The sequence below is a fragment of the Mytilus galloprovincialis genome, chromosome 10 (assembly GCF_965363235.1).
Source record: "Mytilus galloprovincialis chromosome 10, xbMytGall1.hap1.1, whole genome shotgun sequence".
Classification (NCBI taxonomy): Eukaryota; Metazoa; Mollusca; class Bivalvia; order Mytilida; family Mytilidae; genus Mytilus; species Mytilus galloprovincialis.
In genome coordinates, this window is record NC_134847.1 from 57,554,828 (window position 1) to 57,626,916 (window position 72,089).

At 32.1% G+C, this 72,089-nt stretch overlaps 2 protein-coding genes across 4 annotated transcripts; one reads left to right on the forward strand and one right to left on the reverse strand.

Moving 5' to 3' along the window:
• Positions 1-28,326: 28,326 nt before the first annotated feature.
• Positions 28,327-46,112, reverse strand: LOC143047937 (toll-interacting protein B-like). Of its 2 annotated transcripts, none has more exons than XM_076221297.1 (7): positions 45,958-46,112; positions 44,026-44,196; positions 43,704-43,837; positions 42,194-42,242; positions 34,219-34,371; positions 33,687-33,762; positions 28,327-32,413 (listed from the first exon to the last, which is right to left on the reverse strand). In XM_076221297.1, the coding sequence occupies exons 1-7, from the start codon at positions 46,000-46,002 to the stop codon at positions 32,211-32,213; spliced, it is 831 nt and encodes a 276-aa protein (XP_076077412.1). In that variant the 5' UTR covers positions 46,003-46,112; the 3' UTR covers positions 28,327-32,210. The 2 variants fall into 2 exon arrangements, with proteins under 2 accessions (XP_076077412.1, XP_076077411.1); XM_076221296.1 differs by having other exon boundaries at positions 33,663-33,762.
• A 128-nt stretch (positions 46,113-46,240) lies between these two features.
• On the forward strand, positions 46,241-59,272 carry LOC143047938 (rab-like protein 3). 2 transcript variants are annotated; one of them, XM_076221298.1, is made up of 9 exons: positions 46,241-46,397; positions 49,675-49,766; positions 50,389-50,506; positions 51,200-51,305; positions 52,026-52,176; positions 53,732-53,803; positions 54,867-54,911; positions 56,325-56,343; positions 58,338-59,272. In XM_076221298.1, the coding sequence occupies exons 1-9, from the start codon at positions 46,343-46,345 to the stop codon at positions 58,388-58,390; spliced, it is 711 nt and encodes a 236-aa protein (XP_076077413.1). In that variant the 5' UTR covers positions 46,241-46,342; the 3' UTR covers positions 58,391-59,272. The 2 variants fall into 2 exon arrangements, with proteins under 2 accessions (XP_076077413.1, XP_076077414.1); XM_076221299.1 differs by lacking the exon at positions 56,325-56,343 and having other exon boundaries at positions 46,242-46,397.
• The last annotated feature ends 12,817 nt before the right edge of the window (positions 59,273-72,089 follow it).

Consider the following 72,089-nt stretch of genomic DNA (forward strand, 5'->3'; position numbering starts at 1 on the left):
TAAATTCTGATGTGCATTAACGACCCTTCTTCCGTTCTGGAAGAGTATGTACCTCTTCTAGTACGCGTCCAATTTATGAGGTGCTTCTATATATTGCTTCATAAGCAGGAAGTTTGCGTTTCTTAAATTGGAATATCATCGTTAGTTTAAAAAAGTCAAGCTCCAAAATATAGATCAGTTCTAATTTGCAGGTAAAGTTAGGGGAAGCTACCTATTAATCTTTGTTCCTTTGATATATCTTTCTCTGACAAATGGTAAGATTTGGTTCCATGTTTACAACATAAAATCGTTGACTCGTTTTCTGATTATTTGCTGTTTTTTTTTTTATTTCTATTTTAAAGTACCATTAAAATACTCCTGAATTTAGCAAATAAACCAATTTGAAAAATGCAGAAAAAAAACATGAAACTAAAAATATTTTAGTATACAATAGACGGGCTTTTCGTGGCATCAGACTTACCAGTGGTGCTAGAATCGAAACAGTTTTTGTAAATCACTAACGATGTGGAAGAGCATTGTAAACTAAAAAAAAAATCAAAAGTTTTCCCAAATCTGGCTAAGGCTATCTATGCCTGGGAGTAGAAAACTCCTAAGTGTTTTAGAAAATTTGAATATTTTATATTTAGAGAAAATGAAATAGCAATGGTACCACCCGGGACAAAAATAATCCACATATTATCAATTATTTATAAATGCTGAAGCAGCACATGTACATGTGAAATATTATTTCAGTATTACTTTTGTTTAGCGTTTCTTAAACTTTCTTTTAGGTCTTCTAGTTTCAGATCAAGTAACCACGGATATGTTGTCATAGATAAGCCATTACTGTTTTATATTTCAGGTTTGGTCTTCTTAGTATTTAATTGCATGAAATATTAATACCCTACCGTAGACATATGAGAATGTAATCTATTCTGGAGGAAATACTAAAATATAACATTACTTTTGATAAAATTCAAACTCAGATATTATTTCATTTTCGGAAATAAATATACAAATTGATAACTGGAAAATGGCCAAAGAATGTTAAAAAAAGTCTTTTATGGGAATTTACAATGTGTAAATCATGTAAAAGATAATTCCAGTTGGGATCTGAACAAACTTGTAACTGCATAAAGTCTTGATTACTGACTTCTTTTTCATGGCGCCATGACTAAAAAAAGAACATAATGCTAGCGCTGACTTGTATATATCTCAAAAACCATAATAGGAGGACTATATCTGACAATGGCAAAACTTCTCAAAACGTCATGATATACATGCTTTCTATTTTTACCAAAACCATCAAATAACAATAACCAACTGTTTTTAAAGAGCAAAAATAATCGGCAATAAAAGATCTGCAAAATGCTTATATATATATGACTCTTCCCGATTTTGAATAATTCTAGTGTTTCGTCTTTTTTCGCGAAACTGAAATAGGAAGGTAGAAACTGTACACTGTAAAGTTTATCAGAAATACAAGCTCTACAAACATGATAAAACAAACAATTGGATGGATCTTTCATGAGATATAGCATTAAAGGACGATTTCTTTTGCCAATTTTCGTGCTGCTCTGTACATTACAAGGATCTTCTCAAACTAGAATAATTTTATGGAAACTGTTAATGACAACTATTATTTGTCATACAAGATCCACAATAATTCCGATATGACCCAAAAAAATGAAATGCCCAATTAAGGCTGTTAAATGACAATTTTAAATCATGCCACAGTTTGTCGTTATCTTCATAAGTTTAATCAATAAGTAGAAAAAGTGAATTGCTAAAAGTAATCAGTCATTTAAGATCTACAAAATTCTAATTCGACCAAGTCATTAGGAGATTCCTTAAGGAGTTATTGTCCTTCAATGCTAATATTTTGACTGTGCGTGTCTGCGTATGTATGCATCCCGCAGCCAAACAGAGGTCCCATTTAAGTAAAGGTTGTAATGACAGGGCGGAAGAAGACCAGGGATGAACACTTTACATTTTGTTTAAAACAATACTAAGCTCAAACCTTGTTAAATATTTAAAAACAAATTATGTCCTAATGTCAAGTCAAATAGTAAAAGAGGGACGAAATATATTAGAGGGACATTCAAACTCATAGAAAAAGAGGGACGAAAGATAATAGAGGGACATTCAAACTCATAGAAAAAGAGGGACGAAATATATTATAGGGACATTCAAACTCATAGAAAAAGAGGGACGAAATATACTATAGAGGGACATTCAAACTCATAGAAAAAGAGGGACGAAATATATTAGAGGGACATTCAAACTCATAGAAAAAGAGGGACGAAATATACTATAGAGGGACATTCAAACTCATAGAAAACAATGAACTGACAACACAATGGCTACAAAAAAAACCCCAAAAAACAGACAAACAATATAGTACACAAAACACAACATAGAAAAATGAAGACTAAGCAACAAGAACCCCACCAAAAATTGGAGTTGATCTTAGATGCTCCGGATGGGTAAGCATGCTCAATATGTGGCGTCCGTCGGGTTGTTCATGTTATTACAAACCCGGTAAATAGTATAATTCAGTAGTTCACATTCGTGCAAAGGGAACGGGATTGTAGTTGCGATATTAGGAACATATCCTATATCATCTGTGAAACGGATTTTCATTACGGCCAACAACCAACAAGTGATGGCCTCCGAAAAAAATTACGAAAGGATGATTTCAACTTTGCCATTTTTAGAACTCTTGGTTTGATAGCTTCTTTGTTAGCAGAAACCCTTTATCTAGGAAATCATGATAGGAAATACTAGCCCGGAAATATCAATTGGGAGCTATATACTCTGTACGCAGGCACTGCAGGAATTTTGCTACATAGAAATGGAAAGTTCACAATTGGGAAGCTGAAATCATCTCTTTTGTCGTAAAAATGTTTAAGTATCAGCCGAATACCGTATATTCAAAAATTATTTGCGATTTTACAATTAATATGAAAAAAACGCGGCAGTATTTGGTTCGCGATAATAACATCTCATATATTATAGTTTAGTGCTGATTTTTCCCTTGATTTATATTTTTGAAATCGCAATAAATTTCGCATTTTAGTAAATGCATACATTAATTCCTGAATTACCAGTCAGTATATTACCTTTTTCCCCGATGGTTACACTGCTTGGATGAAAATCAGACAAGGAGTAGGGATTGAATTGTTTGAGCTATTAAAAGCTATTCATACACTGTATCACAAACTGTAATTGATTTTTAAAGAAACTTCATGAGAGCATGCAGCTGTCAGTCACTACAAGTACTCTCAGATCAGTTCTTAGTGTCTTTTTGTTGTTGTGATGTACAAGTACCCGGCCACGCCCACCCTGTGTTTTTGTCAGATGTTTTTTCTATTTGTATCCATCTTCATGAGTTTAGTCTAATTTTTATAGTTCGTTCTTAGGTAGCAATACACAGTTAGGAGTTTAATAGTTTCGCATTTTGGCCCAGGTGGATTTTTCAAAAAGGAAAGTTAATAAAATTCATTTTAGACAGCTGAGTGCTAATTTAGCCTTCAAAGATGGTTTATAAGAGCGTCAAGATTATTTTTTACATGTTTTATGGGCTGTTTTCTGTTTGACAATCCGTATTTTCATAGCTAGACCGGCCATCGGTCCAGAAATTAATTTAATGTTTGCAAACACTTTTTGCTTTGTTTTGAGACGCAATCATTTACCAAAAAATGAGACGAAAGACATATGATTTTCATTGGATTCGCTGAATGATATATGTACACACTTTCAGAAAAGGTTTTACTTCAAGCGATTGAAATTCTACTTTTAGCCAATTTTGGGGGAATATGTGACATATATTCTCCCTTTTTAGCAATATTTTATAACGAATAAATGCAAATTGTTGCCATGGATACACCCAAAAGAAATTATATTTTACCATTTTATATACTGGAAATAAAATCTATGGAAGATTCTGATTACATACATATGCCCATATATGACACAAACAGTAATTAAGCTTGATATTGCAAGAAAACAATGAAAAGGGATGGTAAAATTTATAAGGGCAAATTTTAATATTTTTTCCTAACTGTTTATTGCTACCTTATGTTGTACTGTTACACTAAGGGAGGGGTTGTGATCCCGCCACATTCTGGATGTTTGTGTCTGTCCCAATTCAGGCGCCTGCAATTTAGTGGTTGTCGTTAGTTGCTGAATAATATATTCGTTTACGTTCGGATTTTTTACCCCAATCATGGACATAATGTTTTTTTTAACTTATTACATCCCGCATTTGAATAAAATACGATATCACTAGACCATCCATATAAGGTTTAAGGAGAATAACATTACATACATAGTTGATTATAATGAGTTACGAATGTTTAGTAACTTTAAATATCGATTACTATTATACGTAATTTATTTTCTTTTCAATGTTTTGTACTAAATCAAAAGAAACGACCTTTCAACACACGGAAAAATATGATAACTTGTATAACTATGTCATTATTTGAAGGAAAAAAATGATTATTCATGTTGTTTTCAAACAAAAGGACAAAACCCAAATAGAAATGTATATTTTTTACTTATGTAATATGATACTTGTAACTTAATCCGCCTTTAAGATGACCTGTTACGAGTCTTTTCTTTTGAACAATTAACTCTTGTTGTATAGCCAAGACATTTAGAAAACTCCTCAATACACAAAATATGAAATAGTTTAATATTTCCAAAAGATAATACAACACGAGACTTCGTCATTCATCAATTATTTACACTTGATTACCTTGCTATTAATTTGCACCTGTTTTTTTTTAAGTATCCAATATTTTGGATTTTCTACTAGTTCCTTTTTAGGTCGGAACAAACACTAATTGTAATTGACTAATCCGTGTGGACAAGCGGCTTTTCTCAGGAAGAAATTCAACACAAGACATTCAGTCTAGCCATTTTAGTATATTGTATCTATAAATGATTAAATGTAAACTAACTTTTGAAGTATTAAATAATATGTAGGAATAAAGCGAAAAATAGTATTTGAACAATATAAAATAATGGTATTTTGATATTTTAATACTGATATCAAGCGGACAATATAGTGCAAACTGATGAAATCACATCAAAATTTGATATGTCATTATTTGTTTTAAGCGGCAATGATTATTATGAATTAACTTATAATGTACTTTGAAACATGAAAAAATCATGTTCATTTTGCTTTCCATTCCACTAAAAATAAACTCACTAGGGTTATAAATATATACATCAGAAGCGCGTTTTTTTAGCATAAAACTCATCATTGGAGCTCGAATCAGAATCATTAAAAGGATAAAAACATTACGAATGTGAGAACCACCCAACCCCGATTTTACTATTGTTCCTTAAAATCTTGCTGAGGTCATCTCTGTCATAGTTTTTGATGGAATTTAACTGTAAATTTACCATTGATATTTCATGTCAGCACATGAGCACTTGGCTGGTGTTCCCCACGGGATAAACAAACGTCCTCCACAATGGTATTTGCACAGGGTCCAAGTATATCAAAGTGATATATATGATTTATTCACCAGAATCGTGTTCCAAAACAGGATCTTTCTTTTGATATGTTCATGTGTTTCGGGATAACTTTTATAGAGCTCGGTTTTGATGGCAGATGTTTTGTCTAATAAATTCACTACTTTTTTACGTGAGGAAATTTAGAGCTTAACACAATGTGTTTCGTTCATCGGTTAATAGAATAACTTGCAAACCGAATTAACATGTTTTACGATATTGCTAATGTTAATGTTCTGTTCAGGAATCTGTACGCCTTTTTCAGTAAGATTTCATTTTGGACACTGACATAATTACCACCAGACAAATGTAGCATATGTATGATATGTATATAAAATGTATGTTTTGGTTTACGTTTTTTTTGGTGTGATTTAAATGTAGTTTTATATGTTGTTCTTTTCTTGTAATAAAATAACTACATTGTATTTAAACTCATTAATTAGAAGAAAAAATAACCTCAATTTTATCCCTCGTATTTTGCAAAATGATCGTCATTCGTTTAGCCCTTTTAAAAACAATAAGAAAAACAAAATAGATATAAATAAGTTGATTAATTTTCTTAAACGGATATGGCCAACCCATACAATCAATAAAGTTAAAATATAATAGATCAATTTTCTTCAGGAATTTTATATCAGCTGCCAATAAAATATCTAATTCTTAGGTTATAATGAAAACGAAAAAGGATATTCAGATCTTCAGATAAGGAGTCATTTTGGTCATATGATTTCATTATCATTGTCAATATACTAATTTTCTGGAGAAATTCTATACTCTTTGACTATCTGAAATAAAAATAACATCGGTGACAAGCAGGATATAGAGTTTCAAGTTTTATATATTAATACAGTAATTTCTGGTCCGCAGCGATGCACTCCATTTGATGTATGTCAGATAAGAACCGGACAAAACATCAAACTAATTAAAACGTTAAACTGTTACATTTTCCATTGTTCTACAAAATTTAATATGTCAACGACAATTTCAATGTCAATTTGTATAATTTGACATATAAATCACTTTTAATTTCAATCACCGTAATTTGACAAATGATAGGTGGGATCACGTTGGACATTGACTGAGTCTGTGTCCATACCCAGAAGATTTTGTGATCCACAAAACATTGTACTTGCAAATATTCACGTGTTTTACCCAAACGTTTTATAATTTCGTACTTATAGGCAATAAGAATGTTTGACTCCAGATTGATAACGAAAAGTTTAATAGTCGCAAGTGTGAAATCATTTGTATTGTTTGACTTATGTAATGTCTAGGCATGTGACAATGAAACTACTATAGTGTCTACACATATGATAGTGTAATCTATGACAATGAAACCCACTGTAGTGTCCATGCATATGATAGTGAAACCTACTATAGTATCCAGACAGATGACAGAGAAAACCTACTCTATTGTCAGACAGATGACAGTGAACCCTTGATTTGTTTTCACACAGATGACAGTTTAACCTTATGTCAAGTTTTTCTGTATATTGCTTCGATTCGAGTTTCAATGTACTCGTTAAAATGTGCATTTATTCATATTTTGTGTTTCATTGATTTGTCAAACAACACTTTTTAAAAATTACATGTCCTGCGGATTGCTTACAATAATAATGTGGATGTCTACAACAAATTGTGTATCGTAAGCCTACACATGAAGCATTATTAGTGTGTATAGAGATAGGAGATTATGTTCCCAAAGTATATACTTATTGCATTAAATATGCTTCGAATAATAACTGTTATGTGTATAGCCCCCTTCTTTTTTCCATTCCATATTGTATTCAAACATTATCGCTGCAAATCATGTATTTTATGACAACAGTGAAACATGAGATATCCCAATATAAAAGCGACAACATAAACACGGAAATGCCAAAATACATTAAAACTAATAGCAGTATTTTTATTTCATATATATATACTGAACAGAAGGACGTATGCATTGCATATAATATAGTTAAGTCGACCAAAACAAAGGAATATTACGATTTGATACGCGATATTCCAGGCAATGTTTCCTAATGTGACTCACATGATGAAAGGTTGCTATAAACAAGTTAGGTTTAAACTAAAAGAACTTCCATGTTTTTTTCTTTTTATGTTGTATGTATAAAAAAGTTTTTTTTAAAACGCCGATTTGAATGCAGATTTTTTTTTTAGTACATCGATTGAAATGCCAATTGTTTTTTAGTACACCGATTGAAATGTCAATTGTTTTTCAACAAACAATCAGCATTCCCATGGGAACACACTATGTCTTCTTCTTGCTGATATATTTATACTATATTCATATGAGGCTGACTTCCATACAAAAACTTTTTAAGAAGGGGAAATTAAGTTAGCAGTATCCTTTATCTCTTACTTTCCGCTATATAGATGATGTTCTCTCACTAAATAATTAAAAATTGGGGACTATGTTGAACGAATCTATCAAAGTGTGCCTCATATCTTGACTTACATCTAGAATTTAACAATGAGGCTAAGTTGAAAACAAAATTTTGCGACAAAGGTTATGATTTCAGCTTCCCAATAGTGAACTTTTCATTTATATGTAGCAACATTCCAGCAACACCTGCATACGGATAATATACCTCCAAGGATGATACGGTGAATGCGGAGCTTGCATTTCCTTAATAGAGGGTTGCTGCTCACAAGGAAGCTCCGAAACAAAGAGTTCCAAATGTTGAATTTGAAAGTAGTAAAATCGCAAAAATACTGAACTCCGAGAAAAATTCAGAAAAGAAAATCCCTAATCAACCTGGTTTTAAAGATAGCTGAACCTCTCACTTGTATATGGCAGTCGTATCAAATTCCATTATATTGACAACGATGAGTGAACAAAACAAAGACATAATAGGTAAAAATGTCAAAAATAGGGGTACAGCAGTCAACATTGTGTTATAATCTTAATCACTATAAAAACAAATATGTAACAAAGAAGCACAAAATGGTAAATAGACCAAGTTTATTAGCAAAAAAAATTAAAGACAAGAATATTCAAATTTACCATAATACTATAACACAATGACGGGATGTACGAGTACAGAGCCACGTCATATATGTATAATAGATGTATAAAAACACATAAAAAGTAATCCTCGTAAGTTTTACGGACGTCATCAAGAGTTCGTTGATCTTTTTGGAATATTCGTTTCACAGATTATAACGGATATATTTCTGATGTCGTAACTACAATCACGTACCCTTTTCTCGCATGTGACCTACCGAATAAGACTTATTGTCCGGTTTTGTACCAACACGAGGAACACGACGGGTTCTACATTTGAAGCATGATCTGCTTACCCTTCCGGAGCACCTGAGATCACCCTCAGTTTTGGTGTGGTTCGTGTTGTTTAGTCTTTAGTTTCCCGCTTTGTTGTTTTTTGTTTAATAGTGTTTGTCTATAGGTCTTTTTCTTTTTTAGCCATGGCGTTGTCTGTTTATTTTCGACATATGTCCTTCTGGTATCGTTCGCCTCTCTGTTATCTAATCTTATCGTACATTCAACCAAAAGATGGACACAACAAATGAAGCAGCAATCTATCGAGTTCATCCTTTTTTATCATGCAGATGTTCCTTTGTTTAGCTTGTTCTGTGTTTTTTGTTTTAATTTAAAATGTCGATGTCTGTGTTGTAACATGCATGAATACATTGTCTAGAAAAACATGTGTATTCCACTAAAAGTATTATGTCTTGTTATATGGAAAGAGATTACTCTTATTGATGGTTAAGGAATTGTCTAATGTCTTATGGTTAATGAATTGTCTAATGTCTTATGGTTAAAGAACTGTCTAATGTCTTATGGTTAAGGAATTGTTATGGTTAAGGAATTGTCTAATGTCTTATGGTTAAGGAATTGTGTAATGTCTTATGGTTAAGGAATTGTGTAATGTCTTATGGTTAAGGAATTGTCTAATGTCTTATGGTTAAGGAATTGTCTAATGTCTTATGGTTAATGAATTGTCTAATGTCTTATGGTTAAGGAATTGTCTAATGTCTTATGGTTAAGGAATTGTGTAATGTCTTATGGTTAAGGAATTGTCTAATATCTTATGGTTAACGATTGTCTAATGTCTTATGGTTAATGAATTGTCTAATATCTTATGGTTAACGAATTGTCTAATATCTTATGGTTAACGATTGTCTAATGTCTTATGGTTAACGAATTGTCTAATATCTTATGGTTAACGATTGTCTAATGTCTTATGGTTAATGAATTGTCTAATGTCTTATGGTTAAGGAATTGTCTAATGTCTTATGGTTAACGAATTGTCTAATATCTTATGGTTAACGATTGTCTAATGTCTTATGGTTAATGAATTGTCTAATGTCTTATGGTTAAGGAATTGTCTAATGTCTTATGGTTAACGAATTGTCTAATATCTTATGGTTAACGATTGTCTAATGTCTTATGTTAACGAATTGTCTAATATCTTATGGTTAACGATTGTCTAATGTCTTATGGTTAAGGAATTGTCTAATGTCTTATGGTTAACGAATTGTCTAATATCTTATGGCTAACGATTGTCTAATGTCTTATGGTTAATGAATTGTCTAATGTCTTATGGTTAAGGAATTGTCTAATGTCTTATGGTTAAGGAATTGTCTAATGTCTTATGGTTAAAGAATTGTCTAATGTCTTATGGGTAAGGAATTGTTTAATGTCTTATGGTTAAAGAATTGTCTAATGTCTTATGGTTAAAGAATTGTCTAATGTCTTATGGTTAAGGAATTGTCTAATGTCTTATGGTTAGAAAATTGAAATTCGCCGTTAGTCTCCTGAGTGATACCTTATCTCTGGACATGTTACATCAATACATGTTAAATGGAATAAAACGGTGATTAATACAGGACATGTTGGCCCTTCTGAAGCACACACTTTATATTTTCTGTATCTATGGGGTTCGTTTATGTAAAACATTGGTGTTCTTTGTGGTCTTCGTTTTGCTGCTGTTTTTACTCGTCTTTTCCTACATGGCGGGTTGCTTATCATAATGGTTTTGATCGGCTCCTTTTTCACTTCTTCCTTTTCAAATCTAAATCCTTTGAAAAAAATAACAAGATACACAACATAAATGAAATCACGGTTAGAAATATAAAATACGAATAATATTCTTAAAGACTTAGGCCAATTAAAATTAATTGCTAGATTTTCATCCCCGCCCGCCCCTCTGAAATCGTCCCGCCCCGATTTTTTTTATTTAACAAAAATACGATTTCCGGATTTTGTTCATGTCCGTTACCGGGAACTATCGATAATTTCGTTTTATTCAAAACTTCCTGTTTCAAATTTCGTTTTTGTATTTCTTCGAGTAATCTAACGAAAATGATTAAGTCAACATATTCTGCTGCTCTATGAACATCATCTACCGAGAATAGAGATTGATAACGAGAAGGGACTGAAATATTCGAGTTCCGAGTAAAACGCCTTGTCCTTTAACGCAAATTGCGGTAGTCACAAGTGAATCGAAAACCGTGTTTTTTTCTTTATTTATGCAATGACTTTGTGTCAGGAAATTTGAACTGTGAATGATATCCAAAGCGCAAGAATTGTAGAACAAATTGGTACAAAAAACTGGAATAAAGAAATTGACACAAGCACGAACTTGTTTTACACTTAATCGCTATTTATTCCATTCCGGATAAGTTCTAAAATTACACAACTTTTTCATCCAGTTGAAGCTATCTGGGACCCTGTTTAAACAATTTACCATGCATGATACTTTTTAATGAGACCTTTTTAAACTACCGTAAATACTTAAAACAAAATATTTTTTTACTTCAATTTTGATTTCGAAAAAAGTGGATCATACTCTATCAAAGTTTCTTAATGGTCGCTTTCTAAATATTTTCCTCCCTCAGCTCACTACTGATGACCTCTATTATCGGCGGCCTGACCCAAACAGAAAGTTTTATAAATGATTGTTTTTTCCCGGATTGGACTAAATAGCGTTAGGTGTATTATAACAAGCCCTGATATTTACCCATGGCTGTTGTTTTGTTGACAAACAGCAAACACCCTCTGTAACTGTCCCAAAACCCTCAATTTAGTCATTAAACAACAACTACTTTTTGATTAAGTTCATGTTTTACATCATAATCACTTTCAACACTGAGCTTAAATTTTATTCTGTACTCATAATACTTGTGTTGCATATAATTGTACCAATACATTTTATTGATTTTATGGGGACTACAAACCATTGCTTAGAAAGCAAAATAAATTTGGTGTAGGTATAGTCCAACTGAAAAGAGCATTTCTCTTCTTTTTGATGTATACTTTAAATAGGTTTCTAAAGCGGCAATTACCATGATTACATGTTTAACAGTGGTTGACAATCAGGGATTTTTATTTAAGAGTTTGAAAAAAAAGTGTAGGATTCCTTATACAGCATGTATATACATTATACAAGCTTGTTTTCCACTAGCATATACCCCGCGGTATGAAGAACTCGTGACGAGGGTTTCATTTGAAATAAAATTTAAAAAATAAAATCCTCCCACCCGCCCCATTTTTTTCAAAAATTTGGATGAAAATCTACTTATTAATTTTAGTTGGCCTTAAGAATGTCTTTTTGTTCACTTTGCATTTGACACACATTTGTTTAAAAAGATAAATACCTTGATAAAAAGTGTGATCCAGTAGATATAGGAAATACAAGCCCAAATTGTTTAATGTATGCAGATGACATAATTTTAATGTCTCAAACCAAAGAAGGGCTACAAAATTGTTTATCCTCATTGGAACTTTATTGTCAAAAATGGCAATTATCATTGAATATAGAAAAAACTCAAATAATAGTACTTAACAAATCAGGTAAATTATTGAAAGACTGTAATTTTTATTTTGAGCAAAATCTGATCAAAAGTGTTCAAGAGTATAAATACCTAGGTATTGTAATGAGAGCATCTGGTTCTTTCAGTACTGCAGTTGAAGATCTTAGTAAGAAAGCACTTAAAGTAATTTTCATGATTAAACGTAAATTTCACTGTACACATAATAATACACCTTTGCTTTTAAAACTTTTTGACTCCTGTGTAAAACCAGTCCTTCTCTATGGAAGTGAATTGTGGGGTCCGTACATTCTTAACCTGGACAAAAGATTAACACAAGGTTCAAATGATGATTTAGAAAAAACTTTTTTAAATTTTGCTCCTGAAAAGGTTCACATTCGATATTGTAAATATGTACTCGGTGCCACTAAATATGCTCCTAATATTGCCAGTATGGCAGAACTTGGTCGTTATCCAATCTCTATATTTGTTATTTTGCAATCTCTTAAATACTGGCTATATTTGTATAAAGACCCTCTTTTGAATTTTTCAAAATTAGCATATAAGTCAATCGAAGAAGTTGATTGTACCTTTCCATGTACCTTCAATAAACACATTTTTAAGTTTCTAAAATTAATTAATTTTGACCATGTTTGGAATAATAAAGGAACTATGTCAGAAGGAAAACTCATATCTGCAGTGAAAAAGATATCACAAGAAAGATATGGAAATTATTTTTTCTCATGTTTGTCAGGTGAAAAGCAAAACAAACTACGCACATATTACAAGTTAAAAGAGGAATATAAACCTGAGACTTGTACAAAGTTAAATATCCCAAAACAATATGTAAGACAATTATGTAAATTAAGAATTTCTAACCACAATTTACACATTGAAAAAGGCAGATATAATAAAACGCCTTTGGATCAAAGAATATGACTTTTTTTTGTACACATTGTATTGATAACAAAATTGAAGATGAGTTTCATTTCATATGTGAATGCAACCTCTATCACGAGGAGAGGGAAAAGTTTTATGATGACATTGTTAATATTATACCATGTTTTTGCAATTTAGATAATTTTGATAAATTTAAATATTTAATGAACTGTTCGGAGACTGATGTTCTCACCAGATTTCTTATATATATAGACAAATGTATTTTGATTAGACATTCATCAGTGGGAATAATTGCATAATATTGAAATGTGAGTTTTGTCTCTTGCTTTTTATAAGTGTCAAAATTGTTGTCTGTTATGTTTTATTTTTGTTTTGTATATGTTTTTTATATGTGTTTATGTGTTTCAGCGATGATCCTTTTGTACTGGATTTTATACTGAATAAAATTAGTTAGTTAGTTAGTTAGTTACTAAGATTAAAAAACCGCAACAGATTTTTAGTTTGCTATCGTTATGACGACTCCGCAGCTTTAACATTATGGAACCGTATACTAGTACATTTGTCCTATATTCTGGAGTTACTTTCCCATGTTTCCCATTCAGTTTTTGAATTTTCATTGTTGAAAGAAGACTTCGAATTAGAGGATATAACAAACAGAGTTTAATCTTTTCATATTTTCAACTATGCTTTCAAAAGTTTTTTCAAAACGACAAATGCACCGAAAATCAAATGTTCATAGACAAAGTTGACGGTGCATTTAAATGCACGCCATGATATTATCACAGCAGCGTGTCTACACATTTATCACCATTAATGATGATCAGAAAAGGGCTTAAATAGAACGCAGGCTACAAGTGTACTTCAAACAAAATTCAATATAGAACATAATGCTATGATCTTAACCCGCATATAAAAACAGATATATGATTGCCAGCAATCTGCAGATTGAATAAAATTTTGATAAGTGAAACCAGCCAAAAAGAACTGCAGCGTGTAGGTGCATATAGCATTCTATAAACTTTGCAACAAATAAGAATATTGAATTACCACTTACACGAGAAATGGTTCTGACTTCAGATGAAAAACAGACATCGGCAGTGTCGATTTCAAAATTATATCTAAAAGAACCGATGCCAAAGCGAAACTGATATGATTCATAAACATACTACAAGTTTATAGCTTTGCAATCACGGAAGATGTTTTCGGTTTCATTGCTATAATTACGATACAGTATTGAGAGGTGGCTTTCGGGACATATCCGTATTTAAGGAACTTTCCAAAGATTTACGAGTATAAACTGACATTTGATTATATCAGACAAAGTTTTAATTATGTAATTGATCCTCCTATCTCGGGATTTTATCCTGAATTGCTGAGATTTGAGAAAGTAAAAGCTATTGATTCCTTCTTGAATTTCGCTTATCTGTCAGAATTCTAGCTGTTGCACGCATATCCTCGTCGGTGTCACGTTACTCAGCATTCCTAAGAGACCGTTCATACCGCCATCTTTTCTTTGATTTTATCATTACTTTGGCATATCACGATTGTTTAGGGATAGGTTTCCTTTTTTCTATTTTTCTCTCTGGTCACTTTTATTTTCTTTGGAAAAAGCAATGTATAAATGCAGGACACAATTTACAGAAGAAAATGAAAAGACTGGCAATTAGGATTAACTAGCTTTTCTTCAATTGTACTTTCTTAGAATATTAACAAAAATTTTTAAGAATAAACAGGTAAAAATGCAAGTCTCTCAAATATGCAAAATTGCGGATAAGATGTTATTCGCAATTAGAAAATGATTGGAATGATTACATTGTGTAAAACGCTTGTTTCTAAAATATGCTTCAACAGGTACAACAACAAAACGTTTGGGTCGAGGTTAAGAATATAAAGAGTCGTAAATGCCAAAAATTTAAAACACTGAAAGACAAAAAACAATATACGAGTCGTAAATGCCAAAAATTGAAAACACTGAAAGACAAAAAACAATATACAAACTTGAAAGCGCTGTAAAATTTCAAAACCAACACAAAAAAGAAGAACAGCTAAATTCTTTAAAGGAATTTTGTGTGAATGAGCCTATATTATTTTTTAACAGAAATTTAGCAGTAGAAATACAATGATTTTTTTTTAAATCAGGCTAGTGTCGAAGCCTAGCGCACTGATGGAACTGGTGATATAGGTTAAATGACTGAGCGAATACAAACAGATATAAACAGTGATTTGAGTCTACTTTTAATCATATCTATCATTATATATGTTCCTGGTTTGACAAAGGTAAGTAGGTAGATATCATCTGTTGAACAAAACTACTAAGATTTGATCACCCTTTAGGGTGGCCCTGAATTAGAAAACACAGGTTAATATATATAGGCAATTAGATCTAGGTTTCATAAGCTGTAAGCATTATTTGATGCATTATAATATAAATTATTGTCTACTTAGTTGTGTTTTCGAGGTTGTGTTCTGACGTTTGTAATATTTAGGGAGTACAATGGTTTTCTTGTTTCATTTTATTTTACTAATTGAAATTAAAAAGAGCAAGGTTTGATTACTAAAAAGGCAATAATTTTAACCTCGCCATGTGTACTTCATTGTCTGGTCCATTCAGGACCCGGATCCACTTACGACCGGATCTACATGAAGCGACACAAATTTGGACGAATCACCGTGGTGACGGATCGAATGGGACTGGAACGACCTGATACCTTCAGAAGCAACCTTTGCGATACAATTCGCTGATTATATCTTATTTTTATACGACCGCAAACATTTTTTTGGGATCGTATAATGGTATGATGACGTCGTCTGAGTCGTCGTCCTTCGGTCGTCCGAAGATAATTTGGTTTCCGAACAATAACTTTAGTTTACGTGAATGGATCTCCTTGAAATTTAATAAGAAGAAAGTTCAATACCATAAAAGGAAGGTTGGGATTGATTTTGGGGATGATGGTTCCAACAATTTAGGAATTAGGGGCCAAAAATGTGCCAAAAACAAGTTTTTTTTGTAGTTTCTGGACAATAACTTCTGTTAGTGTATGGATCTCTCTGACATTGTACAACATAGTTCCATAGCACAAAAGGAAAGCTGTGATTGAGTTTGAGGGTTATTGCCCCATTCATGCAGGAATTAGGAGCCAAAAAAAAGGGTCAAAAACCAGCATAATTCTAGTTTCTGGAAAATAATTTGTGTTTGAGTGTATGGATATCTCTGGAATTGCACTACTACAATGTTCCATACTACAAAGGAAAGGCTGGGACTGACTCAGTTTGCTTGCTCCAAGGAGGGTTCAAATTTTTTTTTAAAAATTTACTGTCACGAAAAGTTTCAAGAAGAAATTTTTAATTGCACAGTATTGAGCAATATATTTCTAAGATCTTGACATTTGTTTTGTGTTAGAAACCTATATAATGTCAAAAATTTGATCACAATCCAAATTCAGACAGTATAAATCTTAAATATGGTGTCCAAATTTGCCCCAACTGTTCAACTTCAACGGTCGTATCAGGATGCGCTCAGCGAAGCATTTATTTAAAATCCTAGAATATTGACCTCTTAAATCTTTTGTTTGTTATATATATTTTGTATTGCATGGTTGATGTCTCATTTACATAAACAATACATCATTTTTCTTCATGAAGATGATCCTCTAGAATTAAGAGGTTCGCTAAATTGAAAAATCAGCAAGTCAATAGGAGCTCTAGTCATATACATAGTACACGATATAATAAAACAAGAGACCAGAACAACAATTAAAAAGTCACATACAATTGAACTAATAGGAGACCAAGGCACCTTGAAAGAACAGATGGAAGATGGATGGTACATATGTCCTGCCCAAATAGTACTAGCATTGTCATAGTACTATGTGCAATAAAAGACACGAGAATAATTTTACAAGAAGAACAAGATAGCCCATGAAATAAAATATCTGGTATAATAGATCAAAAATTGGATATCTGATATCATTCATTAGATATCTGATATGATAAATAAGATATCTGATATAATACATACGATATCTTATAATTATGCAAATCTTTGGAAAAAAAAGTATAGTTTATGGAATGAAAACAACACTATATTTGATGCGTCTACATCAGGGGCGGATGCAGGAATTTTCGAAAGGGGGGGTGCTAACCCAGGGCGCAGGGGGGGGGGGGTGCAAAACATATGTCCTGATACAAATGCATTGATCGGCAAAAATAAAGGGGGGGTGCGCACCCCCGGAACCCCCCCCCCTGGATCCGCCACTGTACATACATCGGGTTGTTGGATTCACCTTCATCAAGGTCGTTAAAAAAATCGATAATAAATGATTTTGTTTGCCTATTGTTTTTTAACGTATTCTTGAAAAAGAATGTTCAGGAATTCCACTTGTATCGTCAAGATGGTTAGTTTAGTTTTAAAGCAAATTTCAGTGGAATTTTGTTACAAACAGTACAGCCCATCTTTCATGTTAAGTATGAACATGAAAGAAATGACATACTGGATGTTCGTAGATGATACAAAGGACACCTTCTTTTGGGTGTGGAACACTAGCGGTGGAGACGTCAAATATATACACTGTTGCTGTCTTATTGATTTTTTTCTCTTAACATTTTCTTTTATCCGCTCACCTGGACATAAATGGTCAATGTGGGATATTGCCATCACTTTGCGTTCGTAATCTGTCAGCTAATACAGTCCTTTATCTTTGACAATTCTTCTTTTCTGAAACTACAAGGTCTATTGCAACCAAACGCAACAACCATCATTTGGATATCCAGTTTAACCAAATCTGTTTAAAATTCCAGCCAATCTAAACTACTAGCCTTTTTTTGCTACTGTAAGCTTAAGCTTAAATGACCGTGCAGTTACGATCATTTACGAGTCCGCGTACCAACCAAAATGGCCGACATGGCTTAAAGAAGATTTTGTCTATTATCTTGGAAATCTTTATATATAGATAGAGAAAATCTGACGAGTGTAAATATTCATTATTTCAAAGCATAACTTCTGTCCAATTTGAGATAACTTGTATGACGACTTAAAAAAGAATAAGAATCATAAAATGACAAATATCGTCCTTTTTTCTTCTCTTTCTATGTTTTTTTTTTTTATTTTGACCACTATTAAGATTGAGAAAGCTAGAAGCTAAACCAGTCAACAAGACGAGATATACAAATAAGGCAACAAAGCAGCGTGTGTAATTAGCAGTTAATGCTGATTTTCAAGCTTTGTTTCACATTTTTGCTCAAACCACAGTAGGCAAAGATATTTGTAAAAAACGGAGCGAGATAAAACCTCCCTATATTCTGAAATATCAGTTGACTTTTATTTTTGATACAAGTGAGTGTTTAAAAAACAGGAATATAAAAGATACCAAATCATATGTCAAAGAATAATGGAAACCACTATAAAAAGTTATATTAATTAATATCATTATAACATTGCATTGTTAGGCCGTGAGGTTTCTCGTTTGAATTGTTTTTGGTCTTGTCCGGGCAAATTTTCTTATTCCATACTACTAACAAGAGTTACAGTTACACCAATGTATGCTTAACAAAAATTTCAGAAAATCTCTGGCTATAGAATTATCATTGTACTTATTCTGTCAATTCCTATACTTTTTGTTCACTGAGGTTATGGACTTCTTGATTTAACTTAAATATAATACTCTTCTTATATTAAAAGACTTGTTTTTCAATTATTTCAGAAATATGAAACTTGCATCGATTTTCTTTTATTACTGATTGAAATAGATATATTATTAATTAAGCATTGTCTGTCATTCTACAATTTCAAGATGATATGTTCGGTTTTCTTAAGTAATTTCCAGAGAATATTTAGATATACCGTATATAGAACATGTTTCGGTGTTGATTTCTCAATTATATACAATGTAGCACCTGACTCCTGGGATTGTATTGCAAACTCTTTCGGAATTTCATGATGGATTGTTATTTCAGTTATATTTGAAGAGGCAGCAGATTTTATAATTTTATGAAATGTTTATGTACTAAATATTACACAGAATGTTCCTATGTGTTTTCTCTTCCAATAAATGCAATGTAAAATAAAATTGAGAATGGAAATGGGGAATATGTCAAAGAGACAACAACCCGACCAAAGAGCCGACAACAGCCGAAGGCCACCAATGGGTCTTCAACGCAGTACAATGTATTCGTACGCTCGGGCTGTTTCAGTTGTATGATACCAAAACTTCTGCCACAACTAAGAAGTTGAGTCCTTTTGAACAGTGTTACATCTGACCACAGGCAAATTGTATTTGTAAAAGCTATAGCTATATATACCTTTATTGTAAAGTAAATTTATAGGTATATGTATGATGCAAAGTAAGATATATCTTTATAGAGACTGCCACACTGTCCAGTATACGCTACTTTTGCTTTAAGGTACCGCCACACTTTTTGTTGTCATTCGGTCGGACTCGATCTTAAAATGTTTTATTTTGATAGATAAATTGTAAATACAATGTTTTTAAAACTCCGGTTTATTAAAATTTATTCACAAGTTCCGTTGTTGGTGGTCTATAAAAAAATCAGGAGATGAGACCAAAGTTCAAATGAAGTTTGAAGAATTGTCTGTGTTATATTGACTCTCAGTTTGGATTTTTGGCATATAAATTTCACAAGTTATTAAATATGAACTTGTAAAGATACTATAGGGGATAGACTATTCCACGCTTTGTATCTAATACACGGTTTAAATTCAATCCATGATATATTACACGAACCAGAAATTGAATAACATTTAACATTAAAAAATGGTTTAAAATAGTTGCATTGTTAGTTGCATTTAGATTCAAATTACCTCGCAATTGTATGTTTTACATTTAAAAATATATAAAATTAACAAGAAGTAATATTGATGTCTGTCAAGTGGAAGAAATTACAATTCGGACTTTGTTTATTTTTGTTATTGTGTCAATGCAACTTGACATGGCTGTACTCCTCTTGTTTCAGACGTTGGCGACTGAGGTCTCAAATGAAGCAATCAGAGATTCTTGGGAATACAAAATATAACAATTTAAACGAATTATTCATATTTTGTTTCAAAAAATTACAGTGAATTTCTGCATGGTGTTTTAAACTTTTAAAGAGTCAAATTTCATCTATATCAATATACACAAGTTCTCTTGTCATATCCTGTAATTTGAATTTTGAAATACATTGATTACACGTTTGTATGTCTTGTTCGTAATGATTTTCAAACAATCCTTATGCATTACATTTTGACTTAATATAGAATTTCAATGTCACAATAAATCATTATTTGAACATGCAATTCAAATTGGCATAAAATCAAAGATGGGAGAGAGAAAATGAAGAGAAGCATTGTAAAATCAAGAGTTATTTTAAAAAAACCCATGTAGAACAAAGAATGCTTAAAACTGAACAGAATAGGTTCAAATAAAACAATAGATACCAAATTACTGGCTGTTTAGGACGATTGACAAGAAACACAGTATAAGTCGGGTTTGAAAAAAAAATTACGCCGAGTTAATTAATGCACATCAGCATACCATTCCCGCACAAACTGACTTTCATCATTAAATTTCATATAGTCGTACTTTACAGTTTCTGAGAAAAAAAAATGGACATATGGACGGACATATGCAAAGCAGCAGGGTATAGTTGAAACACATGCCGAGCATATAGACACAGAAAGCACAAATCAATCGACAAAAACAGAAGGACAAAAACGTCAGATTAAAGACTGAAGAAATAGATAGTACAGATACAAAGACAAGACAGACTAAATATCAAAACAAGAGTATCTCACCTGCGAAACTTATAATAATTGTAATATATGTTGCAAATATTAAAGGTGAAATGGAACTAAGTGTTTTTTAAAAAATTATTATTTTCAACTTGTTTCATATGTTAATCAGTTACCCAAAAAATTAATGTGACAAAATGTATTACTAGTACTTGTCATTTGTGTGTTCTTGTATTACCTATTAGCACAGATATAACATCAATGATCGCCTGCAAATGGTGCCGAGGTCAATTGAAACAAAACAGACGGCTGGCAGGCTTATAAACATACTAGACATCTGATTTAGTTAAGCTTTTTTCGAACAGTACCTAAAAATCAGGGATAATCTATAATTTTGTTAACTAACTAATGAACCATGAAAATAAGGTCAAAGTCAGAAGATGAAACCTGTCAAACAGATCTTTAAACCTTGGTTACATTAATTGTATACACAAAAATAAAGATGAGCTCTTGCGAATAGGGTCTAGAAAACAAACCGAATCGCGATAAGCTACTGATAACCAAAGTACAGTTAACTCTCGTTGTCTCGAACTCGGTTGACTCGAAATTTCGGATGAGTCGAAGTTTTCACGTGGTCCCGAAATTTGTTCCATATAAATGTATGTAATTCGACTCCTGATGAGTCGAAATTGGATGAGTCGAAATTTCGGTTGAGTCGAACTAAATTTACGGTCCCAAGGTTAAAAAAAGCATTCAAAAATTCATTTTTTATCTCGAACTAATACACATTTGTCAAAACATGACCTCCGGGATTTAAATGGATTGAAGAGTTGATCTGATAACCAAAGTACATGTATAATGAAAATAGGGTCAAGGGCATGTTCTTCCCTGACTGTTTATGACGTCTTTACACTAAGTCTATTGAATGTTGGATGTGAACTGATTGATAGTTAAGTTTTAGATGCACGATTTTTTTTTCATTAGTTGTTATTTGCTTTAAACTAGCTGTCAGTAGCTGCGAGTACTCTTAGATCTGTACTTGTGTCTTTTTACTGTTGGGATGTTTAAGTACCCGGCCACGTCCACTCAGTGTTTTTGATAGATGTGTTTTATTGGTTTTCATCTGAGGAGTTAAATCATTTTCAACTGATTTTTATAATTCGTTCTTAGGTTGTACTTTATCACCACTGTCCCAGGTTAGGGGAGGGTTTGGATCCCGCTAACATGTTTGACTTCGCCTCATTCTGTATTTATGTGCCTGTCCCAAGTCAGGAGCCTTAAAATCAGTGGTTGTCGTTTGCTGCTGTGTTACATAATTTCTTTTCGTTCATCTTTTTTGTACATAAATCAGGCCATTAGTTTTCTCGTTTAAATTGTTTTACTTTTGTAATTTCGTGGCTCTTTAAAGCTGACTATGCGGTATGGGCTTTGCTGATTGTCATTGTTGAAGACCTTACGGTGACCAATAGCTTTTAATGTGTGTGTCATTAAATCTCTTGTGGAGAGTTGTCTCATTTGACATGTTGTTATAATTATCCAAGAAACGGACCTTTACAACTAGTGCTTACATTTTGTTCTTATGTTGTACTGTTAAACCACTGTTCCAAGTTGGGGGAAGGTTTTAGCGGTAACAAACATGTTTAACCCGCCACATAAGTTATGTGCTTGTTCAAAAACAATATGTCTATTTCCTCCTGTTCCATTAAAGGTGACAAACACTTGTGCACTGTAATATGACTAAGATGATATTCACAATAATCTCTGTAAGTTGAAATGCAAAAAGAAATATCCAAAATGTCAATGTCAAGATTGTTAATCTATGTTATAATCTGAATGCCAAGCAAGTGGTCTACTAAAACGAATTGATTTACGTTGTGTAGTAAGTCCTGTTGGAGCAATAATCAACTGAGGAGTGTTGGTGGAGCACTCGCGTTAGAAGGTGCTATCCGATTACAATGGTTGCATCCAGCTCTTTGTGTTGAAATAGCGGGGTGATACCTGGCCAAATACCGACGACTCTGCTCTAGAAATCATTGATGTTACTCCTTTGTGGGCTGCGTGCAAAGCCGAAAAAACTTCCTCTCAGAGACTGGGGGATGATGATTCTATCCTTGTATATTATAATACCATCAAGAGTGTCAAGGTGTTCACGGAATTGGAAATTATCTGGCAAGTGAAGAGGAAATTCATGTCGAAATGTACGAACTCTGTCCCAATTAAAATATCTGACTGCAAGCGAATGAGGGAGGATACGGCTGATATAAAGAATAAAGACATTGTTATCTATTTTAGAAGCATCTGATTCTAAATCTGAATGATGTATATCTGATAAAAAGATTTGTGCTATTCTTGATGGCTGCTATGTCATCTGAGAGAATAAATCTTTCAGGGTTCGCAGTTGGATGACGTGTCACACCGTTAGCGGAATGATGTTTGACGCCATGTACATACATCATCCGGAAATGATATCTTGGTGTTTTCTCTTTCAAATTTCGAAGGCATAAATTCGAGATATCTTCTAAAGAAATGTCACTGAATACTTTCAGGGGCGGTTTATGGTCATCATCTATAATAAGATCGTCGCATCTCAGTTCAAAATACAACGCTTTATCCAAAGCGTCGACAACGGCTAGAGCTTCGCCTTTTAATGACGCATACCGGGATTCAATTGGATGTGTAAATCTACTCCCGACAAGCGTTATTCGCTATCCTGTGTTACAACAAATTGGTTCACTACCTTTGCAGGAACATATTTCTGAAATAGCCAAAAGCCAATATCTGTTTTAGACGAATCTGTAGCAAGACATGTCAGTTTACTTTTATCAAAGATGCGAACGCCCTCTTCTATTTCGCTTATGATAGCAGCTTTTAATTCCTCGAACAGTCTGTTAATGTGTTCTTCCCAGATTTCAATGACTGTCTGAAGGGAAGCATCTGATCAGCCATGCTGAAGTCGTAGGACACTTGATTAACGAGACCGTACCATGAACGTATATTCATGATATTTCTAAGAGTTGGAAAATCTAAGATTGCTCTTAGGTATTATATGCAAGGTTTGACAGTGTTGGACGTGATTTCAAATCCAGTAAACTCTACTACATCTTGACCTAATATGAACATATAAGGATCAAGGAAAAGGTCATGACGATCTCATATATCGAGCCATTGTGCAACTTGTAAAATTTTTCCCTCAATTGAATCAGCTCATAGGATGACGTCATCTACACATCGGGTTTGTTCGGAATGTCAGCAACAATTTCATCATATCGTCTTGTATAGGCGTCGTCTGAAGCTATGAAGCCTTGTGGAGCCGTCTTGATCAAACCAGCTTTGACTGCCTCTTTCCAGTTGATTGGTACTGGTACTGGAGTGTGATGAGCAACATGTTCAGCTTCGGGATCCACCATCAATCGCATTTGTAGTCCCTCCGAATTGCTGGTAATCACATGTATTGAAGGTACTAGATTTGTAATAGTCTATGCGAGGTTGTCTTCAGTTGCTGGATAAGGTAAGTTCATCGGCATTGGAGGCGGCAGCTTCTGTTGAGGAAAGTTACAGTTGGTATCTAGACCGTTAACACTTCCGATGTTGTTTGTAATGTTTTGAGGATTATCAGTACCGGGAGTATGTTGCGTATCGTCCATTTCACCAATTGTTGGAAAGCTGTCGGAGATCATTCGAAGAGCAATACAAGCTTCTCGTCTGATAAATAGCTTATCAGAGTTGTCAATTACATACGACATTTATCTCGTTTCGACATGCATACATTGACCAACTTGCCGGAGATGCGGAGTATGGTTGCATCAAGGATTGTGATACCTTTGTTGGTGGCAGCAGGTAGCAGCATGCATTTTCATATTGACAGGGATTAATTCAGTCTGATTTATTCTTAGTCGTTGGATGACCTCGATACAGGCAAGGCAGCTCTGTCATCCTGTTTTTGCCATAGCAGAGATTGCAACAATATGTGTTCTGTTTGTCATGTTGAAACCAAATGCTTTATAATCTTCCGGTTATATTCAAGACAAAGTTCCTGGTTCACGTCTGCCATATTTTGTTTTTTTGTTAAAAACAATTCTTATAAATTAGGATGTTAGTTTTCTAAATTGAATTACGACCTATTCGAATAAGTTTCCAGTTGACCCAATAATATTGAAAATGAGGTCTAGGTGAGATGAATATCGACCAAAAAGACCATGAGAATGAGGTCAAAATCAGGCCAAGTAAATCCTGTCAGATAAGAATGTACACTACAATCATTGTCCATATATAGTATAGTTGACATATTTCTCAAAACATCGGATTGAGCTTATTACCAAAAAATCTTAAAATTGAACATTCATCCTTGAAATAAGGTCAAGGCCAAGTGAGCCCTGAAAGACATTTATACCTTGCAACGATTTTATATATCAAACACAGTTGTCTTATTACGACCAAGGATAACAAGATAACAGAAATATACCGGACAGAAACACCAGGCTGTGGGGCATCTGTATACAATATATGAAATATCTAGCAGTTAAATCTTCTGAATTTAAGAGATTTATAACTCAGTGGCAGGGTAGTTGAAGTAGTTGAAGTCTTAAAGATAAAGTTTTACTACAGGTATCGCAATAACATTATCAATGCTCTATGGAATTGAGACCAAAGTCAGAAAATACAAGCCAAACGGACATGTTTACTTTACATACATCAAATATAGTTGACCGATTGATATTGGTAAACAAGAAACAGATCAAACCTTGAAATCTTAATATTACAAATGAACCATTGAAATGAGGTCAATATTTACTTAGATGAACCTTGCCAGCCAGACATATGTATCTTACAACCATTCCATACATAATATATATTTGACCTTGTTGCTTAAAGTATCATAGAAACATTATATTAAGAGTAAATATTGAACAGTGAACCATGAAAATGAGGTCAAGGTCAGATGAACCCTGCCAGACTGACATGAACCCCTTACAACACTATACATAAAATAAAGTTGACTTATAGAATCTTAGGAAAAAATCTTATTGCTAAAATTCAAAATTGAATTTAACTAATGAATCATGAAAATGAGGTCAAGGACAGATAATACCCGCCAGACAGATGTGTACACCTTACAATTATCCATACACCAAACATACAAGTAATCCACCAATTGCTTGTAGTATTAGAAAAACACCAAAAACACAGACACTTAATATTAACCAACGAACCGTGAAAATGAGGCCAAGGTCAGATGAAACCAGCCAAACTGACATGCCGAAGTAGTAATACTTTTTTCAAAAGTAAATTTTTCTAGAAAACTTAAAATTTGTACAGGCTATTGATCTCTATAGATGATTTACAGAAGACAAACTACTAAGGCCACTCAGCCACAGATGCATCCCAACCCAACCACAGCCCCGACAGGCTAGTATTCTCTGTGGATGATTAACAGAAGATAAACTTTTAAGGCCACTCAGTCACAGACGCCTCACAATCACAGTCCTGACAGGCTAGTGATCTCTATACATGTTTCACAGAATACAAGCTACCAAGGCCACTCAGCCACAGAGGCCTCACAACTCAACACAGTCCTGACAGGCTAGTGATCTCTATACATGATTCACAGAAGACAAGCTACTAAGGCCACTCAGCCACAGAGGCCTCACAACTCAACACAGTCCTGACAGGCTATGATTTACAGAAGACAAACTACTAAAGCCACTCAGCCACAGAGGCCTCCCAATTAAACACAGTCATGACAGGCTAGTGATCTCTGTAGATGATTAACAGAAGACAAACTACTAAGGCCACTCAGCCACAGAGGCCTCCCAATTAAACACAGTCATGACAGGCTAGTGATCTCTGTAGATGATCAACAGAAGACAAACTACTAAGGCCACTTAGCCACAGAGGCCTTCCAATTAAACAGTCATGACAGGCTAGTGATCTCTGTAGATGATTTACAGAAGACAAACTACTAAGGCCACTCAGCCACAGAGGCCTCACAACTCAACACAGTCCTGACAGGCTAGTGATCTCTGTACATAATTTACAGAAGACTAACTACTAAGGCCACTCAGCCACAGAGGCCTCCCAATTAAACACAGTCATGACAGGCCAGTGATCTCTGTAGATGATTAACAGAAGACAACTTCTAAGGCCACTCAGCCACATAGGCCTTCCAATTAAACAGTCATGATAGGCTAGTGACCTCTGTAGATGATTAACAGAAGACAAACTACTAAGGCCACTCAGCCACAGAGGCCTCCCAATTAAACACAGTCATGACAGGCTAGTGATCTCTGTAGATGATTAACAGAAGACAAAATACTAAGGCCACTCAGCCACAGAGGCCTCCCAATTAAACACAGTCATGACAGGCTAGTGATCTCTGTAGATGATTAACAGAAGACAAACTACTAAGGCCACTCAGCCACAGAGGCCTCCCAATTAAACACAGTCATGATAGGCTAGTGATCTCTGTAGATGATTAACAGAAGACAAAATACTAAGGCCACTCAGCCACAGAGGCCTCCCAATTAAACACAGTCATGACAGGCTAGTGATCTCTGTAGAAGATTAACAGAAGACAAACTACTAAGGCCACTCAGCCACAGAGGCCTCCCAATTAAACACAGTCATGACAGGCTAGTGACCTCTGTAGATGATTAACAGAAGACAAACTACTAAGGCCACTAGCCACAGAGGCGTCCCAATTAAACACAGTCATGACACGCTAGTGATCTCTGCAGATGATTAACAGAAGACAAACTACTAAGGCCACTCAGCCACAGAGGCCTCCCAATTAAACACAGTCATGACAGGCTAGTGATCTCTGTAGATGATTAACAGAAGACAAACTACTAAGGCCACTTAGCCACAGAGGCCTTCCAATTAAACAGTCATGACAGGCTAGTGATCTCTGTAGATGATTTACAGAAGACAAACCACTAAGGCCACTCAGCCACAGAGGCCTCACAACTCAACACAGTCCTGACAGGCTAGTGATCTCTGTACATAATTTACAGAAGACAAACTACTAAGGCCACTCAGCCACAGAGGCCTCCCAATTAAACACAGTCATGACAGGCTAGTGATCTCTGTAGATGATTAACAGAAGACAAACTACTAAGGCCACTCAGCCACAGAGGCCTCCCAATTAAACACAGTCATGACAGGCTAGTGATCTCTGTAGATGATTAACAGAAGACAAACTACTAAGGCCACTCAGCCACAGAGGCATCCCAATTAAACACAGTCATGATAGGCTAGTGATCTCTGTAGATGATTAACAGAAGACAAACTACTAAGGCCACTCAGCCACAGAGGCCTCCCAATTAAACACAGTCATGACAGGCCAGTGATCTCTGTAGATAATTTACAGAAGACAAACTTCAAAACTGTTCATCGTTATATTCAACAAAACAAAATTTAATATTTTAGTTGTATCATTTTAAATATTTGTTTTATTTTCCACATATTTATAATAAATCATTTACACAATGCTGATTATGTTAACATACATGTAAGCACATTTTATTAATCAATATAAATTAATGTTTCTCTACAAAGAACTTCCAACACCCATGTACATGATCTGCCTTAAAACAAGCTAAATGAGTTATAGTCTTGACAAAAATAAAAGAAAACACAATAAATTTGTGTGATATTTAAGTCCTGAATAAGATCTCAACATCTCCTTTCTTTTGTGTAAAGTATACATACCCGTATACAATACATTGGTGTAATCTTAACATAAATTACACAAATAGGGGAGGTAATCTACTAAGTTTTTTTTTAATTCATGTAACAACTCATTACAATATTCAACAGTCTTTTCTTGAGAAAAAAAAAATTCTAGAAGGGAACGGTTCTAGAATTTATGTTTTTAGACTCAGCAATTCAACTTTGTTTGTCACTGGGTTTTAGTTAAACCTAACCAAACGAAAAGGTAGTTTGCGAATTAAGAATAATTTTATAGAATTATTTAATATTGACTGATTTTTTTTCAAAATTGCATTTCGTTTGGAAAAATACATATTTGATTCATATAGATTAATATATAATAAACACTTCAAACCTAACAAACTCTATTCACTTTGAATATAGTCATTCAAATATATACAGTTTGTTTATATTATGCATTTTTCTATAAAAAACAAAAAAAATCACCAAAATGGGAGAACTTTTGAGGAATTCAAGTTCAACATTTTATAAACTTATAGGCTGCTAATGTACACAAACAGAGTAACTTGTATGATATATTATTTGATCGAAACTGACCATTATGTCATATCCCATTTAAAGCTGCGCAAAGCATGCAGTAACAATAAGTTAAGAGTTAATATGTTTACCCCAACTAGACTGTTTTCCTTTGACCATTTTCATTTATTCCCTTTTGTTTATTTATCTATCAACATAATTTCTAGAGAGCACAATAAATCCAGATGGTTTTCCAAACTTTCTATTATATTTCAAGCTAAGCAAAAGAACATAAAATAAAGTCACTTTAAAATGTATTTAAATGGATTTTTATAGATCCCTATGTTTAAAAATGACAACTGCATATAAATTTTGTTTTCTTTCCAAAACTGTTCTTGGCTATTATGCAAACATTTTCCCTATAAAGTCTAATGTTGGTGTGAGATATAAGTATCATTTACAGATTTAAATAAATATACACCACATCTTCTGTACATTCCTACAATTGTCATATCATTATACAAAGTAATCTTAAAAAACTCTATTTTCATACAAAAGGAATAATGTACTTTATATATAACAGATGAAAATAAAACATGGAATATTCAATAAAGGGCAAGGTATAAAAGGCAAGGCAAAGCATAGAATGCCAAAACCATAGTAAGTCTACATGACATTTTACTTGTCAAATTGTTTATCAAAAGATCTACATTTTTTCTCAGTTCCCTTATAGCTTCAAGTAGATATAATAAGACAAAATTTGATTGAAAAACTACCCATTGTAAAGTAATTTCTGGCTACATAACACATAGTTCACATAGACTTGTATTTTCATTAGTATTATAAAAAACATAAACTTTAAACTCACATTTAAACAAGACTTTCAGATAGGAATTGTTAAAATGTTAATTAATGTATTCATTATTTGTCATTAAAGTATAACTCTTTTAATAAAAACAATGAAGACCTGAATACAATTATTGCATTTTGAATTGTCATGGACAACAGTGATTTATATGGCACATCTTTAGAACAAGCATAATTGTAAAAATTTTCAACTTAACATTGAGCTGGTGTTAAATCTGGGTACACATTTTGTCGATCCAATTTGTGTCATGAGATAAGGTGTTTCTGCTTTTTAACACTGTTTCATAAAATCATGTACAGCATCATTCTCATTCTCAGTACAACATTTTCCTAGACTATCAATAAAATGCTTTGCAGAGCGCAGCCTGATACGACTGCAGAGGTAAAACCCTGAACAGTTGGTGCAAGTTTGGACTCAATATTCAACCTTGATATTGTTTGAACTTGGATTGTGATCAAATTTTTAAAATAATATAGGTTTCTAACACAATATTTATCTGACACAACACATACAAATAATTCTGGAATAGCCCTTAAACAATATCCTTAAATAAAAAAATGTAGATAAAACCCCAAAAAAACAGAAAAATATTTTAAGGATTCATAATTTTGCGGATGAGAATATACAATGAATTTAAAATAGAAACAAAGATTGCAACCACACTGATCACAGTGATGAATCTCTGTCCACAATATATCAGTTTGATTACTCAAAGCAAACAGAATAATATACATCTCCACATTGTCTATATATGAATTACTTAAAACACCATGATCAAAATGTCCTTCGTCAACTACCAGTAATTTAAAAAAAAAATAACTACAGCAAGAAATATCATTTCATTACAGTTAAACTAGTAGAGTGTGTAAGTTAAACATATTGAAATTATAAGTCTGTTTTAAGAACCAAATATTTTTTATCATAAGATATTTGTGTAACTAGATTTCCGCAGTTAAAAAATTAAAGAATAGCTCATCGAAGAATAATAATGAATAACACAACTCTTTTCTAAGGTAGTAAACAAAGTAGTTAACAAAGTAGTAAACAAAGTAGTAAACAAAGTAGTAAACAAAGTTCATATTAGTTTTAGATTCCACATAGAAAAAGGTTAACTTAATTTCCATTGCACTTTTTACACACTCTAGTAGATTAGCTGTAAAAGGAAGACAACATAATACATACAGAGTTATATATTTAGATAAAGTACTACACACAATACCTATTAATATTGATATATTAGAAATATTGGTACACAGCTTATAAATGATTTAGCACAAATGGTAAGACTGGTGCTTTATTTTCTCACATTTTATGTTGAAAGATATCATATCTGAGGCATGTCATTTGGAACTGCAACAAGTTTCATTTAAGTATACATATAAAGTCAAAGATTACTATTCAATTACCAAAGGTACCCCTCTTACAAATTATAATTTGATGAAGCATTTTTCATTTTTAAAATTTTATTGATATCGTTTACAATAATCTTTGATTTTGGTGTGCTTTTTATATTGTATACATGTATGTGTGAGATTTTACTTTCTTTAATTATTAAAACGATCTGAATAATGTACAATATGCACAGTATTTCCATATCTCTGTATTGTTGGACAAAAAATAGTGACCACAACCTGAATTTCACTTGATATACAATTTCTCTATAGATATTAGATATTCTAGTTTACCTAAGAATTAGAAAACCATCACAATAATGACATAAATGTATATTGTATATCGTGATGCTTGATGCCTTGAATAATAGGAATATTTACATGTTAACCATAAAGGTTTGTGCTTACTTTGACAAATAGTAGGAGATCTAATAAGATTTCAGTATAACTCTTTACATCTTATTTATATATATTAATAACTAACTAGAACAATTCTTCATGTTTCTTTATGAAGACTCACATTTTACATGTATTATCTTATGATTGTATAACCATGTTAATAGGAGTATATTCTATTTTTTCTAATAAAAAACACATTCACAAAGAAATGTTTTTTAAACAATCATCTTATTTCTTAATAAAATGTGCCTATAAATTTGAATACCGGGTAGTAAACTTTCTCAGTATTTATCCTCGAATTTTGAGAGGTTAATTCAAGTTAATAAATTTTAGCATTAAATAATTTACATTTACAATAACAGAATTCCTACATTTGATTAACATAATGTAAGATAACAAAGATACAAATGTAGTACAGAGCATATATAAATAAACAAAAAGTACGGGAAATGTCCTAATCACTGTTCATCTGAAGTAATGCGTTGATTGTAGACTCTTTATTCCCTCTGTTGGCTTCCAACACTGATTTGATAACTTCTTCCTCCATATTTGGAAATAATTCTTTGATTTGTGTTAAGTCTTCATCTGTAAAAAGTGGTCTTTGTGGCTGTTGTTGTTGTTGTAATTGCTGTGGCTGACAGGGCATTTGTTGGTATACTGCAATTGTTAAAATCAAATAAATAGTTTATTAGATTAGATCCAATGAATTACATAGATTTTCCAGTGAAATAAAAACCAATAATTTCAGGTTATTTTACTCCTCAGAGTCATACAACAATCGGTGTTGCCAAGACGTTGTCTATGACGTGGAATCAAAACAAATTGTGAAAACGTAGAAAAAGATATAGTTCTTTAAATTTTTTACTTTAATTTCAGAAAAAGCCATCTTTCAATGTAATAAAAAGAATAACTAAACAAAGAATTCTAATATCTAAAAATATTCAACTTGTGACAGAAAAACACTGATAATGAACTCATGCATTATTCCCATTTGTACATTGATGTGTTGTTCGGTCACACTTAGAATATTTTTTATATTTGAATTCTTCAATTAACTATTCTATATATTAATGTTTTACTGTCATACAAATTGATGTAAATCTATTAGGTATATCATTAAAAATAAAAATAAAATTTTAATTCAAATCAATTCCAATAATTTATGTGTCCCTTGTCATTTTTTTCTTAGCATTTCAAATATTGTTTATATATTCAATAAAATGATTCTGAGATATAAATAGATTGTAAGAATTGAATGTGTGTTCATTGAAACTGAATTAGGATGGTAAAACTGGAGCATGATCAATGCCATTATGGGTTGTGCTTTGGCTGGTATGAAATAGATTACATAGAACACAATGGCAGTGTCTGTCTTGGTATATATCAGATTTATATACATATTGCACTGCTAATAAACTGCTATCCACCAGAGACCAAATATATTCATCATGGTTGATAATAATGGTAGCATTAAAATTAGAATAAGTCTTACCAAATGTGGTTTATCACAAAATAAACTAAACATGAAAATATTATTTTTTTTAAAATATTGATTAAATGTGTTTTCTGTTTATTTTGTCATGAAATACTGTGGATTCTTTTATTTTCGTGGGTACCAATTTTGGATCAAGAAAAAGTTTCATTTTCATGGTAAGGTGATTTCCTGGCTTTGCAGAAAACCTGATAGACAATTTGTATTAAGTAGTTGAACATTAAAATTCCTGGTTAACCTGTACCCAAGATGAAACAACGAAAATTGGTATTCAAAGAATAATAATGAATCTACAGTAAGAAACAAAAAAGATTAATGTTTGTTCTGTTTTAGTTTTCATGTTTCAAGTATAATTTTTCTCAGTCGTCTTTTTTTTAATTTATAAAACTTCTTTTGTCCCATGATATATCATACCTAATTGTGGAGCGTAGCCAGGACCTAACTGTGGAGGATAACTTGATGGGATGACTTGTACAGATTGTTGTGGATATACTACTGGCGGCTGTTCTACTTTCTACAATATCAAAACAGTAATTAAGATTTAAAAAAACTCACAACATTCTCTTGATCTTTCAAAATGTAATGTATCAAATTGTATTCAAATAAAGATCAGCAATAATAGATTGTTAATTGAACAAGGATAATTTCAAAAGTCCTTTTGAAGAGATGAGTACTTCCTGCAAAGCGGCAGCCATTGAAAATGAATTTCATTTTGCAATGAAATAAAAAGAATAAGAACGGAATAAGAAAAATATTGTCCAAAAAAAATAGTTTAGAGAAATAAGTCTTTTAATGATGTTCTTGACCTAGACTGTTACTGTAAATGTTCATCTTAAAAGATTCAAAGGTTTGAAAATGTAATCTGCAAACTTAAAACCTAATCAATAATTAAGTTAAGCAGATGAAATGCTAACAAATTATGATCCTGGTATCTTTGATAATTTATAACAGAAATATTCCTGCTACTCACTGTCATAGTCATAACTAAATTGATCATGCCTTCCTTTTCATCTCCTTGTTTACCACTAAGAGGGAACCAGTCATCAGCTGTATCCCCATTGAATGTTGACTGTGGGATAGTGATATAGGCCCAGGCTATTCTCTCATCCATTGTTAACTGCCTCTGTATAACATCAATTTAGATGAGTAAACATGTCATAACAAAAATTAGTTTTGCAATATAAAGTTGGAATAATGGCTGATTTTATGAATGACTTTTAAAAAATAAATAAGAGAAATTGTATTGATGTAAAGTTGAAGTTGTCTCTTTTGGGAAAGGGAGGGGTCAATAATATACATTGGACTGTGAAAGCAGTTTTGCTGCATCTATTTAATATGAATGGTTCTTTTATTCTAGTTTTAATTTTTGTTGACATTTACTCATTTAACAATATTTTTATTTACATGCATTCTTTCACTAGGTTACAAGAGCGCAATTATTTGTTTACATTTTACCGGCAGGTTTTTTACCCCAAGATGGTACTCAGAATAGAATCCTACACAGCTTCTGATTGGTTGATGCAAGAATGGAATTATATTTTATCGAAAGCTTATCCAATTAGGTTAAAAAATTGCTGAAAATAATATTTACATTTTACGAAGTATAGAAAATATCTTCCATTTCTGCACGTAGAAGCCATTAAAAATTTTCCTTTTTCTTTAAGCGAAAAAAGTAGACGTACTTTTTCAACTGCATTTTAAGTCAATTTGAGCTGCATGACCCTATATATTTTTTTGGTTGTAATGCAACACTGGCATTTCTAGTCACAGGAACTGCTACCCGTTTTTCCCTAGTTTGTGTAGTCTTCGAGAACAAAAATATGGAACACTAGTGGTACCCTATGGAAAATGCATTACAAATAATTGCGCTCTTGTAACCACTAAAAGGCATAAAGGGGAGATAATCCATACAAGAAAATGTAATGATGTACAAACCAGAGGCTCCGCAGGGCGCAGCTTTATACGACCGCAGAGGTTGAACTCTGAACAGTTGGGGCAAGTATGGACACAACATTCAAGCTGGATTCAGCTCTAAATTTGAATTGTGATTAAATAGTTGACACAGCATAGGTTTCTGACACAGAATGAATGTGGTCTAATGAACTTAAAATACTTTTTTTTCCTTTGAGCAATTCACTATGCTGTTGAATATTAATCCTTTCAAAAAAATGTTTGAAGAAATTTCTTTTTATTTTTTTATTTATGAAATCTGAAATGAGAAAAATTTAACCCCCCCCCCCCCCCCCATTTTCTTTTTCACATCCCCCTTTCCCTTTTTCCAAAACTGATCTCAATTCAAATTTCTAATGGAGTTTGCAGATTCAGATTCAGATTCAATAGTTTATTAAAGTCTCACCACATACAACATGATTAAAACAAAGATACAATTATAAAATTAATTATACAGTAAACATAGTTAAAACAATTAAATACATGTATGTGCCATTCTTAAAAGAATTATGAGAGACTATTAAAATACAAATAATACTTATTCATTTTATAAAAAACTACAAATACAGTAGTTAATGATATAAAATACTGTTTCTCCTTGTTAAAATGTTATTGCAGGTTTTGGCAACAATATTACAAATATTGGTATTTTTAAACATATATATAAATTTTTCTTCATCAGACAAGTTTAAAAACATATCATTATGACACAATATATCAATAAAAAGAGCATGTCTTAGATCTTCATACAAGGGACAATTTAAAAGTACATGTTTTTCATCCTCTAAAACATTGCAGTTAAAACAGACTCTTTCGTCTAGATTTTTTCTTTCATATCGACCAGTTTCAATTTTTAATGGTGCTACACCACATCTAAACTTTGAAAAAGCACTACGATGGCGCAGTGGCATTTTTTGTAGCAAATATTGCTCAGTGTTATAAGTATGTTTAAAAAGTTTATATGTTCTCAATTTACAACCGGTACTATATGAAAAAATTCTGGTACACCAGTCTTTTTTATATTTATCAAACATTTTCTCTTCTAACTGAGATATACTATAACTATCAAGAAAATTTTCATTTATTTTACAATATCTTTCAAAATCAAATGATTTCAACATCTCCATAACTTTGTAGCACCAATTTTTTAATTTACAACTACCTTTCATCACTGACCATTTAAAAACTTTATAATTAATTCTATTATTGTCCATTTTTGTACATTTGGACCAGTGTCTAAAAATATTTATCCACTGTTTAACACATGGTGGTTTCCAGCCCATGTCACCTGACACAGCATCGTTTGGGGTATATTTACCCACACCCATGTAGAAACGCATGGCGCGATTCTGTACTGCAGTGATGCACGAGAAATCTCTCGTGCCCCAAATAGACGAGCCATAATTTATGACTGACCAAACCATCGTATCAAATAGCTTTGTGTAGATATTGTGCTGAAAACCACCATGTGCTTTACATTTAACAATAAGTAAACCTAATGCCCTACTTGCTGACCTGGCTACAGCTTTTGCCATTAATTGGTAGTCTAAAAACTCTGTTAACAATAAACCTAAGTATTGGTAATTTGAAGCATACTCAATATTTTCATCATTTAAACTAAAATGAAAATCTGATCTGGCTATAGAAGGATTTCTAAAATGTATAATATTTGATTTTCTCAAATTTACTTTTAAACTATTATGATTACACCATACATTTAAAACATCTAATAATTTTTGTAAATCCTCAGCATTTTCTGCTAATAAAACTATGTCATCGGCATACAGCAAGATAGATAATTTTTCACCATCAATATTAATACCAATGTCTAACAACTTTATATCATCAATTAAATCATTAATAAATATATTAAACATTACTGTTGACAATACACAGCCTTGTTTTAAACCAGTATTTACATTGAACCATTCAGTCATGTTACCATTTAATCTGACACTGCATTCTACATTAGAATAAATAGCCTTTAAAGCATACATAAATTTTGTACTAACACCCAATTTTCCTAATTTATTAAATAACAAAACTCTATCAATAGAATCATAGGCTTTCTTAAAATCAATGAAAGATACAAAAGTTGACAGCTTACATTTTTTTCTAGTTTCAATAACAGATGTTAATGTACTGATATGATCTATTGTACTTCTACCTTTAATAAACCCGTTTTGTTCATCATTTATTATATCCCTATTGTCTAACCACTCAGTTAACCTTTTATTTAAAACGCCACAATAAAGCTTATATGCACAAGGTGCTAAGGTAATACCTCTATATGATAATGGATCTCTAGGATCTGTAGTTGAACATTTAGGTATAGGAGTAATAATACCTTTGTTCCACATATTTGGAACTTTGCCAAATTTAAAACAAATATTAAACAATTTAGTTAAAGTAAAAATAACTGCATAATTTTTGCATAATTCTGCCTGAATACAATCTACACCTGGGCTTTTCCCATTTTTGGCTGCCATTGCTACCTTATAAACTTCATCAAAAGATATATAATCATCTAAATCATTACAAACAATATCATTCTTTACAATTAAATTTTCAACACCAAAATTATTGTTGTTATCTGGATCGGAATTCAACAAACCATGAAAACTGTCTTTCCATTTTTGTAAAACATCGTCAATGTTATTTGTAACGGATCCATCACTTCGCAACACCTCATTTGGAATTTTCGATTGTCTGTCATTACCAATACCAATATTGCCTATTTTACGCCAAAATTGTCTTGGATCACTTTTGTTTAAATTTACAAGTTCCTCTTGACAACTGTGCCAATATTGTCGTTTACTTTGTTGAACTAGTTTATCAAATTCTTTTCGCTTATTAACATACATTTGTCGTAAATGTGTGTTACTGTTAACTTTGGTACAATGTAAATACTGCTTTTCTGCTAGGCATACCTGATTCCATTTTACAGTTAGTTCATCGGTCCACCATCGTTTTTTAAAGCGGCGCTTTTTGTTATTTACACTGTTCATAATTTTTATCTTTTTGTCTAATTTATCATTCATCTCATTATGTATAACATTAATAAATTCACTATATATATTATCTAATTCAACTTGAATTCCATTACAACTTTCTATATTTGCAATACATGAATTAATAAGATTAATACTATTTTCATCATTCATCCAAGTATCAGGAATATTTTTCACATTATAAACAATATGATTACTTCTATTATCATGAATATTTACACTTTGCTTATTGGTATTTTCACATATTGCAGTTTCAAATTCCCAGCATAAAACTGAATGATCCTGGATATATTTTGGCTCTATTGATCCTGTTGTTAAACTTTTATTTGCCAGGTCACTTGCACGAATGACTTCAAATTTTTTAAAACTATTTATATTTTCAAATGGGGTAATACAAAAATCAACTACTGAGGATCCTCTTGTAGATACATATGTGTAATCGTTACTTATGTGATTACGACCATTCAGAACACAACAATTTACATTTGATAAAAATTCACAGAAAATTTCTCCGTAGCTATTTGCCTTAAAATCAATTACTTCACGTTCAGGCAAATTATCTACCCCTAGAATATAATCCTCCATATCTCCAATCCTGCTATTAAAATCCCCACAAATATAAAACGGACATCCATTCGGAATAGAGTATATTTGAGACATAAGTGTATCAAAAAATTCATAAGCATTTGTTGAACGTGCAGAAAATTCAGGCGGTAAATACACAACACTAACATAAAATTTATTACTATCGTTGTTTTTTTCTACAAATTTTATCCAGATTATCCCATCCGTTGACTCGTCTTCAATATCAATGTTGAAAGTAGTTAGTAATTCCTCTTTCACTAAAAGGCCAACCCCGCCTGAGCCTGTCTTTGCACGGGTATGAATTAGCTTGCGGTTGTTACCATACCATTTATAATTATCAATGCAAATACTATGATTCACCAAATGTGTTTCTACTATCCCTATCATATGAAGATCTAAGTTCTTTAAACATGCATCAATTAAAATATTTTTGTCACTATTTACATTCTTTGACCATCCATTTATGTTCCATAACCCGCATCGGTATTACCATGTCCTACCACGAACAGGGGCGCACCATTGATCTCTTTGATTGTTTTGTGTTTTTCTCTTACTAACATTGCTTTTAGCTGTAGAACCATTCTGTCTATACCCTGACCCACGGGAGTAGTTTTGAGTGTAACTTTCATTGTAGTTGTCTTTCCTATAGCTGTCATTTGAATCATTTTTATTAAAATTTACAGCTCCCCGTTTCTTAATGTGACCTGAAACCGATACAAACTCCTCTTCCTTCCCTACTGCTTTCAAGAGATTATAATTGTTCCGATCTATCAACCTTTTTTCGTAGGGTATGTGGTTTTCAATGTACACGGATCTGTATTTGACTGTTTCTCTTAACACCCTTTTTACCTTCATTACAGATTGTTTACTGTTCAAGTCTCCGAATTCAATTACCACAATACCAGGCCTTGCTTCATTGTAACTGGACTTACGTTCAACTGATTTAATGTTTATGTTTTGGAGTTTCAATCCGTCCTTGACCATCGTTTCAATGCGTGACCTTAAGGCGGTGTCATGTGAATTTTCGTTCTTGTCACACGGAAGATTTTTCACTACTGCGATAAATACTTTACTAGTGTCTTTTTCTTCTTTTTTACTCAAGCCTTTTTTGACAATTTCACTATATGATTTATCTAATTGTTCATATTTTTCTTTCATAGTGTCTAATTCTATCTTTAGTTCAGAGCGAACCTGCTCGACCTCCCCTTTTATCCGGTCTGTTATTACAGTGTTAAATTTAACAGTTAGTTTGCGTTCAACATTACTTTCAATATCACATATTCTCTTTTCAAGTCTTTCTGCCATATTATCGAGGTTGTTTGATAGTTTACTGATCATTGTTATCAATATATTGTTTTCGGGAAAAGGGGGGTGCTCGATGCCATTTTTACTCTTTTTGCTTTGACAGGATCTTTCTTCCTCATTTTCTGATTCTGAAAGTTGACGTTTTCTTGGTGTTTGTATAATTGTTCGTTGTTGTTCAATAATTGCTGTTGTACTCACCAGGTTTAACTTTTCTTCAACTGGGAAAAGGGGGTTTACCGCCATTACGTTTTGAACAAAGTCTACAGCACAACTCTGACTGAGTGGATCGTCCCCGGTATCAACAATATCAACTAATTCTTGATGATTCTGGGCTAACTTACTCAAAATCATACTTTGAATACTCTTTCAAACTTTTTCTTCAACTTTAGGATGTAGTAAATTACACTTTTATAAGATATTTAGGAGCACAGGAAAATACGTCCGTCCTGGTTAAAACTGCTCAATAACAATAACCACTCATTTAAATACATCATAAAATATTAAAATGTAACAAAAGGTGCTTGTTATCACTGAATGGTAAAGATTGTTTTAATTTATCAGTTGGTAGTAAAAGTGAATATACATTGTATATTGTATAAAACAATGATTTAAGTTGATTCAACTACTATTCTGGACAAAGAAAGATAACTTCAATCAATTGAAAATTTCTTGCTATTGCACAATATTGTGCAAGTAAATATTTCTTGCTATTGCGCAATACTGTGCAATTGAAAATATTTGCTATTGCACAATACTGTGCAATTGAAGATTTCTTGCTATTGCGCAATACTGTGCAATTGAAAATTTCTTGCTATTGCACAATATACAATTGAAGATTTCTTGCTATTGCTGAATACTGTGCAATTGAAAATTTCTTGCTATTGCACAATACTTAATATAATAATTTTGGATCCTGATTTGAACCAACTTGAAAACTGGGCACACAATCAAAAATCTAAGTACATGTTTAGATTCAGCATATCAAAAAAGCTCAAGAATTCAATTTTTGTTAAAATCAAACTTAGTTTAATTTTGGACCCTTTGGACTTTAATGTAGACCAATTTGAAAATGGGACTAAAAATCAAGAATCTACATACACAGTAAGATTTGGCATATCAAAGAACCCCAATTATTCAATTTTTGATGAAATCAAACAAAGTTTAATTTGGACCAGATTTGGACCAACTTGAAAACTGGGCCAATAATCAAAAATCTAAGTACATTTTTAGATTCTGCATATCAAAGAACCCCAAGGATTCAATTTTTGTTAAAATCAAACTAAGTTTAATTTTAAACCCTTTTGACCTTAATGTAGACCAATTTGAAAACGGGACCAAAAATTAAGAATCTACATACACAGTTAGATTCGGCATATCAAAGAACCCCAATTATTCAATTTTTGATGAAATCAAACTAAGTTCAATTTTGGACCCTTTGGGCCCCTTATTCCTAAACTGTTCGGACCAAAACTCCCAAAATCAAACCCAACCTTCCTTTAGTGGTCATAAACCTTGTGTTTAAATTTCATAGATTTCTATTTACTTAAACTAAAGTTATGGTGCGAAAACCAAGAATAATGCTTACTTGGGCCCCTTTTTGGCCCCTAATTCCTAAACTGTTCAGACCTCAACTTCCAAAATCAATACCAACCTTCCTTTTGTGGTCATAAACCTTGTGTTTAAATTTCATTGATTTCTATTTACTTAAACTAAAGTTATTGTGCGAAAAAACCAAGAATAATGCTTATTTGGGCCCTTTTTTGGTCCCTAATTCCTAAACTGTTAGAACCAAAACTCCCAAAATCAATCCCAACCTTTCTTTTGTGGTCATAAACCTTGTGTCAAAATTTCATAGATTTCTATTTACTTAAACTTAAGTTATTGTGCGAAAACCAAGAAAATGCTTATTTGGGCCCTTTTTGGCCCCTTAGTAATTCCTAAAATGTTGGGATCAAAACTCCCAAAATCAATCCCAACCTTCCTTTTGTGGTCATAAACCTTGTGTCAAAATTTCATAGATTTCATCTCAAAAAGGTTTCTGAAGTGGAAAGGAACTGTTTGTGTAACACTTAGTATTTAAATTTCGTTTCTTACCTCATCAAAAATCTCTAAATACATGGAGTCTACACCATGAGGTAAATATCTGAAAGTCAAAATCAAAAATTAAATTTTTTGATATTTGATTTTTTAATACTAAATTGCTATACTATATTCTCTAATTTTCATGCTATTTTCATGATTCTTGATCAGTGTGAGAAATTATTTCTCATCTCTAGAGATATATTTTTTTCTCATCTAATGCTTGGTACAAATCAACTATGATGTCAAATATTCCTGATTCCTACTGAATTTCCTATTGTGATGTCACATATAAAGAACACATCTTTCTTCAAATCTTTAAAAAGGAAGGAAAAGTTTTTTTTAGATATCGTCTTTAAAAATCATTAGAGAAACAAATTCCACCCCTATTATCTATATCTTGTCTATCATGTCTATTATGATATTTCTTCACTCTTAACAGTTAAATTTCAAATATTCAAAAATCTTGGCATGTCTCACTTTCTTTATTTCAAATTTAACTGTCTCAAGTTGAAAATACAGTAACAAACTTAATGCAGTGGTGAGATCTATATTTCCAGCACATAGAATTACTTTGAAGTCGTTTTAAAATCTAACAAAGCAATATTTGTTTTCTATTGACCTCATACAAATTTGCTTTTTAGAGCTTTGAAAAAATGTTACACATCTAATGATTTAATACTTCTTTAAGGTGGTACCTAACACTACAGGGAGATAACTCTGTAAAGTCAGCTAAACGTTTTAATTACGTTGTGTTGTAAAAGAAATATTAAGCTTCTAAATGATCAAAATTGATGTTTGTCAAATTGCTATATAACCAGTGTATTTTTTCTGACAAAACGGTTGGTTCAAAAAATTTTAAATTTTTATATTTTTATTAAAGTCTCAAAGTAAATACTTTGACAAAATTTTATAGAAATTAAACGAGACAAATTAATTTTAGTGAAAGTGTTGGGTACCACCTTAATTTCTTAATGTCTTTTTGGTAATTTGTGTCATGTACGGTAATTTTAGAACTAATTGTTAAATATTGAAAATCGCAGTTGAAGGACTGAATATCTAGAAAATTGTACATTTCTTTAATGTGTATGTATTCAGCTTCTTTTAAAGTAAATAAATGATGTTACTTTGGTTTGAGAGAAAATTATTTTTAATCAAAATCAAACAGTCAATTGGTTATTGTTTTTTATAGAAATCATTAAGGACGTTAGAATACTGATGGACATGTACAAGTTTTACAAATTTACTTCTGATTTACTATAAGTCATTAGTTATTATACATTTGTAGATGTACATCTATATCAGCGATTTATATAGTTCTTTCATAACATGCAAAATAAGTTGTGTTTTTTTCTTCTTCATATTTATGAAATGGATTCCTTTTCATCAGACCTTTTTGTAACCTTTTGAATTTGCAATGAAAATATTCAATCAAATAGTAGTTGAAATTCACAGCACTGTTCTTGCAATTTTAGCTTCCATTAAAGACATTGTCTATATCTAGGACAACACACTCATATCTTACACATTAACATTTCTGTTCCATCTAGGAGTTTTGGCACCATTATAATCTGTAGGTGTCTCAAACACGGAGTGACCAATTCTCATTCTAACATACGGATCCATCTTTGTTAGCCCATAGTTCTTATTCAACTTGGCCTGAAAACGTGAAATTTCAATTAAACACATTTTACTTTGCTAGAAAACTGAGCCATTTTAATGAATTGTAGTGATGAAGCCCCTGTTTCTATATCCAGCTAACAGCTTGATTTTATTTCATGTTTACAGTACTTGTTGAAGAAAGTTAAAGATGATTGAGTTGAGAAACCTATATACATGTATTTTACCTGTGCAACGGTTATAGTAAGTCTACCAACAGTATTTGCTGGAATAGCAACAAATCCCCCCTGTTGCTGTGCTTGTACAAGCCTTGCAACTCTTTCATCTGCCATTACTTGAGCTTGTGCTACATCTACAGGTACTCTCAGGAAATCTTCTGGTAATTCTCCAACCATAACCTAAAATTGAACAAAGTATTTCTGTATGCATGTATATATTTCATTATGTTTCTTGTTCATGAATTCTGATTATTCATCTGTAAAACAGCTTATTCTAGTGAATACTTTTTTCCAGGTTTATAGCTTTGCTTGTATGCCAATTTATCATTAACTGAGTTTTGTAATTTGTAATTTGGATAATGCATTAATGTAACCCTTTCCTCCATAATGACGCCTTTTGACGCCACCCCCTTTACTACATAATGACGCCTTTTGACGCCTGTGTAGTGCTGTACTTGAAAAATCTCACCTATGAAAAAACTTCATCAGACTTAATAAAATTTGTATCTAATATAAAAAGGATATTCCTGAGAATCTATGACTGGAATTTCATTGATGAAATATTTGTTTTCGCAATGCATTAATACATCAAACCTGATGAATCTTTTTTTATTGAAAAAATCCTATACGAATCAAGTATTTAAAAAAAAAGTATCCATGGAGGAAAGGGATATTCAGAAGTACAATATGACATAAACAGACAAGTAGGCAAACTGTATGTGCTACATGTACAAATAATACATTCAAAATGATAAAAAGAACACTTTCACACTGAAAAAATTCATGACATAGTAATCTGTTAATTTTTAAATGGTATAAATTTTGCAGCATTTCTGTGTGCAATGTTTTTAACTCTAGATATAGTCTCCTATTTCTTCTTTATTTTTTGTTGGTAAACTAATGATGAGCTACTAAACCCAGTTTTCTTCTATTTCTTGTTCTTTAATATTGATTGGCAGATTAATTTAAGAATAGAAGAAAAAGGCCTGATGGATATATAAAGAAATACAAAACACAGAGAAACAGATAACTTGTAACAACAAACTATGACACCTGTTATACGAATACAATGTACGAAAGTTTTATTTTGATTCGGTTCACATACATGTATTCATAACAAGACAAAAATAAGTTCTTAACCCTTTCCTCCATGGATTTTCTTTTACATTCTTGATTAGCATAAGATTTTTCTTACTAAAAATAATTATCAACATAAGTTTTAATGTATTGCAAAAACGAATATTTCATAAATGAAAATCCAGTCAGATCTTCTCATGAATATCCTTGTTATATTAGATACAAATTAATTTTATTAAGTCTGATAATTTTTTCGTAGGTAAGACGGTTAAACTGAGGCACTACACTGGTGTCATTATGAAGAAAAGGGGGTGGCGTCAAAAGGCGTCATAATGGATCCGTAAAGGGGGTGGCATCAAAAGGCAACATAACGGAGGAAAGGGTTAAGAGATTGTTGAGCTAGGGTCATAAATTTGCCATTAAAATGACGCGTGGTTAAATTATAGATTTATAAAATTGAACAGACGAACTTCAAAATTGGTAACCTTGGGGTGCTGGATTTTCTCGATGCATTGAAGACCCATTGGAGGGCTATGGCTGCTATTTGCTCTTTGGTCAGGTTGTTGTCTCTTTGACTTGAGACTACTATAACACATAGTAGTCTTAGCTTTGACACATTCCCCATTTCCATTCTCATTTTATTTTTAAATAAAGAATGAATTGACAAATATGTTCAGCATCAATAGTTCTTCATTTTTTTTTTTTTTTTTGCTTTTATTACTTCCAATAAATATTAGACATGTAAGACAGTTCTAAGCAGGAATTAAAAAATGGTAAAAAAAATACATGTCCATTTTCGACCTATTAAAACGAATTTTCTATATATGTAATCTGTAAAAATGTTGACTTTATTTAATAACATACCTGATTTCTTCGAGTCGCAGAGGTGGTATCATTTGTTGAAGCCATAACGAACTGCTAAAAGTCTTATATTTTTTTGTTGACAGTCACAAGTTATGAGTAATGGAAAACTAAAGACCGAAAATTTTATGCAACGGCCAGTATGAAAAAAAGACTACACTGTTAACAAAGTGATTAATCATGGTATAACATATTCTTGTAAAAGAGATAGCAAAATAATATATATCAGGACTTTATAACTTTAAAAGTTGAAATAAAATGTTGACAATTTTGAAACTACGCACGACAAACTGGTATCTAGACGTATCAAGAGCAGATAACCCTTCATTAATCTATTTTCGTTTTGGTTGGACACATCACTCAAAGTTGGAAGACTTGGAAATGGACCATGGCAGGGTTTCAAGCTTATGATAAAATAAAGATCATAGTCGTTGGCGATTCTGGTAAAATTTCTGAATATGATATTTACATGACAAGCTTTTTTAAAGTTCATTTATCACATATCGGATGTATACCTGTATAATTACACCTAAACTTTCTGTATGGGGCCAAACAAAAAAGTATGCGTGTGTTTACTGTCACATGCGGAATTTTTTAGGGTAGGTAGGTAGGGAATTGTTTTTTATCTAATTTTTTTTTTTACATTGAGTCTATGGGAGCAACATTGTGATTTTAACAGTGCTTTATCAAAAATGGTCAAACAAACTTTACGGTATGGGCCGGTAGTTTTAATAGTTATGATGTCTTTCCAGACGTCATAATTATTTGGACTAGGGTATGGGATAAAAATTAGGATGAGGTAGGGGTACAGTAAACACACATACTTTTTTGTTTGGCCTCATACCAACAATGTCTACAGTAAGATTGACATGGAAACGGGATAGTGCACAATGGAATTTTACAGTATGCAATAAGGAAGTGCACAATGCTGCATCTTTGGTTTGTGATTACTGCTTGGAGTGGTTTCACCAAAAATGCCTTGGACTAAAACCATGAAAACATGCCCGAAAAAACAACTTACTAAATTTGTAGAAACTGTCATTGTAAATAAAAGTTTAAAAAATCATGTGCAATATTGTGTAAATATCAAACAAAAGTTAATACATTTTCTCAGTCCCATTATACATTGCAGTCTTTCATGTTACAATATATTATATAATGCAATGTAACTGTAGACACAAATATTATTGTTACATTCATAATTAATCGGTTCCTTACCCAATCCTGTACGTATTCTGGCAATTAAGTCACTACTGTAACAATAATTTTTTTATTATTGGTACATAATTTCCATGTAACTGTAGCCAGTGCCTACAAAAAATACTCTCCAACATACAAATAATATTTATTGTCCTCTTTTGTCTAAATAATCAAATATATCTATGGCATTTTTTTTCAGAGACAAGTGTGTGTAATTTCTATAGTTCAGAGATAAGGCCAACTAAAATTAATTAGTAGATTTTCATCCAAAGTTTTGAAAAAAATGGGGCGGGTGGGAGTATCTTATTTTTTAAATTTTATTCAATTTGAAACCTTCTTGTGGCGTGAACTTCATATATATGCAAGTGTTATAATTACAAAATTTAGCTTATACCATGTAAATGTTTAAACATGTATAAAGAATCGTACATAATTCTTGAATAAACATCTCTGATTTGCAACACGGACTGTTCTACATGCAATTGCTACTTTAGAAACATATTTTCAGCAAACAGTAAAACCATGGAGAAATTCTCTATTCATTTGACTACCAACCCCAAATTTATTTTGCTCTCTAAGCGATGGTTTGTAGTCCCCATAAACTTATGCAAATGCAATGGTATGCAGCACAAGTATTATGAATAAAATGAACACTCAAACAAGTGTTGCCAGGAATAGTAAAGTTGGCGCTTTTAAGATTCTCAAGTTATGCAAGAAGTGACACATATATAATTACATTGTAAATGGTATTTTGTGTTTTTAAACAAAAACAATAGCCATAGGTACATCTAAGGCAGCAACCATTTGATTTTCTGGGGGGGGGGCTATGGTTTTTTTTTTTCTGGACAAATTTTTTTTTTCGCCTGTGGCGAAAAACAATCTATTTTTTTCGCGACAAGTCGAAAACAATTTTTTTCTTTCAATTTTAGCATTACATATAGTGGCAGCTGAGGGTGAAACAAACAATTTTTTTTCTCAGAATCAATAACAAATTATTTTTTTTTCCAAAAACTGGAAACAAACTTTTTTTCTCCGAAAAAAACCATAGCCCCCCCCCCCCCCCCCCCGAAAATCAAATGGTTGCTGCCTAAGGGTTTTCTAGTACACAATGTGTATGTTTGCTGACTTTTTGAACTCTTTTTTTTCTACCAATTTGTTCCACGATTCTTGCACTTTGGAAATCATTCACAGCCCAAATTTGCTTACACAAAGCCAATGTATTATTAAATAAATCCACAATTTTCTGATGAAAGAAATTTCCAATTTGTGACATACCGCGATTTGCGTTGGACACAGCGTATTTAATACTCGTAACCCGAATATTTCATGCCCTTCTGGTAATCTTTCTATATTCTCCGTAGATGATACTGTCATCATTGAGCAGCAGATTTTGTCAACATAATTGTTTTAAAGTACTCGAAACAAGAAATATGAAAACCGAAATTTTATAAACAGGAAGTTCGAATGAAACAAAATTATTGACGGTTACCGGTAACGGAAATGAATAAAATCCGGAAATCGTAAATTTTGCAAAATAAAAAAAAATCGGGGCGGGACGATTTCAGAGGGGCTGGCGGGGATGAAAATCTATCAATTAATTTTAATTGGCCTAATGTGAAAAAAAGATCCAGTGGCGGATCCAGTGGGGGGGGGGGGGGTTCCGGGGTTGGAACCCCCCTTTTTTTGGCCTATCAATGCATTTGAATGGGGACATATGGTTGGAACCCACCCTTTTATCCTGGGTTGGGACCCCCCATTTTTCAAATGGCTGGATCCACCCCTGAGATCTGTCTTAATACCAAATCCTGACAGGATAATCACAGTATATTTATCATTTTCATAACAGTGTGAACAAGCCCATTTCTTTGCACACTGAGGATATCAATTGACTGGGTCATATTACATGTAGGTGAACTTTATGTAATGCCCATTTGTTCAATCCTACATGTTATAAACATTTAAAATGTGGGTTCACCAAAGGTTCTAAAAGCTAAATCACATAATACGAATAAATAGCAGAGGACTACACCTTGTGGATTGATTTAAAAATATTGAATACTTAAACTTTATTTTTTTTCTTATTGTGCACCTGCATATACTTTACTCTTTTATTCTATTTAAATCCTAATTGGCAGGCCTCTGACAGACTGAGTGAGCGTAAAATCACTGTTATTGGTAGCCTATGACAAACAAGTTAAAGATAAATGATTCAGAATTGTTATCAACATAAGTATTCATCCATAGCGGTTGTCCATGCTGTTATGAAAACAATTTTATATATTGGTAGAAGAATGTGAAATCATTACAGTAAAAGACAACTTAGTCATACATACAAACAAAACAATTGAGCTCCTTTTAATTTGTGGGGCCAGTTTGTTAATATTGATGGGACAAGTATGTAGAAAGTAGGCCTAGTTTGTCTGGGGAAATTTGGTTGTGAGTGAGTTTTTCAGCTTCACCATGCAATTCATATGTCATATTACATGCTTTATATCTTTTACATATATATTTTACATTTAGGTGTTGGAAAGACTTCACTGGTACATTTAATGTGTCATAATGAACCAAATTCTAATCCAGGTTATACTATTGGTTGTTCAGTAGAGGTCAAGGTAAGGATTCGAGACTACTTTTTGGGTAAAGATTGCATGAAAATGCAATATAAACCCTATAGCTATGTTACTGACTTGACATCTAAATCTTCCAAGGCTTATCACTACCTTTTTGATACACAATATAGTGCATTGATCATAACAATCTATACATTCTATCTATGAACATTTCCAGATATTTATCAATCTAATATCTGTTCTGAAGATATACATTTGTAAATTATGTCATTGTTAAAGTCATCTTCAAAAATTGAGTTATCTCCCATTATCCAGAAATTTAGTTGAATCAACTACAACCAATACTTTATACAATGCAATATTTAATTTAACTTCCAACGGATAAATTAACGCAATATTTACCGTTCAGTGCTTACAAGCAATTTGATTAAATGTTATTGTTGGTTAGTTTGTTGGTTAGTTTGTTTTTGTCTTGTAAAGCAAAATGAAGAAGAAATGTTTTCTGAAGCTTTAACATTAATAATATATATGACTCCCACTGATTAAAGTTCCATTTCTCTTCATAATGGTTTAAATAATCTCACTTTATAGAAGTGAATCTAGAAATCTTTTTAAAATATGATATACATAAATTATGTTTTATATGAATGATTATATTTTATAGCTTCACGACTATAAAGCAGGAACTCCATCAGAGAAAACTTACTTTACAGAATTATGGGATATAGGTGGATCATCCAGTCATCAGAACAGTAGATCAATATTTTACAATAATGTAAATGGTTAGTTTCTTCTTAAAAGTCTTCTCTTACACTAAAAATTTGTTGAGTTGTGAAATAAAATAATATAAACATTAAATGAAATTGAAAAAAGTGTCCTGTTTAACAGGATTTAAACTTATACAGTTTACTATGCTACCAGTGCTGAACAACATTTTGTCAATATTAAACACTATACATGTTTATCTGCATAAATTCTATGATTTCCCAAATCACTCACATCCAAGGCATAATTACTTATTAGCAGATAATTTATCCATACTGACAAACAACCGTTTTCAATCCCTTAGAAATTTTTAAATGAAATTTGAAAATAAAAAAAAAAATCTTGAGATTTTATACTTGTTGTGGTCACTTTGACATTCAGCTAAGATATTTATATATCAATGAGACAGCAAAAATCAAGAAGAATTTGTAAATTTTCCCTGTTTGATATTCCAGAGTTATGGACCTTAAAAGTTTTTTTCAGTCTTGCAACAATTTCACACAAAGGGTGTGTCTTATGCTACTCCCTTCCCAAAGCTGTTTTTTCATACGTTTTTTTTATTACTATCATTGCATTTTTTAATAGAGCCATATGGTTTGACCCCCCCTTTTGAAAATGACTTGATCCGCCCCTGATAATTTAGCCTATTTACTTGTATTACTTAATTGTTAGTGAAAGGATTTAACTATTATTTTGATATTTTACTGCAGGTATAATTCTAGTCCATGACTTGACCAACAGAAAATCTCATCAAAACCTCAGAAAATGGCTTGGTGAGGTTCTCAATAAAAATGATGCAAAAGATTTCAACAATGGGTAAGAAATATTTATATGACTCCTCTTTAGTAGTGACATAAGAAGATTGTTATTATACCTCAAATCAATTATTGGATGGTAAACTGCAATTAACTTGGAAAACTAAAAAAATATATGAATTTATCTTAACCATGTTACACAGCTTTAAAAAAAACAAGTCACAATATTTTAAATTACTTTCCCTAATTTTACAACATGTACAACCAACATTTATTCGTTATCTTCTATAATACACGTACTAGCTGACATGCAAAAACAGTCATCGGATGCCATTATCAGGGATTGAAATTATTGTTGGTCAGCCCCCATATTTGAAACCTTTCTTTTCTTGGAGGAAACTGTTGATTTTTTAAATTGAAAACTCCAGATCTTACAATTACAAAACTTGAGTATGATAATCATACTAAGTCTCCGAAATCTAAATACTGGATTTTAGTGTTTTTAGCACTAATATTTACTCTGTGTACTCAGTAAAAATTTATGAATGGATGGTCAGGACCTCCATATCTTTACATTGACACTTTAAGCAAATTTGAACCCTTGATTATTGGCTTGACTATTACAGTTTTGAAAAAGATAGAAATGCTGATTTTGAATGTTGGTCATTTTCTAAAGCCAATCCCCCTTAGTCAATATCTCTGATCATTTCATTTGAAACTGCTATTAAAATGAGAGACTAAAAATAATAACTTTTTATCTATCTGTTCTGATCTTTTATAGGTATGATTTTGACCCAGAACAGTTTGCTGGTAACCAGATCCCTATACTGGTAGTAGGAACTAAGGCTGACCTTGCCCAGACCTTGAGAGAAAAGGTCATATCAAGGTCATCTTCCATAGCAGAAGAATGTGGTGCTGATGAAATGAACTTGGTGAGAAAAATTGATGAAAAATGATTTAAATTAAATGTTAAAATCAAACACTTGGACTAAAATAAATGTGGCTCTTTAAGTTTCATAACATTTTGTCAAAATCTTTACTTTGTCATATGACAAAAATATAAAAATTTCAAACAATAGATATAGGAAGATGTGGTGTGAGTGCCAATGAGACAACTCTCCATCCAAATAACAATGTTAAAAAAGTAAACCATTATAGGTCAATGTACGGCCTTCAACACAGAGCCTTGGCTCACACCAAACAACAAGCTATAAAGGGCCCCAAAATTACTAGTGTAAAACCATTCAAACGGGAAAACCAAGGTCTAATCTATATAATATAAAAAAACGAGAAACGAGAACATGTATAAATTACATAAACAAACGACAACTACTGTACATCAGATTCCTGACTTAGTGCAAACATTTGCATTGGGATTAAACGTTTTAATGGATCCAAACCTTCTTCCTTTTTCTGAAACAATAGTAAAACACACGATAAAATATCAATTGACAGGCTTAACTCAATCAAAAAACGTACATTTATACACTATGAACGAATAAATTTGATCTGCGATAACTGAATGCAAATGCACAGTTATTAAAATATTAGGGACAAACATTCAAGGCCAAAAAGCAAACAAACAAGTCCAAACAAAGCCATGTCAAGACAACACTTCGAAGTATTTAACCTTTCGAAAATATTCACATTAGAAAAAAAAAACGGTTAAAAAAAAATACAGTTAAATCTTGAAGTTTATACAAATGTAGTAAGAAGAAGTGAAGCTTAGAAAATATTACATATTTTATCAGAAATCATTTAATTGGATATATATAGCAATTAAATGAGTTTGACCAACTCTTATTTTGATCATTGAGAAGCTAAATGCAGTCTGATTCAAACCAACTCTCACTATCCACTTGCACTTACATACACATGTGGAAAGTGAGGGCAGGTTTTAATCAGACTGAGCTTAGTATTTTCCATCAGTAAAATGTAATTAAAAATTTTATTTTATCTCCCTTTAGTCTTATGTACCACATTGAATTGCATTTATGTGCTAAATAATATCATGGTTTCCCAGCTTCTTAGGGTTATTTGTTTTGATGGGTTACTTTCTCACTTATTTATGTCATAAATCTTCTTTTATTCATACCTTTAATAATTATAATAAAGCCTACCTAAATTCATTTTCGTACTTTATCTATACATGTTATATTTGCAGTAACTTACTTCTAGTAAATACACTTGTATAATACTAAGTATCTGCTCAACGTATTTGACGTCACAAAGACATGATACGGAATAATATTAAGAGCTGAACAGAGTGATATAGACGGAGGGACGACCGATAATACTAAGTATCTGCTCTTTGGTTGGGTTGTTATCTCTTTAAAATATTCCCCATTTCCAAATTCAGTTTTATAAGTTATCTATTATTACTTTTTTTGTTGGTTATTATTATTATCAGAGGTACTTTACGGTTGTGATATGATATACTATTTATTTTCAAGTAAAGAATTCACAATTGCATGTTTTATTTTTCAGGATTGCAACGACTGTAAATGTCTATCACCAGGTTCAACAAATGCTGTAAAAATGTCCAGATTTTTTGATAAGGTATGAAGCTAAAATGCAATTGAAACTACCCAGTACAGAGCAGAGCCTTGATTTATTGATAATGCAAATAGCTATATTACAGTAAACAATGTAAAACAGTTTTGCAGTTAATCTTAACCTGAAAAAGTGTTCTGATAGAGAATTGTCTAACCTAGCTTGATAATTAAAAAAAAAATGCCAGGTGAGGTCATCTGTGACCTATTTTTTCATTGTTCAATTAATGACTAAATTGAATTCTAAGTACTTTTTCCTAGTCTAGGTTAAGTTCAGCTATATTTGGTATATAGAATCATTGGAAGATAAACATGTGTGTCTGATGGGGTACCTGAACGTGACCTGTTCATTGTTCAATGATCAATATACAATTGTTTTCTCAGTCATATGCATATATGTTTACTTTCTTTGTGCTACAATAGATACATGTCTGTCTGGCAATGATCAGCATTTGGTTTACATGATTATGTCAGTTCATGTATCACAGCTAAGGTGATTTTAAAATTGGTCAACTATATTTAATTTGAAGAATTATTGTGAGGTTCACATGTCAGTATAGAAATATTTACACTTGTTACCAAATTTGTCCACCAGTACTTAAAATTGCACACATTCCCTTAAAATTTGACATCACAATTTTTAAAAGTTTGACTTCATAATCAAAAAGTGATTGTTGCTTGACGTGAAAAGGTTATTCATAGACAGATCATAGGTCATTTGGAGACAAAGTTCAGCTTAATACCAAAATACAATTTAAGTTTTAAAATTAAGTTCCGGAATAGGATGAATAATCATCATCAAATCTCAGGAAATAAGCGTAATGCCGAAAAATTGCAGGCAATAACTTAATGCCTAGGCGTTAGCTTATTGCCTAGGATTTAAGCTTAATGCCTAATTTCATTTATTGCCGCTAACATATACATGTCTATTCTTGAACTGTAAGACTTCCAACCTATTATTCAGTCATGATCTTTGAAGTAGGCTAGAATACTGGAGTGAAGTTTAAAATATGAAAAGGAAACAAAATGTTCATGATTTATAAATATAGTCTTACAATATATATTTGCAGGTCACTGAAAGGAGATTCTACAGTCATCAAATGTCACATAATCAGGTACTTAAAGTTAGAATTATTTAGATGTTATAAGTGTAAGAAAAGTTATATACCATCATGACATATAACAACATAATACCTCCCCCCTATAAATGAAATATTAGACATGTCCTGAAGTTGCTGATATTACATGTGGACAATATTTCTGTCTCTGTTGCACGAGATATTATATCTTAATTTTCAAAAACATAAATTAAAGACTTCAACAGTTCTAAATAGGGATAAAATTATTTGCTGTCTAAATAGACATAAGTATGCACATGTATTTTGTAAAGGAACATCAGCTGAAAGTCCAACATCAAACAGCCAGTGGATGTGACCTTTCTATTTTAGTGAGGGACACAATGACCAAGTGGTTTAAGTTTTTTATCCTCAGTGAACCACTTGTAACATAAATTTGAAGTATTGCGTAAACAAAGCCCTCTTGGTGAGGTATTTTTTACCTTTATCTAAATGACAAGCAGTGCCAATTTTCTTGCAGAAGGTCCCTGGTTATCTCAAGGTACCATGGTTTCCTCTATCAATAAAAAGTAGCCACAATGATGTGACCAAGTTTAATGAATGTGGCATTTAACACCAGCAAACTTACAATTCATTTTATTTCAAGAACTAAAGTCATTTAAATTAGTTTTCACAATTATCCTAATTAAAATTGACATGGTAACAAAACAAACTTTTTTATTTAGATATTTTTTAATCAGTTATATTTAAAACAGATGAAAGTACTTTAATCTGTAATAAAATGATGGAAATTTCAGTTAGCAATTGTGATATCAAAAAGAAGATAATTAAATTATTGCACATGCTTATTTAAAAAAATGTTTACTTTTATCAATACTGACTGTTCATTAGATGTTCTTTAGCAAGATTTCAAATAGACAAGGGCTAGGCTTGCAGAAAATACCACATTCATGGTTTTAGTCCTAAACTTATATTCACAAAACAAAGTTTTAAATACATAAATCTTGGTTGTTCAAAAAAAAATCCAAATAAAATTGAGAATGTAAATGGGTAATGTGTAAAAGAGACAACAACTCGACCAAAGAGCAGACAACAGCCAAAGGGTCTTCAATGCTGCAAGAAACTCCTGCACCCGGATGCATACTTAACCTGGCCCCTAAACAAAAATGTATACTAGTTCAGTGATAATGGACCTCATACTAAACCCTGAAATATACACAAGAAACTAAAATTAAGAATCATACAAGACTAACGAAGGCCAGGTGCTCCTGACTTGGGACAGGTGTGGAAACCTGCTTTTTCGGTCATTCAATAATTCCTACTGAGTGTCAATAATTGATAGAATTAAATTTTCAACTGTCTAGTAACTTGTTTTTCATGATAAAATCTAGACTTTGATCATTAACTTTTAAAAAACACTCGAAGCAATAAGGAATTACATTACCGTTGCAGTTTGGCAATGTTATTAAAAGTAAGTATGTTAATAAACATTTTATGTATATCTATAGTACTTGTGGTAAAACTGTCATATTTGTTTGTACAACTACTGTGGAATCATTTATTTTAGTGTGTACCAATTTTCATGAATTGAAGAAAATTTTGTTTTTAGTGGATATTTAATGTCATTGTAATATTTTAGTCTGCCGACACTCTCATTAAAATTTGTACCTCTTTAAGCATTAAAACTTTTGTTCACCTGAATGACACATTTACCCACGAAACCCATGAAAATTGGTTTATCATGAATAATATTGAATCCACAGTAAACAAATAAAATCCTAGATTTTCAAATTCATTAATTATTTGAGATTTCAGATGATTTTGACCTAGAATCCTTTACAATTTTAACCAAAAGAAATTGAAGGCCCAGTGCCAATTGGGCTTTGTCTAAAATAAAGCTATATATTCAACAGAAATATCCCTTTTTAGAATAACCTTTCAAAATCTTACTCATAAATTGTTCCTTTTTTATCCATTTAACAAATATGACAGTAACACCACGGGTACATGTATGTGTGAAGATAAAGAGCTTATAAGATCTAGAGTGTGAGATTTTATTTTTATTTTTTACAACAGCCAGAATATCGTCGTAAGAATTTATTTATTGCATTTACTCTGCATAAGACTATTGTGAAAGTTTACTCTAATGGAAAATAACATAATACTTCCCAAACACTAGCCTTTTTAGTTTGTTTCTTGAATAGTCTTTTGAATTTTAGTTATCCATAATATACAGTTAGTGTTGGTTGCTTTGCAAGACATTACTTTGTTGTACTTGTTCAGAAATTCAGCTCACCCCAAAATAGGTGGCAGGGGCGGATCAAGCCATTTTAAAAAGGGGGGGTCCCAACCCAGTATTTGTCCCCACTGAAATGCATTGATCTGCCAAAAAAAAAGGGTGTTCACACCCCTGGAACTTTAAACATACAATGTGGTGCCTTTTGAAGCTAATCAAACAAGCCACTTTGAGATATTGTTTTCCTGAAGAAAAAAAAGTTATTTTACAATTTAACCTAAAATGCAAAATCATCTATTTTTAAATTACAAATATTTTGTCCAGTGACTTTCTGTTCTTGTTTAACCATAATGACACCAAAAAATTGACAAGACAAACAACTGATATATTGTAACACATAAAAGGGAAAAATAAAATAAAGAAATTTTTAAGATAAAATAGCATTTGGTTATTCAGTATCAAAAATGAGGTTGGTACCAGTATTCAAGCTCTCCTCTTGTTCAAAAATTTCTGAATATAGATCTTTTTCTAATTATTAAAATAATTGGATTTTGGTAAGATCTGACTTTCAAATCAATTTTTTACTACAATATGTACATGTACAGTTGAAATATTCTGTGAGGATAAATCTATTTATAGCATTATGTCCTGCTGATTTTAATACTAAGTGTGCATGTCAACAGGCATGAATTGGTTATGGTGTGTTGTGTGTATGTATGTGTAGTGCATGTATTTTAGTGTGGAATTCTCACAAATAAAATATATTTGTTTTTATGTGTAATTATATATAAGTTCACCTGATACTCAGATTTAGACTTATATAAATAATTTTAAAATTTACCAATTAGGTACATACCGGTATGTATATAAGCATGTTTTATCCGAGATATATATGTCTCTGGTATTATACAACAGATTCTCTCAAATACATTTCAATATAGCCTTTTTGTGCTGATGCAGCATAAAACAATCACCTATCAATCAAATAGTCAACATATATCAGTTATGATAAAACATTAACCCTACAGATAATTATTGGTTTTGTAGAGGTCACAATCATAGGTTGGAGAATTTGTATGGGGAGGTCCAAATAATCATCGACCAAACCCACAATGACACACAAACTTTTCAGCCAAAGTTAAAGATTATGTTGTTATTCATTCTATATGGAGAATTCTTATTGTGTGATCAGAGATTTAATAGCTTACAATATTCATTTTGTGTTTCAGGGACACCTTGCACCTACAGAGAGAAGGCGGGGACATATGAAGATGTTTCATAATGATTGATTGTTATATATGATGCTGAATGATACATGTAAAATGTTTACATTTGTCAAGGCCTCAAGGCACATTATTTTTTTGTTTTTGTCGAGCCTTCGACTTTAGTCGAAAAAGCAAGACTAAGCGATCCTACATTCCGTCGTCGTCGGTGTCGGCGTCGGCGTCGTCCACAAATATTCACTCTGTGGTTAAAGTTTTTGAAATTTTAATAACTTTCTTAAACTATACTGGATTTCTACCAAACTTGGACAGAAGCTTGTTTATGATCATAAGATAGTATCCAGAAGTAAATTTTGTAAAAATAAAATTCCATTTTTTCCTTATTTTACTTATAAATGGACTTAGTTTTTTCTGCGGGGAAACATTACATTCACTCTGTGGTTAAAGTTTTTAAAGTTTTAATAACTTTCTTAAACTATCCTGGGTTTGTACCAAACTTTGACAGAAGCTTATTTATGATCATAAGATAGTATCCAGAAGTAAATTTTGTAAAAGATAACTCCATTTTTTCTGTATTTTACTTTTAAATGGACTTAGATTTTCTTCCAGTTAACATTACAGTCTGCAGTTAAAGTTTTCAAAACATTTATTAGATTCATTAACTATCCTAAATTTTTACCAAACTTGGACAGAAGCTTTTTACAATCATAAGATAGTATCAAGAGGAATATTTTTATTGATTTTTTTCCTCATTTTTGTTGAGCCTGCGATTTACAGCAAAAGTAGGCGAGACACTGGGTTCGGCAGAACCCTTACAAATTTTTTAGTTATTGAAATTAATGAAGGTTAAATGAATGCAGTTTTTCTGTTGACATTTATGATTGTGAAACATTTATGATTTATTTATAACTGGGTAAATCTGCAATAAAAATTGAAGGCTATGTTGTCCTGTTCTATTCTTAAGTCAAAACTATATGTATTTGATGTAGACACCCTACCTAGAGAAAAAGAGGTTTTACCTATTGCAAAATTATGTAAACACCTCTTCTTTGAATCTTTATATCATATTTTTATAACCTGTAACATATTATTGCAACCATTCAGGCTACACCCCATTGATATGCAAGACATGATAGCTGATTTCCACAGTATAAACTTAATAAAGACACCATATATATAAAGTAAACAATAAGTGGTGTTGACTTTAAAATAAAAATTTAAAAAAATAAAATTTCAGTTTTAAATTGCTTATATTTGATTGGATGTTGATTAGAAATTCATTCATAATAAGAAGGGAGAGAGTTCAAAACAAGCTCTGGGTCAGTACAACAATGAAACAACCCTGAAACTTAAGAGTGCACACATGATGTGTTTGTTTTTATTATTCACTGTTCCGTTCTTCTTCTTCTTCAATGGAAATTGTGACGCCAAAATGCATTCTTAATAGCATGAAAACCTATGAGAAGAGTTTTATGTCAACCAAAAGAATCATCATGGACTATTCTTTATAGCAATTTATCCATTTAGAGGTCTTTTGCATTCAAAGTTCGTTTATTTTGCTCAATTTCGAGATCATAGTTAACGTACATTTTCTTTATATTTTGTAGTGTCAAAATGACCTAAATATAAAGGACAGTATATAGACCCAAAAAAAGGTATATCACATTCTTCACATGACATTTTAGTAGGAAAGACTGCCATTGGAGTATATCACCACTGTGACTTTTTAATTCGATCTCATCCACTAAAGTCATTCAAGTAAAATATTTGATGTAGGTTTGTCCACATTTTGGAATATATTAATACATGTATAGAAATAATGTTGAGACTGCTCCCAGATGCCTGACTTCATTATTTATTATTTATTGAAAATAAGTGGAATCATCTTTCAGACAGTTTTTTTCTATGGTAATAAATCCCCCTTTTATAAGTTAAAAAGGCTACATTTCCCCCCTTATTTTAAAACCACCAAATATCCCTCTTTTTTTTTAGGGGTGGGTTGGGGGGGGGGGGGGTTCCCAACCTGTTTATAAGTGGAATTGTGAATCAGGCCATTACTCTTCTCAATTGTATTAATGCATACTTTTCATGTCGGGACAGTTTTCCTCATTTATGAAGAAGGCTGTATGGTTGCCTATAATTGCTTTGTCATTTGAACCTCTGTGGATAGTTGTCTCATTGGCAATCATATTACATATTTTAATTTTTATATGTATCCATCCTTTAGAAAAGTTGTTTTGGATGTAATGAATCCCCTCCAGATCCCCATTTATAAGTTAAAAAGGGTTCATCTTCTATCTTCATTAGAACATAATTTTGGGGGAAGGGGGAGGGTTCCAAACCTGTTGTTTATAAGTTGTAAATCAGGCCATTACTTTTCTTAATTTAATTGTTGCATTCTTAGACGTTACGCACGATATTGCGCCTCAAATGGTAATGTATTTGTACGTTTTACGGCGATTAATGATTATTGGGAATATTTTGTTTATTTCGCTTACAATTTTTGTTTTGTACATCAATATGGATACTTCTTAATGTTTGGTTGTACTGAATATGCATGAAATATTTTCCACTGAAAGTAACATAAGCAACAAACAACAAAATGTATCGTATTTGGGTAATGCATTAGTATATATATTTTACAAAATACCCATATTTATCCCAAATATCCAATAGTAATCTGCTTATTTGGTTCATGTCAAACGATAGCCTTCATCAAGTTTAACTCTAAATTATGTGAATTGCTATCCTCATTTTACACATTGAGAAACTAAATATTTGCTTAACTGAAACTTATAAAACTTATTTATAGTCTTCACCAGTTCATTGTCACATTATACTTGAATTGTTTTTTTTTCTTTTCTGGGCAGTAAGAGTTATCTTTCGTTCCACATATACAATGTAGGAAACTGACTCTCTTCATAAAAAAAAAATAAAATAAAAATACATTTGTGTTTGTATTTTTATCTGTATTTTATTTTTCATTTACATTTTGTACTGTTAAATCAATCATCCTTAATCAGAACGATAGTTGTATGTGTGAGTGTATGCGAGTGGGAGAGAAAGGCTTTTTATTTTTATACGACCGCAGAATTTGAAAAATTTTTCGTCGTATATTGCTATCACGTTGGCGTCGTCGTCTGCGTCGGCGTCGTCGTCGTCGTCGGCGTCGTAGTCGTCGTCGTCGTCTGTATACTTTTAGTTTTCGCACTCTAACTTTAGTAAAAGTGAATAGAAATCTATGAAATTTTAACACAAGGTTGATGACCACAAAAGGAAGGTTGGGATTGATTTTGGGAGTTTTAGTCCCAACATTTTAGGAATTAGGGGCCAAAAAGGGCCCAAATAAGCATTTTCTTGGTTTTCGCACTATAACTTTAGTTTAAGTAAATAGAAATCTATGAAATTTTGACATAAGGTTTATGACCACAAAAGAAAGGTTGGGATTGATTTTGGGAGTTTTGGTTCCAACAGTTTAGGAATTAGGGGCCAAAAAAGGGCCCAAATAAGCATTATTCTTGGTTTTCGCACAATAACTTTAGTTTAAGTAAATAGAAATCAATGAAATTTAAACACAATGTTTATGACCACAAAAGGAAGGTTGGTATTGATTTTGGGAGTTTAGGTCCCAACAGTTTAGGAATTAGGGGCCAAAAAGGGACCCAAATAAGCATTTTTTTTGGTTTTCGCACCATAACTTTAGTATAAGTAAATAGAAATCTATGAAATTTAAACACAAGGTTTATGACCATAAAAGGAAGGTTGGTATTGATTTTGGGAGTTTTGGTCCCAACAGTTTAGGAATAAAGGGCCCAAAGGGTCCAGATTTAAACTTTGTTTGATTTTATCAAAAATTGAATAATTGGGGTTCTTTGATATGCCGAATCTAACTGTGTATGTAGATTCTTAATTTTTGGTCCCATTTTCAAATTGGTCTACATTAAGGTCCAAAGGGTCCAAAATTAAACTTAGTTTGATTTTAACAAAAATTGAATCCTTGGGGTTCTTTGATATGCTGAATCTAAAAATGTACTTAGATTTTTATACGACCGCAAAAATTTTAATTTTTTGGTCGTATATTGCTATCACGTTGGCGTCGTCGTCTGCGTCGTCGTCGTCCTCGTTGTCGTCCGAATACTTTTAGTTTTCGCACTCTAACTTTAGTTAAAGTGAATAGAAATCAATGAAATTTTAACACAAGGTTTATGACCACAAAAGGAAGGTTGGGATTGATTTTGGGAGTTTTGGTCCCAACATTTTAGGAATTAGGGGCCAAAAAGGGCCCAAATAAGCATTTTCTTGGTTTTCGCACTATAACTTTAGTTTAAGTGAATAGAAATCTATGAAATTTCGACACAAGGTTTATGACCACAAAAGGAAGGTTGGGATTGATTTTGGGAGTTTTGGTTCCAACAGTTTAGGAAATAAGGGCCAAAAAAGGGCCCAAATAAGCATTATTCTTGGTTTTCGCACAATAACTTTAGTATAAGTAAATAGAAATCAATGAAATTTTAACACAAGGTTTATGACCACAAAAGGAAGGTTGGGATTGATTTTTGGAGTTGAGGTCACAACAGTTTATGAATTAGGGGCCAAAAAGGGGCCCAAATAAGCATTATTTTTGGTTTTTGCACCATAACTTTAGTATAAGTAAATAGAAATCTATGAAATTTAAACACAAGGTTTATGACCATAAAAGGAAGGTTGGGTTTGATTTTGGGAGTTTTGGTCCTAACAGTTTAGGAATAAGGGGCCCAAAGGGTCCAAAATTGAACTTTGTGTGATTTCATCAAAAATTGAATAATTGGGGTTCTTTGATATGCCGAATCTAACTATGTATGTATATTCTTAATTTTTGGTCCCGTTTTCAAATTGGTCTACATTAAGGTCCAAAGGGTCCAAAATTAAACTTAGTTTGATTTTAACAAAAATTGAATCCTTGGGGTTCTTTGATATGCTGAATTTAAAAATGTACTTAGATTTTTAATTATTGGCCTAGTTTTCAAGTTGGTCCAAATGGGGGTCCAAAATTAAACTTTGTTTGATTTCATCAAAAATTGAATAAATGGGTTCTTTGATATGCCAAATCTAACTGTGTATGTAGATTCTTAAATTTTGGTTCAGTTTTCAAATTGGTGTACATTAAGGTCCAAAGGGTCCAAAATTAAACTAAGTTTGATTTTAACAAAAATTAAATTCTTGGGCTTATTTGATATGCTTTATCTAAATATGTACTTTGATTTTTGATTATGGGCCCAGTTTTCAAGTTGGTCCAAATCAGGATTCCATATCAAGTATTGTGCAATAGCAATAAATTTTCAATTGCACAGTATTGCACAATAGCAAGAAATATCTAATTGCACAATATTGTGCAATAGCAATTAATTTTCAATTGGAGTTATCTTTCTTTGTATAGAATAGTAGTTGATAATATATGTTGGAAATTTGCCAGACATGACTATGATGTCATTTTCTATTTTTATTTGCCAATAACTTTATGTAAATAACTTCATTGGAAATTTTCCAATATAAAATGTTGCTGATGAAGCTTTTTTTCCTTATCTTATCTAAAATGTTTTAGATAATGTATGTTGGACATTTGCCAGACATGACTATGATGTCATTTTCTATTTTTATTTGCCAATAACTTTATGTAAATAACTTCATTGGAAATTTGCCAATATAAAATGTTGCTGATGAAGTTTTTTTTATTGTTTTATACAATAAACAATGTATATTCACTTTTACTACCAACCAATCTTTACCATTCAGTGATAACAAGCACTTTATTTTACATTTTAATATTTTATGATGTATTTAAAAGAGTAGTTATTGTTGCAAACTCCATTAGAAATTTGAATTGATATCAGTTTTGGAAAAAGGGAAACGGGGATGTGAAAAAAAGGGGGGGGGGTTTAAATTTTTCTCATTTCAGATTTCATAAATAAAAAGAAAATTTCTTCAAACATTTTTTTGAGAGGATTAATATTCAACAGCATAGTGAATTGCTCAAAGGCAAAAACAAACTTTTAAGTTCATTAGACCACATTCGTTCTGTGTCAGAAACCTATGCTGTGTCATGATCAACTATTTAATTTAAGATTTAAAAAGTTTGAAGAAGAAATCTTTAATTGATTTGTAAAATCTTGACATTTGTTTTGTGTAAAAAAAAACCCATGTAATGTCAAAAATTTGATCACAATCCAAATTCAGAACTGTATCACGCTTGAATGTTTTGTCCATACTTGCCCCAATTGTTCAGGGTTCGACCTCTGCGGTCATATAAAGCTGCGCCCTGCGGAGCACCTGGTTACTTTATGTGATTACATGCTTGTTTTGAGCCCTATGATTAGGAAATAAAATATCTCTGAATATATGAAATGAGAAGATATATACGATATGATGAGTGCCAATGAGACAGCTCTCTACCAGAAACCAATTGACATAAAACGTAATAAAATGCAATGTTTCCCCATTTAGATCCGAACAGGAAGAATTAAGATATATATTTTGTTTTAATGAAAAAAAAAGTTTGTCGTGAATAACAAGTTAAACGGGTCTTGCTTATAAAATTCACTTTACTTTCTTTAATAACGGAAAAATATAGGTTAAGAAATGAAACAATTGTCAGAAAAAAAGGTTAATTATATATATCTCACAGGTTTACAAGCTTTGTATGATATGGAGAGGTATATAACCACGCTTCAGGCCCTATTTTATTTTGACTTTCAAGTTCTTTATTTATATGAATATTGTTGCAGAGAAATTAAAAAAAATCGCAGTTTAACGTTTCCAAAATTTGAAAATTTGAAAAAGATGATTTTTCCTCTCGTAATACACATTTTTTTTTAAAACTTAAGAACCTCATCAAAATGAACAACTCCAGTCATTGGATTTTTTTTATACTGTGTGACCTTGTTGATAGTAACTGACTATCAGGAAAATTCTATCTGAGGAAATATATACAGATGATCCATCATAAATAGCGTCCCAAATCGACAACGTTGAAAAGGTACGAAAATCGTCCAGTGGACAAACTTGCAAGACATTTCATTTCTTTGAAAACGAAATCGTTTTGACTACGCAAGTTATCAAAAAGTGTTTAGCTGTTTTGTAGAGTTAAAGTACAATTACGAAAAAGCACTATTTTGCATGCAACAAATCTAAATTTTTAATAAATAACGTCGAAAATGACAGTTTATCCGACATTGGACATCTTGCAAGACATTTGCTTAAAGCCATTACATTTTTATATGTGGTGTGAGTGCTGCAAAAATTGGATTTTGATATGGTCTATCTATGTACTTTTGTGAGCATAATTTACACAAACGAAATTTCATGTAATCTTATATTTAAAAAAAAACCTATAAATTTTGATAACTTAACATTTTCCTAAATCTGACCATTAAATGAACACTATTTGTTTTTGCCAAAAAAATAGCATTGATCGTAACAGGAACGCATATTCAGTAATATGGTAATACTTTAATAATATAGGGTTATTGCATGAATATTGGGGAATATTGTCCCGAGTAGAATTTTATATTGCACGAGCTTGCGAGTGCAATATATGTTCTACGAGGGACAATATTCCCCAATATTCATGCAATAACCCTTTTATTGTATAGCAATATAATATTTGAAAGTAAAAATTGGTTTAAACTAAGATTTTGTCGTTAATGACGTCATGCATTTTAAAGATTTATTGCACTAGTGCAATATTAGAATTTATTACACGCTAACTTTTGGTTACGTTCTGTGGAAAATATTATATTGCTATACAATAATACAGCATATCATTCATTCGAATTTTCGCGGATATAACACTGTTTTGAAGAACACAAACACCCGCGGCCTGCTAAAGTTATTATGCGTATAGTCTGTTAGGGAGCTACCATTTGATTTTTATGGGGGGGGGGGGGGGGGGGGGCTAGGATGAAAAATTGTGTCCTGCATTTTTTTTTAGCTGTAATCTCTGTCCTGCCTTTTTATTTTTCACTCTGTTCGGTCCTGCCTTTTTTTTTTTTTTTTAGTTTATCCTGACTTTTTTACCTAAATTGTCGTCCTGACTTTTTTTTTGCAATTAAGTGTCTCATCCTGCCATTTTTTTTTACTCAAAACTCCCGTCCTGCCTATTTTTTTCAAATTTGTCCTAGCCCCCCATAAAAATTAAATGGTAGCTCCCTTACGTCTGACACGCATATTTTTGACGTTTTGTCAACATGTTGTCCTTATTTTAGACTATTGTAAAATATGATAAAACAATTTGCACTTTTTTTCGAAAAAGTATTTACCTGTCTTGTCTATGGATATAAATTTTATATAACTTTAACTGTTCTGATTTTATAGAAAAGCTGTTTATTAGTGTAGACTGGTTGATTACACGGTATTGACGCAATAACGTGCGTAACGTCACAACATGTCTGGACTGGTTTTTTTTTCTCATTTTTTAAGGCTGTATGGTTGCCTATAATTAGTTTGTTATTTAATACTCTGTGGAAAGTTGTCTCATTGGCAATTATACCGCATTTATATGTTAGACTCAGATCGACGTCCGGTCTCTAATCGACGTCTGTTCCACAAGACGACGTCCAAATCTGACGTCACATTCTCAAATCGAGTCGACGTCCATATATTTGATTCTCTAATCGACGTCTAAAGGGACTTCGCGTATGTTCAAAACGACGTCCGATTGATTGAAGTCTTCTCTAATCGATATCCAATATCAATTAATAATAAAATAATAACTTGCTGCACTTAAACATGTACTTCGGCATATTGATAAATGGCATTTGAGTATACGTAAATAAGTACCATAAGACACAGAAAACAAAACGACATATATTCATCCCACAGGTATAGGGCAACACTCAGTCTTCAACAATGGACAACATAAAGAAGTAAAGCCAACTGTTTTGAGAGTACCGCCGGGTATAATAATTTGGACTCTGTAAGATATTTTTTAACAGATTCATTCGTTTTACAACTAGAGTGAAACATATACAAAAGAAATTGGGATTATGTTTTCATGTTGTGCTGTTACACCACTGTTCCAGGTTAGCATGGTTAGGGGAGGGTTCAGGGCTCACAAAAATGTAAAATCCAGCAAAATATTGTTTGTGCCTGGAACCTTTGTATATAGGAATTTTTTTTCTGAGACCGAGTGCCTGTGTATACAGTCTCGAACAAAAGACAAAAAAAGGAAAAATATAGCGAACTTTTCAGAATTTATATTATAACATGTACATGTATTTGAAATATTTAATATAGATTGTTTCAATTTTTTTATTTTTAGGTTCCACCTACCATTTTAGAAAACTTGGATTTCAATGCTAGTCTATTAGAGGGGTATTTCATTGGTTGTAGATATGGAATTTTATTTTATCATGAAGTCAGATTTGAACACGACGTGGGGAATGAATATGTAGTAAAGACCGAATGTCAGTTTTAGTCTGATATATGTACCTTAATTTTAGTCTTACATGTATGTAACATATATTATTGATTCCGTGGTAATTGTAAATACAAATGTAGACACTGACAAGTCTTAGATAACATTTTATAGTTTTGAATGTTTCTGCATCAGTTGACTAAAATTAGGTGAAGGTATGTTCTATTTTGACAGAGGGGCAATTAACTCTACGGAACGCCATGACTGCCTTATGTTGATGATCAGCATTACATGCAGTGGTCACAACATTATATGCAGTGCTCACACCATTATATGCAGTTGTCTCACCATTATATGCAGTGGTCACAACATTATATGCAGTGCTCACAACATTATACGCAGTGGTCCAAACATAATATGCAGTTGTCGGGACATTATATAAAGTGGTCACAACATTATACGTTTTTTGTTGATGAAGGTGATGATCACTCAGTGATGATGATGATGATGATTGGTGTATGTGATGATGATGATGATGATTGGTGTATGTGATGGTGGTGGTTCGTTCATTCGATAAACTTCGGAATTTTTTATCGGAAATTACCGAATACAGTCATAATTGACAGTGCCCCGCAACAGTTGTTGAAGTCATGTTATCAAGGCAATTCGATTGAAAACTAAATCAGAAAAAATATAGCCTGTTATTGTCTGCAATTGGACAGACATAATTTTATTATTTTATTGGAATTTCATTCAAGGAAAAAGATGAAACTAAGAGGTGAATGAATGAACTAGTTCTGTTCGTCGTAAGAAATACGCATGGCATAATGTAAGTTAGGTAATGAAACTTTTAGTTAATGAAACATTGAAGGAAAATTTGTATGATACATGCCTCGAGTTCATTTCCTACTGAAGAACTTTAGCAAGATTCCACTTTATAGTCAGTACGTATACTCAGTTTTAAAAAGCTTAATTACATTTTAAATAAAATAGACGGCTTTCTATAAGACCTAAGTGCCATATTACGCTAGCTTATATATGTCATGATAGAGTCATTATTTGGCATCGATTTTCAGACTTTGACATTTTTACATGAATAAGTATCTAACAGATATGGAAAATGCAGTTTAAAGCATTTCATTGTAGGTGTTTAACATAACTTTACATAAATTATTTCATTTTTTTACCTGAAGCTTTTTAGCACGTCAAGCAGTTTGTCTTCTAAATACGAGCATCAGCCTTATATAGAGATATAAACTTTCATAAGAAAAAATTAACCTTTTTAACATTTTTATTTATAGTTATCATCTCTTATGAAAACTGAGTTTGTTGAGATGAATAAAACGTTTACTACGTTTGTTCGTCAGTCTGTACGGTTAATATATGAAAAAATGGTATGGTTGCCAATGAAACAACTTTCCACAAGAGACCAAAATGACAAAGAAAATACTAGTAAAAACTATACTAGGTCACAGTACGGCCTTCAACAATGAGCAAAGCCCATACCGCATAGTCAGCTATAGAAGGCCCCGAAATGATAAACGTAAAACATTCCAAACGAGAAAACTAACGGCCTAATGTATGTACAAACAAACGAACGAAAAACAAACCTGTAACACATCAAGAAACGACAACCACTGAAATACAGGCTCCTGACTTAGGACAGACACATACATACAGAATGGCGGGTTTTAACATGTTAGCGGGATCCCAACCTCCCTCTAACCTGGGACAGCGGTGTACAGAACAACATAAGAACGAACTATGAAAATCAGTTGAAAAAGGCTTAATTCATTAGATGGATACAAATATAAATACATCTAACAAAAAAACAGAGAGGACGGGGCCGGGTACTTGTATATCCAAACAACAAAAAGACACTAAGTACTGATCTGAGAGTACTCGCATATACTGACAGCTAGTTCAAAGCCACTAACAACTTATAAAAAAAATCATGCATCTAAGTTTTGCATTTAGGTAAAGATTGAAACAAACTGTGAGTAAAAAAATGATGATGTACTATTATTGGATAGTAACGATTGTCCATGAAAAAGAGTCATCTTGACCTAAATTAATTCTGGTTAAGATACATTCCGCTAGAAAAAACCCGAAGTTTACCGAATCTGAACCACCACCATCACATACATCAATCATCATCATCACCATCACTGATCATCACTTGCATCAACAAAAAACGTATAATGTTGTGACCACTGCATATAATGTCCCGACAACTGCATATAATGTTGGGACCACTGCATATAATGTCCCGACAACAGCATATAATGGTGTGATCACTGCATATAATGGTGTGACCACTGCATATAATGCTGATCATCAGCATAAGGCAGTCATGGCGTTCCATACAACTCAACCTATATCAATTTGTGCATGAAGCGATTGATAGTTGCTAGATACTGAATGATTTTACCACAAATTTGTGAATGTTTTAACCTTTGTATATATACTTAAAATACGATAATAAAATTTATGTCTTTTTCAGGACTTCTGATCCAACCATGTAGTATGGCATGTTTGTGAGATATGGTTTCGGTGGATAACAAAGGGTGTTCATGAAGGACCTGTAGTACAAAGTATATCACTGGATTGCTGAGCTCTTTGTCGAAGTGTATTATTAAAGTGCTTTGCTTTGAGCTCATTTCATTGTTATGCAATTCATTCTTTGTGAAATAAAGATTTTGACATACAACTCTTATGTACAAGGATTTGTCAAAGTAGTATCCATTTTAGGTACAATGTAAGTAATATAGGGAGATAAAAGCATTTCATTTCGATTTGAACCAAACATTGTTTGTCCATTAACCCAATTTAAAAAAAAAAGAACAAATTAACCGACAATGTTACTCTCGCTACTAGCAATATGATGCTAGGTCGTTTCAATACATCTGTAATGCCTACTAATGACTCGGTCCTGAGTGTAAATGGTCATTCAGTATGTTAAAAGAAGAACAAATTTATTAGGCTTATCCTGGCCTAAATTGGCCTAATTGATTTCTAGAACTATATTTCATAATATATTGATATATTTTAAATCTTAGATATGTGTAGTTTTAAAATTGTATAAATTTTGTATATAATTAATCCTTTAAGATTAGTCTCTCATAATTCTTAATAGAATGGCACTTGTATATGTTTTAGTATTTAAGCTAATGATATTTTACTGTTAGTTTTAATATACAATATGTTTTATAAATGTTATCCAATATTTCATGTTATACGCAATGTTTTATATGTTTATTGGAATGTATAATGTTATACAAGTGGTGAGACTTTAATAAAATATTGATTCTTGTACATGCTCAACATTTTTCATGCATTTGTTTATTTCTTAATTTGTGTGAATTAACAATGTTACAGTAAATGTTAATTACTACACTTTCACACCACAACAAATACTGTAATTGGTATCACTTATATCTGTATCCATGTAACAAAAAAAATTGAAAAAGAGAATAATTTTGCAATTATAATACCTTTTTCATATTGAATACTGTCACTTTTTAGATATTTAGACATATTAAGTTGATGTTCATAATATTCACTTGACATGCTTAAAATTCTATCAGATTACTTTTGGAGCCGTTATGAGTCTTTAAAGCATGCTCACAAAGGTTCTTTTGTTGATATCATTTTCATATTGGTCAAAACTTTGTTTTGCTTTGACCAGCTTTAGAGGAGATATTATCAAAGAATTGATAACAAAAACCCCACAGAAGTTTACTTTCTAGCTCGTCTAGCCCCAGGCATCATGACAGGCATTGTCATTACTAAAAAAAAACAATAAATGTCTTCTAATCTGAGAAACAATTTCGACATTTTAACAAAATCTTTTACCTATGATACTGACGATCCACCACAAAATAATATAAATAGAACCATACAAATAGTAAGCAAATACATATAAAACAAGTGTGGTATGAGGCAAATGAGATAATCTCTCCACAAGAGACCAAAATGACACAGAAATTAACAACTACAGGTCACCGTGCGGCCTTCAACAATGAGCAAAGCCCATACCACATAGTCAGCTATAAAAGGCCCCGAAATGACAACGTAAGACATTTTAAACGAGAAAATTAACGGCCTTATTTATGTACAAAATATAAACGAAAAACAAATATGTAACACATAAACAAACGACAACCACTGAATTACAGGCTATATCATGTTCTCGGATATCATCTCTCATTAAAATAAAAATCACATGAAATAATGAACCTATTATGCGTTGCTCTCCTGGCTACAAAATGTATCCAAAATCAAAGATGTGAGACTAAGACCCCCGTTCACACTAGCATTTTTTTTTATCGATCTAATTTGAATCGATCTAAATAAAACCAGTAAGC

Bases quoted from the DNA above. Each gene is read 5' to 3' on its own strand.
- LOC143047937 (XM_076221296.1), bottom strand. From the start codon at position 46,002: ATGGCTTCAACAAATGATACCACCTCTGCGACTCGAAGAAATCAG. The intron at 43,838-44,025 runs GTAAAATACATG...TCACGTTTTCAG, and splicing joins TTACTATAACCGTTGCACAG to GCCAAGTTGAATAAGAACTA. The intron at 42,243-43,703 runs GTAAGATATGAG...TTTGACTTTCAG, and splicing joins TGGAACAGAAATGTTAATGT to ATATTTACCTCATGGTGTAG.
- LOC143047938 (XM_076221298.1), top strand. From the start codon at position 46,343: ATGGCAGGGTTTCAAGCTTATGATAAAATAAAGATCATAGTCGTTGGC. The intron at 46,398-49,674 runs GTAAAATTTCTG...TTTTACATTTAG, and splicing joins CATAGTCGTTGGCGATTCTG to GTGTTGGAAAGACTTCACTG. The intron at 52,177-53,731 runs GTGAGAAAAATT...TTTATTTTTCAG, and splicing joins GTGCTGATGAAATGAACTTG to GATTGCAACGACTGTAAATG.